Source organism: Coptis chinensis, chromosome 5 (genome assembly GCF_015680905.1).
Source record: "Coptis chinensis isolate HL-2020 chromosome 5, ASM1568090v1, whole genome shotgun sequence".
In the NCBI taxonomy this organism is placed as follows: Eukaryota; Viridiplantae; Streptophyta; class Magnoliopsida; order Ranunculales; family Ranunculaceae; genus Coptis; species Coptis chinensis.
In genome coordinates, this window is record NC_141460.1 from 75,187,567 (window position 1) to 75,259,655 (window position 72,089).

A 72,089-nucleotide genomic window follows, 5' to 3' on the forward strand; every position below is an offset into this window, starting at 1 on the left:
TGCGCGCAACTGACTAATGATATTTTCAAGGAGTATACGCACCTATAGCCTTTTGATTGTTTTCCTTCCAAATTTGAAATTGGCATTGACAGTGACGTTGCTCATCCTATTAAGGTACTTTCCTCAAAGTTCGGATCTCTATTGTAGATTTTTATTGTAATAAGGCGAGCTTTTGTTTTGAATCATTGAAACGAGTGGGATTTGTTCAAGTGGATTTTAGGTTTTTGAGTCTTTAGCTATTTATGTAGCAAGTCCGGCCATAGGCCGAGCCAAATGGCTAGTATGCCTAATTACCAACATGTCTAGTGGGCAAGCAAAATGTTTAAAATGTGGGATTTTCTTTCCATTTCCAAAAGAGGGCCCAGCTTAAGGTTTATGTGACATCAGTTCATAAAATGTCAAAGCTCCATGCTGTTGAGGGGGCCATTCCAGTGACACACTGACACCTAGTATACAATTGGTTGAAGTGACCGCTCCTGCAGCTGCTGATAACTACAATGAAGTCGCTACAGCTGTTTCATCCTTCGCTAATATCGGTTGAAGAGTACTTTGCCGAAAGAGACGATGATTGAAGACCCTAACAAAAGGGCGCGACTACAACACATGATCCTGTACACAAAAAAAAGTTACGAAGTCATCTCTAATTGGCTGATTGCAATGACATAGCGAGAAATAAAAAAAAAATGGCGAGAAATAAAAAAAATTTAAGTACGCTCTCTCTCCTCAAGTTTCTTTCTCCTCTTTTATACCTTTCTCCGTCTCTTCTGCAAAATAATAATAATAAAAAACCCCTTTCTTCTCGTCAAAAAAAACCCCCACACCATATTATTCACTCTAAATTGGTGAAGAAATTAAACAATGAAGTAGCAATTAACAAGGATGAATATATTGTGCAACTTGAGTATAAACTATAAACTATAAACTAACCGTTGATAAATGAATCTACAACAAAAGAATGATAAGATTGTGTCATGTTATGAATCCAGCCTCATCAACGTCTTCCAGTCTCCCCATGCCATGCAGCAGACTCCCTTCCTCGCCAACAATCCTACCAACTTCCTCTGACCCCATGTCTATCTTCCGAAGGACTGTAAGCACTCACCAGCATCTCAGATGGCACGCGTGTGGTGGAATGCAATTAACACGTATGCCTTGAGCTCCTAATTCACAAGATGTACTCCTCTCCAATCAGAGGATTGCCTCCTTAGAGAAAGTATAGGCATGTGATCCTGGACCACCCATGATTAGCTGCCTGCTGAGTTTGAACTCCTAGAAGTGCAAATTATACACGCTCCCTTGGCGTTGATCATTGTTTGTGCCGCATGCTTGATACCATGTACCATACCGCTAACATTAACTGCTAGTAAGTCATTCAGTTTTAATTTCCATGTCAAGGTTAATGATATTTCCATTGTGCCCTGCAATGCCGGCATTGAATATAATATCTAAGTGACCTTTCCACAATGTTGACGGCAGACTCCATATCGGATTCTTGTGTCACGTCACAATGTATGTAGGGTTGGCAAGTATAGGACCAAGTTTGTCAAGAATATCAGTTATTTTGACATGAGCCGCATTCTGCGCAAACAACTTGGCTGTTGCACCCCCAAATCCTCTTGTTCCACTAGTAATAATAGTAACTTTGCCTTTCAACCTGCAATTTGTCTTCATTTGTAAAACTTCTATGCTTAATTGGACTTCTTGTAAAATCTATGCTCTACTCAGAAGAAATTCTTCACCAATTTCTTGAAATTTGAATAATATGGTGTGGGGTTTTTTTTGATGAAGACTGAAGAGAAAGTGTTTTTTTTGTTTTGCTGAAGAGACAGAGAAAGGTATAAAAGAGGAGAGAGAAACGTGAGGGGGAGAGCATACTTCATTTTTTTTTTTATTTCTCGCCACCTCATTACAATCAGCCAATTAGAGATGATTTCGTAATTTTTTTTGTGCAGGAACCTGTGTTGTAGTCGCACCCCTAACAAAAACTAACGAAAGGTTTAACTGGTTTTTTCCGGTTTTACCAGTTTCAAAAGAAATGGGTTTTGGGTGTATTGGGCTTGAGGATGTGCCCAAAATAATTGCTAACCCCATTTGTTTTGGTTTTATTTACGCACGGACTTATTGTGTTAGGAAGACCCCAAAAACTAAAAACACTTATTACAAATGTAATCGTTAATTAAAAGTTGTTTTGTGTTTGGGCGATTTCCAAACCAAAGTGAATTTGACTTGTTGCAACCTTTTCATTTCTTCTCTTATATTTCTTCTTCTCTTCGACCATAAAAAACCATAAATTCTTAAACCCTAACACTAAACACTAATAGAAGAGCCCAACCCCATTTTAGAACATGAAGATGACGAAGAAAATGTAATGCATCATGACCCCATTCAAGAATAAAATATAGAACAAGTTCCAAGTGACCTCATTCAAGAAAAAAATGTAGAACAAGTTCAAAGTGAAGAAAATAGAGGAATAGATGATAATGCATTTAATAAGAATAAGGTAAATATAAATTAAACGTAATTATGAATGTAGTAATTATGCATGTAATAATTATGCATCTAGGAATTATTGATGTGTATAGTGATTATACATGTAATAATTATGCATGTAGTAATTATGCATGTAATAATTTTGCATGTAGGAATTATTGATGTGTACAGTGATTATACATGTAATAATTATGCATGTAGTAATTAAACGACGCGGCTAGGTCGTTTGTATTTCACACCAAACGGTCTCGTCACACCGTCTAGACTGTGTCCAAAACGATGTGGCCATGTCGTTTGGGATTTGAATTTGGAAAAAACGATTTGTCTGTTTTTTTGCGACTTGAACGATTTGGAAAAAAAATGACTTTCTTTGTTTTTTGCCTCTTTGACGGTGTGGCCACACCGTTTGAACCAGTCCCAAACTGTGTGGCCATGTTGTTTGTAATTAGTGCGAAGCGGCATGGACACACCGTTTGGACCCAGCCCCAAACGGTGTGGCCATGTCATTTGAGATTTGAACTTGGCAAAAGATTTTCTATTTTTTGGCATTTGAACGGATATTAGCCACACCATTTATACTTAGTCTCAAACGGTGTGGCCATATCGTTTGAGACTAAAACTTGAAAAAAAAAATGACTTTCTTTGTTTTTTTTGCCCTCTTGGGCGGTGTAGCAAAAAACAGCAAAGTCAATTTTGGCATTGATCGGGGAAGTTAATGTTCGGTCGTTGGAGGTCATCGCGGGAGTAACCATTTTACCTCTTTTATCACGGGTTAGATAGAATAACTTTGTTTCAAACATGATAGTTAAAGAAAATTTGGAAATTGTGTGAAAAGATACACCGAAGTGGAGATATCTTTGTTGTCATACCTTCGGTCAGGTACATTTTTTATATTTTTTGCAATTTATAAATTCAAAATGCCTCGTGCCTTGAAGACTTGAATTAGAGGGGATAATGAATCTGAACCAAACGCGTGTCAATGGTCTCATCGGTAAGATATGTCTTCAAGCCACGACCACCCCTTAGATGGATGTGTTTGAACTCTCATTGACTAGTTATCCGTTTACGCGAGTGAAACCTCCGTGCTCTTTCAACTGCAGAAGAAATTAACTATCTAACGGATCGCGATGAGAGAATGGTGGAGCGAAGTTGTTGAGGTAAATGGTAAACCATATTTGAGAAATGTACAATTGAGTGCTACATAGTAGTTGCTATAAATCATTTTAGAACACCAAGCGACATATTCTTCTTTATTCTTTGTGGGTAGCGTGGTGTTATACAACCTTATAAATTCTTTGTACAACTAAATGGCTATTGATTAGATGACTTCTTGCCTAAGTCGATCGATCAACTTTTTTTTTTTTTTTTCCCTCCCGAGAGAGATATCAATGTCATCATTTCTCTCCAACTCATCCTAATTGATTCTACATTTTTGTAATGCCTCACCTTATACCTCGCCCACAATAGCTTTGTGTTTCTCGTAAAGTTGGTAACTCTACATGACGACCGACTTTAGCACAAAATTGAACACCTTTGATGATCCTTCATGCCTCCTTCCACCCACCATTACCCGAATTATGAGCTCACCGATCCCATTGCGGTTGATCTTAACCATAGGTAGGTTTCGTGGATGGTCTTACCCAAGTTCCATAATATTGTTGGTTATGGTGAACTTGGCAAAAGATTTCTCTGTTTTTTGGCATTTGAGCGGCAATTGAAAAAAGATCGAGCTTACCAATAGTAATTGAAAGATAACTAATTGGTGGGTTTGATCACTAATTAGTGGATTTGATCTTGATTGAGGTCGAGTTTGATCGAGATCGTGGGTTTGATTTTGGTGAGAGAAATTTGAAGGATAAAGGTGGTAGCGGTTTTTCGGTTTCTTGGATATTTGGTTGGGGGTGTATGCGAGTCCAAATTGTGCCCAACACAATGGGCGACCTCGCCCAACTTCGACCCAACTTGGGGTCCTTGACCAACACAAATCGAGTCCGGCAAGCGGGGACCCTTTGTTTTGGGGTATGCCCAACACAAATTGGGGTATGTCATTAAATAGGACCCATGTTTAATTATAAGAGTGCTAATCTTTCAAATGTGGTTCCAGACTTTTTAACTATACAAAGTATATTCGCCATCGAAAGGCATACTCATCTATCCATAAAAAACCAGTCATAAGCAGACTTAATCTGGACATAAAGCTCTATTTTATAAATTTTGGTAGAATCTGCTCCAATAAATAAACCATAAATAATAGTATGATTCAATTCATAGTTAATGTAAATGTCTAAATTTACACCAAATTAAGACTTATCCCGTAAGTTAGGATAATGAGAAGGGGATGGTTTTGTTTGTTGTTAATGGTTGCTCTTCATGTGGATGAAGACAGGGGCGACCCTGAGTTTTGGGGGGCCCTAGGCGAGTTCGTAAAGTGTGGCCCTTACTGATGAAGGATAACAAAATGTATAAGCCATATTTTTTGCAAACAAATAGGCTTAAAGTATTAAATAATTAATATTTATTAAGTAAACAAAAATAATAGTCTTTGAACACGGTTCAAAAACAATATAATAAGAGAGAGGAGTGGAGAGCCTGGTGGAGAATTGGAGAGAAGAACAACCATACGGTTTAGACGTTTAGTAGTTTAATAAAGAAATTGGGCTACAGAGCTGCTTCAAAAATAAAATTAGTTTTAATGACCTGGAAGCATTATTTTTGGGTTTTAATACCATTTTGGTTATTTTCATTACTAAAAGTTGTTATTTTTTAAAATATTTTCGAATTTGGGGATATGACTCGAGACTACCTGCGAAACCTTTTTTTTCAAACTTTTCCTTCTTCTCTTTTTACCCTTTAATCATTTTTCATAGAAAGAAAAAAAAAAAACTGCTTCACAGTTTCTCTAATTCATATTCTTCACTTAATTTCCTTATTTTTATTTCTAATTTATTCCTTCCACAATCTCAGTGTTCAAAAATTCCGTCAGTACTCCGGTATTAAAATGTCAGACTCTTTTCTCATTTTAAAATGCATTATATTGTTATTTCACTCATATTTCATATAAGTGCATATTGTGTTGAAATGGAATTGTTTTGAATTGTTAATTCACTCATATTTCATACAGACATAATAAGAACGTTTTTTTTTCGTGCAGTTGAAATGGAAAATACTGAGTTGTCTTTGATTTCATATACAAATGATACACATGCAATTCGAAAGAATAATTGTGTTTTTGCTGTGATATCATATCTGTATGATACACTTGCTATTCATATTGGGTTGGATTCTACAGTTAGCGCACTAAAGCACAACATATATGATAAATGGAGAGATGTTACCTCATTGGCTTGTAAGCTTTATTTTATTCGTGATGAGAAAAAATCTTCAATTGATACTGATTCTGAGTTACAATCATTAGCTTTATTTCTTTGTGCAAAAGGAATTTCCTCCTTTAAGATTTTTGTTGGTTTGGATGACTCAATTCAAAATTTGATTTGTGATGAGGTTGAGAATTGTAGCATGTTGTTTGCACCAACTCCGGAAGTATGCAAACCTTTGAAATCTAGTTTGTGGGCAACATTGATTATTGGGGTTGGACAAAGGTTTTCTAGTGGTGTGGTTGAATTTAGGAATATTTTATTGAAATATTGCAATAATGAGAATGGATTTGTTTACAAACTGAAAAAGAATAACCTCTATTTAGTGACGGCGGTTTGTGGTAACTATATGGAGATGGGGTGTCCTTGGAGAATTCGTGCAACTGCGAGGTTTAAGATTACCCAATTATTTGAAATTACTAAAATGGAACCTAATCATACATGTGGTGTGATAAGCACCCAAAACTGTAATATTAAACCCCGAGAGACATAGCATTTTGGTCGATTATGTGTTTAATAATCATGTAATAATTATATTTTCCGACTTTTGCGCAGGTTTCATGAATTAAAATGAATATAGTGATAAAACATGCATCGGAAATGCAGGAATACGGGAATATTTGGAGTTTCCACTCGACCCAGTGAAGCCGAAGTTTCCAAAAAGAAACGAGAACCGGTCGCGGGCGGGCCCACATATGAAGAAGCGACAAATTTCGGAAGCTCAAATCGGATAAATCTAGATGCGGCGTTGGCTAGTGAAGCTGCCAATCTGACGTAAATCTGGGGAATATTTGGAATTCCCACTCAATCCCCGTGAAGCCCAAAAAAGCTGACTAGAGCCGAAGTTCCCAAAAAACAGAACCGGTCGCGAGCGGGCCCACATATAAAGAAGTAGGAAACTTAGAAGCTCAAATCGGATAAATCTAGGTGCCGGCGTTGGCTAGTGAAGCCGCCAAGTACAAGAATCTGGGAATATTTGGAATTCCCACTCAATCCCGTGAAGCCCAACAAAGCGACTAGAGTGAAGTTTCCAAAAAACGAGAACCCGGTCGCGGGGCGGGCCCACATATAAAAGGCGAGGAAACTTCCGAAGCTCAAATCGGATAAATATAGGTGCCGCGGCGTTGGCTAGTGAAGCTGCCATAGCGACGAGCTGACTAACGAACTCTATGAGGACAAAAAGTCGTAAAAGCGCCAAAATCGGTAGCGCCATAATGGACACACTAAGTGGCTACACCCTGCGGGCTCAGAAGGCATGATGAGTCAGCATAGGCAGGTGGCAAATGATGGTTTCAAATTGATACCACCTGGCAAGAAAGGAGACACATACCAATTCAAACCAGGTGGTTTGAATTGAAATTAGCTAACAAACGAAACTTAAAACAGCTAAAAGACGAAAAGATAAACATATCAAAACAAAACTTTGATTCTCAAAGTTTTGAACAAATAAATCAGCTACCGGCCAAAAGCAAATTAAAATCATTCACGGATGGTCATCCTATGATGCTTATAAATATGAAAGGGTCGCGCTTCATTATGAGGCCTTCAAACATATTAATGCTTTAGCTACGTTTAGTTTTCTTTTCTTGATACTTACCTTCCGCCATTTTTATTTTGACTTAATACGATGAAGTTATTTTACCCTTAATAACTTGGTTATTTCTTTTCTTGTTTAATTTCTCGTCATGCATTTATTTACTTAATGTATACTGACAAGTTTTATTATTCCTTCTATGATGATGAGCTAATCCCCTCCGGGAGGGTTATCTTTGCTTCGTGTGAAAATCGGATTGACTTCGTTAATATTCTAGAATCACTACTTAGGAATTAGGCATAGAATTAACATCCGGTCCCAAAATGGCGAGAGGTACAAAGTTAGAGTCGCGATGCTCGAAACGGTCTACGCTAGCAGCGATCAAAATGTCACCGTAGCGACTCTGCAGTGTCGATGACTCTCCAATTCGATCGGTGATGTGAACTTGTGCGGGGAGCTGAAATAATATACGAGAGATGAGGTATTATCGAAACTCCTTATGCTAGTGAAATCGACCTAGAGATGTGGGCATGCACTAGGGATCAATACTCGGCGTCGTCTCGAAGCGAGGCGAATTAGAGATGTAGTGATTTAGTAATAAAACTGTTGAAAAATGATTCTTGCATGAGCATGATTAACTCTCTCCCTGTTTCTCTACATTTTGTTTACCTATATATAATCGTAGTAGTAATTTATTTTATTTGCATTACCGTTATTTTAATTAAAACCAACTAAAAAAAGAAACCTAAAAATCCTACTCACTTAAAGTTGTAATTTCAGGTGGTGAACCTATCCGAGCCCTAAGGTTTGGGCGATCCCCTTACTCGACCTATCCTACCAAACCCACGTGAGTAAGGTAACTTGACTAAAAGCGTCACGACTATAACGGACGTTGGAATTTGGACTTTGGACTTTGGATTTTGTGGACTTCGGACTTTGGATTTGTGGACCTCGGACTTAAGAAAATAAATGGCGAAAACCAATAAAAACAAGCGTGTGTAAAGAGCGTTTTATCAAATGGCGGCCATTTGCCGAAGGACTCACGGACTTAACGTAATAAGCTGGAATACATCCATAAAACCCCCCCTTATCTCATCATCTTTTTAATTTTCATTTTACATTTACAATACTAACTCTTTACCGTAAATTTTTCTACTAACAAATAAGCGTGAGCCAAGTTTGTTTATTTTCATTAGCACGATCTAAGTACTCGTGTAGGAATTTGAAGTACTAAGCGGACAAAAAGTCTTGACCGGACGAGGCTGAATTAGTAAGCAAAGCGAAACTAACACGGAGTATCAACACTCGGTTTTTCAGTCTGAGCTACTTTCCTTTTTCGATTACTCTTTTTGGGCTCTTTGGTCCATTTTTTCTAGTAAGCATAAGCTTGGGAGTAGTCGACCGCTATATACGAGGAATCGCGGGGCCGCGGGGTTTCAAACTCTTAAACTCCTCAAACTTTGTCGAGGTTATTATTTGCTATAACCTGTTTTACCTCGTATATTTATATGTTGGCATGAGAACTCTGTGCATGTAAAGGTGGTTCGTCATCATATATTCACGTAACCACAATTAATATGATTCAAATATATTTTGATATATGCGTGGCGTCAAACCCACCTTAGAATATTTTTGTATGTGTATGTTACATCAATTCCGCGTCTGCGGTATTCAATTGCATGAGTTAGTTCTCGACATTTCCCTAGCTCACATTATAAACTTACATAGTAGTTGCATTATAGGTAATATAGATTTGCATGGGTAGACTTTCTGCGTAACTAGTATATGTTAGTTAGTTTCTATTTTAGCATCTATCGTTTTTAATTGCATATTTAAGTAATCACGTCTCCATAATACACTAATTAATTAAATTAAAAAAAAAAAAAAAATCATAGTAATTAAAAATTTCATCTAAATCATCTTAATAACACCCCGCATAATACACCATCATAAATCATCATCCTATTCCATCGATTGCCTAGGAAACTTGAGAAAAAAAAAATTGAGGTTGCCTAATTAAAGGAGCGTGCTAGCACGAACAACCTCCCCTCAATTCTCTCGGGTAACCCGCTCTTTGGAATATTCACATGTTATCCTAGCTTCCTGCTTTCGAAGTTAGCAAATTTCGGGAAGGCGTGCTTCAACTCCTCCTTCCTAACTTCTAAAAAACTCCGGTCATTATTCGTTCCTTATGTGCACTAAATTAAAATTCATATTTGTATGAGACTACATACGATTACGGTAAACATAAGGAATTAGAACTTACATATCATCGTCGAAAATACAAGAAACAACTGTTTATGTTATCTCCTAGGCATAGTTCCTCCTCCGTAAATCAACCTCGTCAAACATCTCCGTTTCCATTATCTCCTTTAATTATGGCTGAAGAAAATCTCACAGTCGAGAAACCCCTTTCGGATTTCTATACTGCCCTACAGGAAGGACCTGCTTCCTGCATTAAACTCGATGCGATTGTAGGTGATTTTCAGTATTCCGCCAAACATTTTCGGTTTGTTACTGTTTACCATGGTTTAGACCATTTGAAAAACCGTACAATCATCTTCATCGGATGCAACAAGTAGTCACCACTTTCCGCCATCCGACCCGTTACTAAACGAACAAGTCTTGCTTAGGTTGTTTCCCTTCACCTTAGGCGATAAAGCTTGGTTTGGCTCGCCCGGACAAAGCGCCGCAATCCATTGACACATGGGCCAAACTTGTTCAAGCATTCATGATAAAGTTCTATACTTTCGAAGAAAACTACGAAATGCTTCAAAAGATTCAATTCTTTTCGCCCGGCACCCCCGGGAATCCTTTTCGGGCGTGGGCAGATTCTTGATCTACTTTCGAATGTCCCCATCATCAACTTCGACACGCTGTATTAGTCCGTTCATTCTTTAATGGTCTCTCGACCATCAAAGGAAACATTAGATATCATGAGCGGCGGTTGTTTCATGGACAAGGGCCTTCTTGAAGCATACACTTTTCTTGAGAAGCGAGGGGCCTCACGAAGCACCCATTGGAAAAACGATTCTTCTAGATCTTCTAAAGACACTCCTACCAAAGTTACGTCTATGTTTGAGGTCAAACCCGATCCGAATTAAAAACTTTAATCGAGTCCCTAAACAAAAAGGTTGATGCTCTTTTCGGTATAAGTAAATGAACAAAACCCCAAACAGTCATGGCGCCAACGCTTCCCCATGCCCTCTTTGCTTAAGTCCCGAAAGCGCCAATTCTTATTGTCCTTTGGTATCGAGTGTCCTCCCCAACCTTCTGAAGAGGTTTGTGCTTTCAACATCCCTAATGCACCTTGGCGACAACATCGAATTTAGCTTGGGCACCCCCGTCAACAACAAGCTCCTTCGGTGGCAACAGCGTTCTGTCACGACCACCCGCGAACTACAATTCCTATCGTCAAGGAAATCCTCCACAATTTCAGCAAAGGGCAAAGTAATTTTCCCAATAGCGCCAAATATGGGATACCAAAACAACATGAACCTTGTTCCCGCTAACCAAGGATATGGCTACCAAAATCAACCCGTGAATAATAACCGTGAACTAGTTCCTGCTACTCTCCTTGGTACAATCCATAGGCCCGATAAAGCGGCTGAAACTTTCACGACATACATGAATCAGAGAATCAAATCCTAGCTTCTATCCAGCGGTCTCTTGATTTGTTAGCTTTCGGGATAAAAGTCAAAGGCGTGTTCCCTGGCCAAGTAGTTCAAACCCTAAGCTTACAAAAACACGCCTTTGAACTCAACAATGCACGGGACCTAGTAATCCAAGCGGGGTGAGGTAAATGCCATTACCACTCTTCGTTACGGCGAACCATCGACAATAATATCACATTATGCGGACGAGGAATCGCGGAAGCCACGACTAATGTCCTTCCAACTCCTACCTCACAACCTATAGCGGGCGAAGTGGTGCCATCAAAATCTACACCCTCGTCCCTAGGAAAAGATACCATTGATCCTTGTATGCGATTAGTCAAAAGCTCCGTTCCCGCCCGTTTGGTAAAGAACAAACATGCGAACATTTTGATGAGATCCGTGAAACCTTCAAAAATTTGACCATAAACTTACCTTTCCTAGATGCGCTAAAGCATTTGCCCAAGCATGCCAAGTTTTTGAAAGACATGTGCACCACCAAGCGGCGTCACGAATGTACCTCAACAAAGCGTTCCTCAGCGATGCGGTTTTCCTCGATTACCACTACCAATGGTGTGGTAAAGGACAAGGACCAATTCGACCGTACCATGCGTTAGGCGACAAGTATACCGCTACTGCACTTTTAGACCTAGGTGCTAGTGTTAACCTACTTCCTTACTACTTATTTAAGCAGTTAGGTCTTCATGAATTGAAACCTACCAATATGACTCTGCAACTCGCGGATCGCTCCATCAAGTACCCAAAAGGCATAGTAGAGAACGTTATAGTAAAAGTCCAAGATTTTTACTATCCAGTTGATTTTGTCATTCTAGATCTTGAAGTGGCACGTGACTCCATCCCTATCATCTTGGGGCGTCCTTTCCTTTGCAAGCGCCAACGCTCTCATAAATTGTCGGGCGGTTCAATGACATTGTCTTTCGGGAACCTTTTACGCCGAACTTAGCGTGTTCAAATTAATGAAACGGTTTCCGATCCTATAATGGAGGGCGAGATTAGCTTGGTTGATAGTGCGGAACATGATTATTTCACTAACTCTTTTCCCCCGGGCGAGATACACCAATTTCTTTCTTTTGATAATCCGGAGTTTGGCGATGACTTCGTACATAAAGGGATGTCCATGCGTTATTAGAGTCGATTACCACTATTTGACCCTAATGCTTGGTGCAAACTGATTGAAGAGCCGGATTAAGCTCTTTTCCATTGAAGATATGATCCCTCACGAATCCTTGATCCCCAATCCTCCAACTCGATTTAAAACCTCTACCCCTGATTTGAATACGTACATCTCGATCCGATGGTAGTCACCCTATAATAATTTCTGCTCACTTGACTCTGGGGCGAAGAGACGCGTTTGATTCATGTCATTCGTGAACACCGCTCCACTATCGGATGGTCCTTAGATGATATCAAGGGAATAGACCCTAGCATATGCGCATCGTATACATCTTGATGGCGGCACAAAGACATCACGAGAACCACAGCGCCGCCTTAATCCCGCCATGAAGGAAGTAGTGAGAGAGGAAGTTCTATCGTTTACTTGATCGCGGGTATCATATACCCTATCTCGGATAGTGATAGGTTAGTCCTGTCCACGTTGTTCCCAAAAAGTCCGGCATTCAAGTTGTGCAAAATGAAAGTGGTGAGTGCATCTCCACTCGCATTCTGTGAAATGGAGAATTTGCATTGACTATCGCAAACTTAATGCGGAACCGTAAAGATCACTTCCCTCTCCCATTCATTGACCGGATGCTAGAGCGTTTAGCGGTCATGCTTACTACTTGTTTTCTTGATGGCTATTCGGATATTTCCAAATTGTCATTGATCCCCCCGATCAAGAAAAGACAACTTTTCACGTGTCCCTTTGGAACCTTTGCATATGGGACGAATGCCTTTTGGTCTTTGTAATGCGGGCACTTTCAATCTTTGCATGCTTCACATTTTAGTGATATGGTGGAGCGTTATATGGAAGTATTCATGGACGAATTTTCCATTTACGGAAATTCCTTTAACGATTGTTTATCCAACCTTTCCAAAGTTTTAGCAGCGTTGCGAGGAGAAAAATCGGTACTCAATTGGGAGAAGTGTCATTTCATGGTTACCAAAGGACTTGTTCTAGGTCATATTGTTTCAAAAGGCGGGATAGAGGTTGATAAGGCTAAAATTGTTAAAATTTCTTGGCTACCCTTCCCACGTCAGTTCGAGATATCCGTGCCTTTTTAGGCCCTTGGCTGGGTTTTGAGGAGATTCATTCAGGATTTTTCTAAAGTTGCTTCGACCCTTTAACCAATCTCACGCTTAAGGATGCGAGTATTCGACTTTAATTTCAATTGCAAACAAGCTTTTGATACTCTAAAACCGCTCGACTACGCTCCTATTATTTAACCCCCGATTGGTCTCAACCATTCGAATCGATGTGTGGCGCTAGCGACTTTGCTATTGGTGCGTGCTAGGCCAGCGGCGTGACGACAAACCCGTTGTCATTTACTACGCTTAGTAAAACTCTTAACGACGCTCAGCGTAATTATACCACAACCGAGAAAGAGTTCCTAGCTGTTGTCTATGCTTTGGATAAGTTTAGCCCTACCTAGTTGGAACATTGACCATAGTATATATCTTGACCATGCCGCAATTCGGTACTTACTCGCGAAAAGGGCCTTAAAACAACGATTGTTCCGTTGGATCCTTCTCTTACAAGAATTCACCACGGAAATCAAAGACAAAGAAAGGAACCGAAAATGTAAGTAGCCGACCATTTATCGAGGCTGGTTGGTGACATCGATAGTGATTAAAGGCGATCGGTGATTCCTTCCCGGCACGAATACTTGTACTCTATTTTCTCATCTCCATGGTAATGCGGATATCGTTAACTACCTGAATTCTTGAGGAAGTCCCCTCCTTTTGGTCACATACGATCATAAAAAGTTCTTATCTTTGTAAAATATTATTTACGGAATGAACCCTACCTCTTTAAGTATTGTTCGACCAACTCATTTAAATTCATTTGCATTCCGGTAGGAAACACCAGCGTATTATCTTTTGCCATGAACAATCTTGCGGAGGTCATTTCAGTGGATGGAAAAACTGCGGCCAAGGTGTTACAATGTGGTTTTTCTTGGCCTACCCTTTTCGCGATGCACCACGAACATTGCGTAGCTTGCATTCGTTGTCAACACCTAGGTCGAATTACCAAAGCGAAATATGATGCCCTACATCCCTATATTGATTGTGGAAATTTTTGATGTTTGGGGCATTGATTTTATGGGACCCTTCCCTATTTCTTAAGGTTTTCTATACATTTTAGTTGCTGTAGACTATGTGTCCAAATGGATTGAGGCACTTCGTGATGTCGCTCAAATGACCATAAAGATACGTCGTTAAGATTTGTAAAAAGAAAACATTTTTCTCGTTTTGGTGTTCCCAAAGCTATCATCGATGATGGGGGTACACATTTTGTAACAAAATTTTTGGGTTTTAATGAAGAAATATGGAGTTACTCACAAGGTTGCTACTCCATACCACCCACAAACGAAAGTGGCCAAGTGGAAGTCTCCAATGAGAGAGATAAAGTCTATTCTAGAGAAAAAAGCTGTCAACCCATCAAGAAAGAATTTGGTCTCTCGGCTTTTCGGATGCCTTGTGGGCATACCGAACATCATTTAAGACACCTATAGGGATGTCTCCTTACCGCATTGTTTTGGAAAACCTTGTCATCGCGGTTGAACTTGAGCATCGTGCCTTTTGGGCCATCAAAAGCCCAATTACAATATCATCGAGGCGGTGAGAAGCGAAAAACTGCAATTAAATGAGCTGGAGGAGATTCGAGTGATGCTTATGATCTCACCGAAATCCTACAAAGCTAATATGAAAAAAGAGTGCGACAAGCACATTTTCGCGTAAGGATTTCAAAATTGGCCAAAAAGTTTTTCTTGTACAACTCTAGATTACACATCTTTCCCGGTAAATTGAAAACACGATGGTGCGGTCCTTTTATTGTGTCATTTGTGAAACATTATGGGGCAATCTCTTTGCTTAATCCAAAAGATAACAGCAAATTTCAAGTTAATGGACAACGCCTAAAATATTACCACAATTACGCTCACCGGATGTTGAACAAACTCTTCTTGAGAATCCGGTAGATAATCGACTAGATGTTTTAGTTTGGCGTACTTTCGATCTGTTTCTATAGAGGGTATGCCATTTTGGTAGCCGGGCCATCTTCTATCTTATGATCTCCAAAGTTCTTTGAAGTGTGTGGTTGCAAGCGCAGGAACCTTAGTCCGCGAAAACTCTTTTCTGAGAATGGAGTATAAATGTATTACGTAACACGAAGCAAAGCGTGCTTTTCGTAAGCGATGGGTACCTAAAATTTCACCTCCTTCCTTCTCTTCCCTTTTCTACTCTCTACCTCGCGAACTTCAGCTAATCATTTGGTGTAAGTCTCACTCATCCGCGAATAGGAAATGGTCGTAGTTCTTTTGCTTTCGTAAACGGCGTTAATGCGAAGGATGGGCTGGTGTATGCATTGCCAAACACCATACGTCTAGGCCGGACTTCCTATCCGATACTAGCCGGTTTAAGGTATACTTTTTTTCTAACACCACTTTGCGCGGGATAATCTTCGTTGCGCGCCGTTTCTCCACGGGATGGGATTCGTCTTGAGAATCGGCGTTAAAAGACTTCGATTCGTCTTGAGGATCGGCGTTAAAAGACTCACCTTGTAAATATGTTTATTTTGTTACCTTTTCCTTTGCATTAAGTTTTGCACAAAGGATTTCGTGTCAAACCTCAGATGTTGCATACTTGGAACACAAAGCGGGCAATGGATTCCACCGGACCAACCCTATAATTGGTTACTTTGAGTCCCTTGGGGCGGTTTGAGGATAGCCATTATGTAAAAGGGCAATTTTATTAGGCCGTGTAAGCGCGCCGCGGTCCGAGGATGGTACCGTCCTACCCCTAACCCCATAATACATAGAGGTGAAGCCACAGTCTGGCTGGATTGGGTTCGCTCCAGAGCCGACATGACAGTTGTCTATGATTTAAGATGGTGACTCCCCTGGACATCCAGTGTTTTTCACGTATATCTCCCTTGTATGTAAATAAAACCCTTAAAAAAAAATTGTGACTTTCAAGAATGACTCATACAATTGGATAGAATTTTTCGTGCCGATCGTTTCGATATCTCATTCGTCCAATTCGGAGTCCAAACGAGTCATGGGTACGCATTTAGATTTTTAGGTTTAAATCAGGCTTTAGGCTTGATTTGGGCTTTAGGCTTTAGCGTAGGATCCTCTCACCCACCATACTTTGATGAGACTGCCATGAGTAAGATCACCCAACCCATAGAGGCCCTACGTGCAGTGAACAGTGGTTTGAGAGACATGTACACTCGCCAGGTATCGATGAGACGTACCTTGGGCGAGTTAAGGACAGATATGACCACTCGCCACGAGTCGATGACAGACAGCATGGGTGAATTCTAGCAGGAAATGAAAGCCTCCATGACTGCATTTTAGGACAGTATGCTTACTCGCCAGAACCAGTTTCAGCGAATGTTCATGGCGAGCCAAAGATCGATTTCAGTTCTCGGTGATGGATACTCTTGGTGATATCGAGGGGCAGTTAGCCTCCACGGGGAGCTCGTCTTGCCGACGACGTCGCGAGGACTCCCCGGTTCTTCTTATAGCAGCCCCCAGGATTCTCTACTAACACGAGGATCATCAGTAGCTAGATTTATTTTTTCCGGTCTTGTAAATATTATATTAGACATTTTATTTACGTGTTTTCACTTTCTAGCTTAATAGTAGATGGTTCCTAAATAGTTTTATATTAGCTATATCTAATATTATAGTATATAGGTAGGAACATATATTGCTAATAATAAATTATATACATATATATATAAATATATTTCATATGTCATACTTAAACAACAAATTTTAACGTAACTAACACGTTCAGAAACCGATAATGGTAACGCATCAAAAAACGGTCAGAAAACGGTCGTGAACCACAACTAAAAAACGGTCAGAAAACGGTCATGACCACATCCAGAAAACGGTCATGAACCACAGCTAAAAAACGGTCATGAACCACAACTAAAAAACGGTCAGAAAACGGTCATGACCACATCTAGAAAACGGTCAGGAAACGGTCAGAAAACGGCAATTTTCTTTCTATAAATAAGTTCAACTCTTCCTCCATATTCACTCATTTCATATTCTTCCCTCTACATTTCTTATTCTAAAAAACGTTTTTAGATCACTCCAAGTTCAAGACTCATGGATGCACTAGAAAAGTTTGAGCAGCAGCAGCTTGAATATGCTACTCAAGTTTTCATGCTCGGTTGTTTTATTATAGTCATGTTGTTAATGTGGCATATAATTCTATCTAATATTTAGGTTTGTAGTTAAGTCATCATTATCATTATGTTGTGTTTCCATACCATTATGCGTTCTTACATCCTATTGTGATAGTATATCTACATTTTCCTTGTCCTTCTACTTAAAAAAAAAAAAAAAAAGGGCACTCCTTGTCACATGCCCTATTCTTCTCATCCACACTTCATCCACTTTTCGCATATCTTAGAAGATACACGTGGTCTAACTACCCCCCGTGACACCTCGAAGCGTATCTTTTACATTTTCGGATGGGTGCCTATTTATACCAAGGATAGACACCTCAAAAATTTAACTTCCCTTTTCCAAAATAATTTTTCACCACTCCATCTTTAATGGCCCTCACTTCGAAGTTTAGGTTCGAGCAAAATTTTATGGAAAATTTTCAAAATGGTCTTTTTCATCCTTTTTTTGACACTGAAATATTACGTCGAGGATGGTACCCTCTTTTACACCATAAGCAAACATTTTATTCGGAGAATTGGTCTTGTTATTTTATAAAAGCGGTTATTTCCAAAACGGACAATTCTTTGTCCGTGCTAACGGATCGCGAGCATGAATTGACTATGGAAATCATCTACGAGGTACTTCAAATTCCTATTACAAACCAAGGAGTACACACCTTCAGGATTCACCTTTTCGATAATATCCGGCATCGATGTTTGCAACTATCCTTCACGGTGAATACAACCGAAAACCGTATTGTTTATCGGTGATCTTTACAAAAGAACCAATTATCGTGATCCAATGGGTAGCTCATAATGTCCTAGGCACATCTAAGACTTCCTAAATAACCAAACCACTCCTCCATTTTACTCGGGTATTGCGGACTAATTGCAATGATTTTTGCATTATAAAATTTCTCGGAATACGATCGCGACGCGTGCGGGGAAAAAGGCAGCCCCCTTTACCAACCATTGTGACACTTATCATGATACATTGGGGTTTTTCTAGTACTTCTCCTCATACACCTATTCGAACAGCTAACATTCTTACCATTCACTCAGTATGTAGGAACGGATTCTGGAACCCCGACGTTGCAAAGAACCATGTCGGTGCAGGAACCAGCGAAGATTGTTGTTCCGACAACATCTTTCATGAAAATGCATTATGCAACGTATTTAATCCCATGGAAGGGCTTCGCTTAATTCAACAAGGACTGATGACATTATTCAAACGTCAGAACATTATTATCACCAGTCTTCTTGAATTTCAGGACCTGAGGACAATAAGCGAAGAGGAACAAGCACAATTCTTGCACAGCCACAACCAATTCTTGGCAAATCACACTCTCATAATGGAGAACCACGCTGAGATTTACCAGACAGAAAGCAAAATATTGCAACAACAGTCATTTGCCGCGGATTGACGGCATAGAAAATCTTATAAACGGATCCCTCCCACAAAAGGATCCTCGCCGTTACTTGGGCCAATAAAACCATTTAAATTTTGCAATTTTATATTATTTATCATCTTCTTTCTAGTTTTTAATGGTAATTTGTTTTTACTTAATTATTCTCATCATGCTCTAATATTTGTTTATCCTTGTCTAAACAGGTCACATTTTTTTTCACACAATGGAAGCTCCAAAGATGATTCCAGAACAATCTTTCCATTCTTTGCTGAATTCTCCGGCATATGGACATCTTTTCAGAGACTACATCACTCAAGTTGGATGGAACTCTCTCATTCTACACCCGGAGCAGACATACTCCCCAGGTTTGGCAACTTATTTTTATAATAACATGGAAGATCTACCAGCTGTCAGGGTTTCCCTTTGAATGGGTTTACACTACGTATTGGTAACACCCGACACGCCTTTTATGAGCCAACAGTGGCTATGGCTCTAGACCTTCCTCCTCTTCAGCCAGATCTCCCCATCCAATACATGATAGAGAATGACCTTAATGACTACTCTAGGGAAGATTTTGCTGCCCGCTATGGCGATGGCCTTGCCCATGTCAAAGAACGTGGCGAAGCTGGCCGATGGCCAGAATTCACTATTCCACTAGCCAGTATGACCATGAATGTTGGAACTGCCATGTTATTTATTCTTCTGAACATTATGGGAGATTGGCATTTTTCCACGGCATCAAAGGCAGCGTGTAAGACATTCCATGCATTGGCCCAACAACGTACCACCTTCGACATTACAGAACTAGTAATTGAGAATCTTAAGAAGGCTCGGTCTTTTCGGCAAGATTATATCCCCGATTCGATTCGGCATGCGAGATGAATAGTGAGGACGTACTTCCCTGAGTTTGCAGCCACCTTTCAAGACTGGGTAAAGGTCGACTCTATGTGTCCAACAAACAAGATAATTCGTTCCTTGCGATTTTGGACATGGACACGCCCTGCAAGGTATCTTAAGAAAGTTCGTTCTTTCCCTAATGATGATAAAATGATAGCTCATCTAGACAATGCAAAGAAAAGGAAGTGGAGTGAAGTCTGAAAAGCTATGATAGATTGGTGGGATGCGAAGGAATGACATTTCTATAGGGATGAGGCAAGGAAGGACTATCCCCCAGTTCAAGGTTGGGGCAATGTGAGTTGATGCATGTACATATTTGTTTTATGTTTTGATGTGAAATAAATAAATGACCTAACAGTGTGCTTCTACTTTTATGATGTATAATATATAGTGTGTTACAATAAATTTACGTGGAAGATGTCACTTTATTTTTGCTCAAAGCCTCTCCGGGTATACTCTTTCTTCCTCTTAACACTTTGAGGACACAGTGTCCGACTGTTTGGGGGTGGTGAGAACCTTTTGCAAAAATTAGGCATGCATAGTTGTATATAGTTTACTTAATGTCTAAATAAACGTATTTAGTGACAAATTCTCGTTTCCTTTATGATGAAAAATATTTAGAAATCTCCCCTAGCATCGAAGCGGATTTGTCCTTAGAAACTTAATTTAATCATTATGCAATAGTTTTTACATCTTTTCATGAGCATTCATGCACCGACTATCATTAAATGTACCGCGTGAGTAAGTTTCGGGACCCACGGTTAGACAACTTAGTTTCCATATCCCTGTAAGAATCTAACTAAAAGCCTCAAAATGTATGATATATGAGTAATGACACGGAGGAGTAGTTCTTCGAATAGAGAAGTTCACACGTCTACTTACTTGATCACTACCCAAATCCTAGGCGAGAATTTAGGCCTTCTTTGGATCGATATAGCCAACAATTCGACCAGTAAATTTTTTACCGCTAGTAAGCCTTAATCGAACCTTCCATTAATCCTTTCTACTTCACAAAAAATCATTACCCATCTAGTAACCACAATTAAATAAGCCTACCTAGATGATGAGTATGAGAAATAGGATGAAGTCGCGAAAAAATGAAGAGAAAAACCTTGTCACAAATCAAAATCAGTTACGTGCTTTTAAGAAAAGAAAAAGAAAATAGAAATATGTTTCCAAAAATCAAAAGAAATATCAAGGTTAGAATTCCCCCCAAAGATCAAATCAAAAGGGAATACAAAAGCTTGAAAAATCCAAGTGTGGAAACCATGTTAAAAGCAGGAAGGAAAATAAGGATTCTCTAGTATAAATATCTCGAAGACCTTATTCTCTCATACTTATCGTTTTTTTTTGAATTTTCCATTCCATTTTCTTCTACACTACCACCTAAGCCCCATAACACCTAATAAAGACCTCTAGCTCAATTAGGGATAGGATAGTGTGATAATAAGTAGTAGTTGTGACTTCTCGAACTCGGCTCCTCTGACTGTCATTGAGTATGTGAGGAAACGTGTGCCCACTGCACACTGGAGATAGCAAAGCTTGAGTGGAAAAATAAGAGAGAAATTGTGTTTTGACACATACCGTGAGAACCTACTTAAGGGCGTTATCCAAAGGATCGAAAACGCCCCGCCATTACATTTTATTATTAGATCACTACATGCATGCTCATACGTAGATGTTTCAATTATTGTATGTATATTAACTTGAATTTGAAAGAATAAAATCCTTGTTTCCCTTGCTAGTGAGATGTCTAGATACCGAGATTAATTAAGGAAACAAGCCTTTGTTCTTGAAGTCGTTGTAGTATAAATGAAGTTTGTGAGTATCTTCCGGAAAACTCTCACGAGGCTATAACTCGCCCACTAGGGAATTCCTAATGGTTCAAGGCCTTGTTGCATCTGGTCCAATGCAACCACACTTTCGCGAAATGAGATTTAGCTTAGGGACAACACATTTTGATCACTTATCGTTTTAATGTCTCTTCTTTGCTTGATGACAAACAAAGTGCTATTTGGGGGTGGTGTGATAAGCACCCAAAACCGTAATATTAAACCCCGAGAGACATAGCATTTTGGTCGATTATGTGTTTAATAATCATGTAATAATTATATTTTCGTGACTTTTGCGGGAATTAATTAAAATGAATATAGTGATAAAACATGCATCGGAAGCACGAGGAATACGGGAATATTTGGAGTTTCCACTTTCGACCCGAAGAAAGCCGAAGTTTCAAAAAGAACGAGAACCGGTGTGGAGCGGGCCCACATATGAAGAAGACAAATTTCGAAGCTCAAATCGGATAAATCTAGATGCCGGCGTTGGCTAGTGAAGCCGCCAAATACGTGAATCTGAGAATATTTGGAATTCCCACTCAATCCCCGTGAAGCCCAACAAAGCCCGACTAGAGCCAAAGTTCCCCAAAAGAACGAGAAACCGGTCGCGAGCGGGCCCACATATAAAGAAGCAGGAAACTTAGAAGCTCAAATCGGATAAATCTAGGTGGGCGTTGGCTAGTGAAGCTGCAAGTACAAGAATACGGAATATTTGGAATTCCCACTCAATCCCCCGTGAAGCCCAACAAAGCGACTAGAGCGAAGTTTCCAAAAGAACGAGAACCGGTCGGGATCGGCCCACATATAAAGAGGCGAGGAAACTTCCGAAGCTCAAATCGGATAAATCTAGGTGCCGACGTTGGCTAGTGAAGCTGCCATAGCGACGGCTTAATTTAACTCGCAAGGACAAAAAGTCGTAAAAACACCAAAATCGGCGCCGCCACTAGACACACTAAGTGGACACACCCTGCGGGCCCAGAAGGCATGATGAGTCAGCATAGGCAGGTGGCAAATGATGGTTTCAAATTGATACCACCTGGCAAGAAAGAAGACACGTACCAATTCAAACCAGGTGGTTTGAATTGAAATTAGCTAACAAACGAAACTTAAAACAGCTAAAAGACGAAAAGATAAACATATCAAAACAAAACTTTGATTCTCAAAGTTTTGAACAAATAAATCAGCTACCGGCCAAAAGCAAATTAAAATCATTCACGGATGGTCATCCTATGATGCCTATAAATATGAAGGGGTCGCCTTCATTATGAGGCCTTCAGCATATTAATGCTTTAGCTACGTTTAGTTTTCTTTCTTCAGTACTTACCTTCCGCCATTTTTATTTCAGCAGCTTAATACAGTAAGTTATTTTACCCTTAATAACAGTTATTTCTTTTCTTGTTTAATTTATGTCCTGCATTTATTTACTTAATGTATACAGCAAGTTTTATTATTCCTTCTATGATGATGAGCTAATCCCCCGGGAGTGGTTATCTTTGCTAGATGAAAATCGGATTGACTCGTTAATATTCTAGAATCACTACTTAGGAATTAGGCATAGAATTAACATCCGGTCCCAAAATGACTGAGACTGTACAAAGTTAGAGTTGCCGATGCTCGAAACAGAAACTGTAGCGACTCTTTGGTGTCGAATGACTCTCCATTCGTCCGGTGATGTGAACTTGTGCGGGGAGCTGAAATAATATACCGAGAGATGAGGTATTATCGAAACTCCTTATGCTAGTGAAATGCGACCTAGAGATGTGGGCATGCACTAGGGATCAATATTTCAACGTCGTCTCGAAACGAGGCGAATTAGAGATGTAGTGATTTAGTAATAAAACTGTTGAAAAATGATTCTTGCATGAGCATGATTAACTCTCTCCTGTTTCTCTACATTTTTTTACCTATATATAATCGCCGTAGTAATTTATTTTATTTGCATTACCGTTATTTTAATTAAAAACCAACTAAAAAGAAACCTAAAAATCCTACTCACTTAAAGTTGTAATTTCCAGTGGTGAACCTATCCGAGCCCTAAGGTTTGGACGATCCCTTACTCGACCTATCCTACCAAACCCACGTGAGTAAGGTAACTTGACTAAAACGTACGACTATACGGACGTTGGAATTTGGACTTTGGACTTTGGACTGTGGACTTCGGACTTTGGACTGTGGACCTCGGACTTAAGAAAATAAGTAACTGAAAACCAATAAACAAACGTGTGTAAAGAGCGTTTTATCATGGTGCTGGTTTTAAGGATTCATTGAATCCTAGGATGACTAGTCAACTTGTGAAGAGTGTTGTTATCAAGTGAAGGACAACCCGTTGTTGAAACCCAAAGACATAATAAAAGAATTCAAAAGAGATTATGGATTGGATTTGACTTACTATTATGCATACACAAGTAAAGAATTGGCTATGAAGGAGGTATATGGGGATGATGCTTTTTCTTATACACTATTGGAATGGTATACTGATGCTTTACAGAGAACCAACCCTGGTAGTCATATTCAGTTGGAGTTGGACAAGAATACACGCCAGTTTGTGAGACTTTTTATATCATTTGAGGCATGTATTCATGGGTTTAATTATTGCCGTCCTATGGTATGCTTGGATGGCACTTTTTTGAAGGTGAAATACAAGGTTTGTTTGTTATCGGCAACATCGAAAAATGCTGATCAAGGTATATTCAAAATTCATTTTATAGATGTTTTAGTTAAATAGTATGTAATTTTTCTTTAATATTTGAGCATCAAATTATTTACTTTGTTTTTTTTTTGTGTTGTTACTTAAATGATTGCTACTAAGTATTTTAATTCTTAACTTAGGGATATTTCCATTGGCCTTTGCAATAGTAGTTGCAAATTGGGAGTGGTTTTTAAAGAATTTGAAGAAGGTTGTTTCGCCTCAAAGGAGAATTACATTTTTTTTCTGATAGGCATCATGGGTTGGTTACATATATCCCAAAGGTTTTTCCTGACTCATACTATAGTTTTTGCCTTTGGCATCTAAAGAAGAATGTAGTATCAAAAGTCTCAAGCATGGATACAAGGCGTTCCTACATTGAGAAGTTGTTTACAGAATGTGCTTATGCTACAACTCATGATGAATTTGTGAAAGCCATGGAGGTTTTGAGACTTGTTAGCAGTGGAGTTTATAATTATTTGAATGATGATGTGCCTTTTGAGAATTGGGCTAATGCATATTTTTTGGGAAATAGGTACTTATTTCTATTATTGTAATTCTATTTTTTATACTACTTAATCATGTTAAGTATTGCTATTTGGATATACATTTTAATATTCTACTATTTGATTTTGTTTCTTATTTTTTTTAAAATTATCTAATTTAATTATTTATTGGTAAAATTTTCTTTTTGAATAAGGTACGGAGAGATGTGTTCAAATATTGCAGAATGTTTCAATTCTTGGATAGCTGCTGAACGATACATGCCGGTTACATCAATGGTTGATAAAATTCATATTAAGATTATGGATATGATGTTTAAGCATCGGGAAAAATGTAGGGGATGGAGTTCTAAGCTGTGTCCTAAAATGGAGAAGGTGTTGGCTCAGAACATTACTGTAGGTCAGACATGGAAAGTGACAAAATCATCTGATTTTGTGTTTGAAGTTCACTATGAGCGGTCTCACTGTGTTGATTTGAGGTTTTTTAGGTGCAGTTGTGGACGTTGGCTTAATCAAGGGTTTCCTTGTGCACATGCTTTACAATGCATTTTGCGGATTGGTGAAGATGTTTATAAGTTCTGTGATTCATATTTTTTAGTGAATGCATTTCATGAGTTGTACTCACATGCCATTGTGCTGATTCTTGATTACGAGAAGCCGCTAGAGGTGAATAAAGGTGCTCATATTTCCCCCCTGAAACTAGGAGAACTCTAGGTCGTAGAAGAAACAAAAGAATAGAGAGTAAGGGTGTGAAAATTAGGAAGCTTCGCAAGTGCAATAGGTGCAATCAAAAGGTTTATCATAATCGTGCTACTTGTCCTGTAGAAATATCTTAGTCAATTTATTAACATTTATGTATTATTTGTTCTATTTCTTTCTATATGGAATTTGTTATATCAATTGATTGGTGTTATATTATTTTATTATTAAAGTTTGTTTCTTGTTTATGTTCATATACTTTAAGAAAATTGCGAGAGTTGTCAAAATTTGGTTACTCTTGACGATGTTAATTTTGAATTACGAATTATTTGCACCAAGACCTACACAGTGCGTTTTAAAATGCAGTGCAAATATTGTAATTTGCATCTTAAAATGCATAGCAAAATTTGTGAATTGAAGTATATGGTTTAGGTATTTAGGGTGAGGGTTCAAAGTAAATGATTTTTGGTTGACTAATTAGGTAGTTTAAGGTTAAGTTTTTAGGGCTTTAGGGCTAAACTATGAAGTCATTGTTTTAAAAAATTTGCAAAATTTGGGAATCACATTTTAAAATGTGGTTTAGTGTTTTTATATGCACAACAAGAAACTATGAATTCATTTTAAGATGTGCAGCAAAAAATGTGAATTGCAAAGCATTGTCTAGTGCTGAAGGGTTTATTGTTTACTAAGTTTAGAGTTTAGGGTCTAGGTTTTAGTTGGTTTAGGGTTTAGTGTTTAGGATTTATGGGTGTTTAGTGGGTTTGGGGATTAGTAATGGCTCTGTCATGTTGCTTAGCATTTTGAAATGTATAGCTTGTTTTTGACCTCCATTACTTTTGATTTATAGTTTGAATTCGTGCTAAGATAAAGAAAAATAAATGTGAAGCTTTACTATAATGATATTTGTAGGTATTGTAAGTAAACATGTATAGTTTTAACGTAGCATTGGAATGTAGGATATTTTCTCATTGAGTTAATTGTCTTCTTTGTGCATATTAGTTAGCTATATGTTGGTAGCTTATAGATTATTCAAGAATGCCAACAATTATCTTTTAATTGCAAATAAATGCAGCAGATCCTATATAAACAATGATAAAGTCCGTGGCAGATCGAAATGATTCCCTAGTATAACAACAAAGTGTGTGTTTGTCAGAAGCATCGATGTAGGGATCAAATTTCTAGTGGAACAATTTACAGTAATTCCAAACTTTCAAGTTCACATACATTATAAACTAAACTTGAAATCCAAAATTAAAACACTTAGTTTCAAGTGATTCATTCTTCCTTTCCAAACACCGCATTTTATTCAGGCTATAAACTCCAACTTCTTTTCTTGTCAGACAGGATCTTCTATGTCAACTTTGCACGAGCTTTTTGAATTTTTTCTCCACAATTGCTTGCTGTGAATAAGAAGGCATTGTTTTTTTTTTATACGACCATTGCATGAACTTGCATACATAAATTGCACAGTCCACCCTGAAACCATAATTGATATTAGAGTCCTCATAATGAGTCAATAATTTAGAGAAAATTTAAAAGTATTGGGAATATGGGCATACGATGATTCTTGTTGGGGGCAGTCCATAACTTGAATCGGCGAATCAGTAGGCCACAGTTTTTTGCCTTCTTTATTGCGATGTTTGTTAACCAACTCGGTCACTTTATTTCTCTGTAAATTCAATCATTTAGTTATACTAGGGAACAATAACAAAGGCAGATTAACAATCAAGAAATTGGGTCAGGGAGCCTCTTTTAGAATAGTTTACAAATAATAAATTATAACCACCCATTTTGCATTTTTAAATGCATATGCACAAATATAAACCACCAGTGTAGCAAACTTATTTTAAAATACTAATGCATTTTAAAATGTATATGCGTAATGATATGCATTTTTCACAAAATGCATTTTATTATTTAGTAGTTTCGACTAACTATTATGAAATACAATGAGTTGGTTTAGGGTTTAGTGTCTAGAGGTTTAGGGTTTAGGCTTAGGGTGTAGTTTATAAGGGTTTAGGATTTGGTGTCTTGACGTTTATGGTTTATTCACTTAAAGTTTAGTGTCTAGAGGTTTTTAGGGTTCAGGCTTAGGGTCTAGTTTATTGGGGTTTAAAGTTTATTCTTAGGGTCTAATTTACAGGGATTTAGGGTTTAGTGTGTAAAAGTTTAGGGTTTAGGCTTAGGGCCTCGTGTCGACAAGTTTAATTTGTGATACACCATATGCAATTTAAAATGCAAAGTCATATCAACACTCTAGGGAAGGCAACAAAAATGAAATATGCAGAATGCAAGCCCCCTTATACATAAGGTGCCAGAACCAACACAGGTTGCTATGGAACTCCTATATACATTTTTTTTGAAAAAAATAAAAGTTCTCCTATATACAAGGGGCTAAAAACATGTTTCTAGTGTGCCTCAAACTAACAATGAAAGCCCAATGAAACAGGCAAAGAGCCAAGCCAAACACTGATATGGTCACTACCTGCTGGACAGTTAAACTCTAGGTATGTTTTGAGCTAAAAAAACAATTTTTTTGAAAAACAATCAAAAACATTTTCAGCTTTCTGGTGGAGGGTGCCCCTGATGGATGTAAACAAAAGCAGAATCAATGGGTAGATGAATCCTAAGATGAAGATTGCCGCTTTGATGAAGATATCAAAGAAACTGATTAACCAACTAAGTAGCAATTAATGAAGCATCTGGTAAACAATTTTACTAAATGGTTTTGCAATACTGAAGCAATTATTACCCAGCATTGTAAAGAGTTTGTTTGTTACTTCATATTGGTGTTTATATTTTGAAATGCAAGTATTTGTGATGCATATAAAATCAAATTCATACCATTAATTGTTTCAGCATCTCTTATGTACTTGTTTGATCCACTTCTTGGCTTCATTGAATTGAAAATGAGCCATTCCCAAGTATCCCAATCCAATTTGAGTAGTGTCCAATGGTAGCCCTCTTTCGACTTAATGGTTTTCTGTGTGTTCATTGGAAAGAAACAGAATTCGACGTCATCATCAACTTCTTCCAAAACATCTTCTAGGAAGATCTTAACATATTTTTCGTTCCCTTGAGTTACGAACGTCTGTGAAAAAGAAATTACATTTACTATATAAGAAAATGATTAATGACTTGGTTAATGTATCATTTGGGATTATTGAGAACCTTTACCTTACACATTGCTCCAAAGAATTTGCTCTTTGCATTGTTTGTGTCATTTTCTCTCAAATAGGAGGTGAACCAGTCAATTATCTTATAAACCAAAAAAGGAATATGTTAATAAACGTGTGAAAATATTTTTAATTTTGATGCTATGTAAATTAGTTTTTAGAATAGATATTAAAATTCATTCACAAATATTACCTCGTCACTGATGAATCGATTAAACATTAGATCTTCAAGTAGGAATCCTTTAATGGTTAGATCATCGCTTGCCCATGCACTTGTGCTACCAAATCAAATTTTGATAAAAAATAAAATAAAAAGTAGAATTATAACAAAGGGATTTAGATTAACCAAAAAAATCAGATGGCAATTACCTTTTAGTAGCTTGATTGAAGAAAGTTTTCACTACTAACTTTTAGTCGCCATTCAGATACCTCCATAGCGGGATTTTACATACGTCTTTCAAATTTTCTTTTGATATATCTAGTACTGGTGTTTCATAATGATCAACATCGATTATTCCTTTCCCTTTTCCATACTCGGGTCTTGATTTTTTAGATTCCGAGCTAGAGTAAACGTTGTCTGTGTGTTGTCACTTTGTCGCTCTCTTAGACAATAATCTTATTTTCTCTTTCTCAACCAGATCATCTCATAAAAGGACTTTATCCATATCTTTTCTTATGCTTAATTCATTTTCTGGCTCCTTTATTTTTTTTTTCAACTCCATATTTTCTGTTTGTGTCAATATGAGTTGTTCCAGCAGCACATGCTTCTCAAACTCCAGTTTTCCAATCACAACCCTTAGGCGATATAACTCTCCACCTTCATTGTCTTCAATTGTTGCCTCTCCTATCAGTTTTTTCTCTTCCTCATTTAAGGCAGGTATACATTTTTCTGAAACCTGCAAATATTGTATAATCAACATTATTCAATATAATTTTTTTTTTGTATTTTGGTTACAATCACTAATCAATATACTAGCATAGTTAAGCCAAATATATATTATATTACAAATTTGTTTACCTTGGTATTTGGTTAGTTCAGTAGCAACTCCTTCGATACTGCTTTCATCATTTTTGTTAAGTCCCATCTTGCAACACGTGGATAGGTGATTGTATCTATTTGTAGTGACTAAATTACTGATGTGTGCTCACATACCCAATACTACAGTGCGAAAAAATTATTAAAAACAAATTAACAAGTAACCTAGGTATTATAGCTAGATTATTGGGATATAAGATTACTTACCAGAAGCTGCAAAACATATCATGTAACCTTTGTAGGCTTTGAGCGATGGCTTCTTTTCTGCTCATTAAATCATGTTGGATTACAGAAGGCCAGCAGATGCCCTTAATGGTATCAAAATCATCAACGTGTTGGATAAATGAACTTGCTAATGTCCCTGCAGCACTTGGGAAGAAGGTGGTTGCAGCCATGTACATTATAACTAGTTTTACAAAATCTCCCAATGCGTACATATCGCGTCTAATTAATGAGTTCTTTATTGCATCCACCACAACAGATTTCTGTAATACTCCTTCCCCCTCAAAATTCCTCAAATAGAAATCACTCTTTGGTGCTTTGTATATGTTCCTAGGGAAAACTTGTACCATTTTTCCTTCTAGTGGGAGCCCAAACGTTAATGCAATATCTTTCTCTGATAGTTTCAAGAGTTTGTCACCAATTCTGAAGGCATCTTCCTCATAAGAGTATGTTCCTATAACAGAAATTATGCTGCTTGTTGTTTTGGTCACGATAGAGTCCCTATCGAATCCTTTTTCTTAGAATAACATGAAGAAACTCCCAAAAGGTGTATCTCTAAATAAGTACAAGTGGTGCTCATTGATTTTGTCCCGGATCCCATTGATTAAGTTGTATAGTTCCTTGAGATTGCATCGATATTCCCCAAATGAGCTACTTTCCGTATCTTCTTTAACTGGTTTTGGAGTCTCCTTTTGAACTTTATGTTTTGGATCATCTTCAAAATCTGAGTAAGAGTTTTTCCCATCTGCACTGCTAAAATGAAATACAAAATGAATTTGCATTTTGAAATGTATGACCAATGAAGGGATTTTACATTTTTAAATGTTGCCAGAGATTTCACATTTTAAAAAGTTGGCATACGCATTCCTAAAACAAATTGAAACCTTTATTTACTAATTACAAAGTAAGCAAAGCTTGTAAACAATTAAGTTTTTTTTTTTCACAATGACAGTTAATGTTAACCAATCAAATAAAAGCTTTATAAGGAAAGTGAGAGAAACATCTACCATATGCTCAAAAATGTTTTCAAAAATATGAATTCTGATTTTGGAAATAAATGAAAAATTAATGGAAGATGTTATACGTTGAATTCACTAATTAATGAATTTCTATATATGATAATATTAATCTTTGTTAAAATTGGAAACAAATTAATTTCATAACTTTGATCACGATTCGCAATTGACATCTTCTTCATTTTTGATCTCTCGCAAACTTAATTTTCTCGAAAATTTAGTTGCCTAAATTGAGTAATTTTTTATTCAGTTTCCTTTTTTGTGTGAAATTCAAATTTTTGTTTTGCATCCCACTACGTTACTGGGTAGATAGTCGGTTTGCTTGTTTATAAGTGAGAATATTTTCGTCTATTCCTGGTAAAGTTGGATAACAGGTGTCAGTTCCATATTCTGGTCAAATTGGGGTATTAAATTCTAAAATTTTTAAGAGGAGTCTTAGGACTACTAAATATTTATAACTAACTCCTCTAGACTAATTTTCTGGTACGTAGTTTAATACATTAATCAAGTTTGCTACTTAGAATAGGATTGAGTGCGATGATTTACTGTTGTGGTTTTTGGGCTTTGTTTGCCTTTTATTTGTTGAAGGCTTGTCAAATTTTCAGTCCAAAGTTAGGCCGAAAAAAGAACAGGTGGGCTTATTATTTGTTAAAAATTTCATATTAGGCCAAATTTAGAGCCGAATTTTAGACCAAAAAGAATAGTAGATCCCAACTGATTGTCGACTTCGAGGGTCCTTATTTTGGGCCAAATTTTGTGGCCCTAGCCAGCCGCCTGTGTGGACTATCCCTAGGGCCAGGCCTGGATGAAGATGCCTACGTATCCAATCTGTATATTGAGAAATACTAGTGAGATAAGAGTTAGCCAACTCAGGTTAGGATTAATTGACCAGACTGGAATCAAGCCACATGTAGTTCATGAGGGTGGCTTTTATAGGCATTAGGAGTGTGCATCGGATGCGACACGTGTACAGATGAGTACAAATGTGCGGTCGAGATGAATGACATGTGTCTATGAGAGGCACACGGGTAATAGTTGTAGGCGTTTAGGTTTATCTGAGTTGGTATAGGGTGTAATGGTGGTGGATGGTTGTAATGGTGCATGTAGTACGGTGAGAGTTAGTAATGATGACAGTAGCAGGTGATGACATCACGAGGTAGGGTGGGTCGAGTGACGAGTCGCTAAGGCTGCTGAGTATGCGAGTCTTCTGATATAGCGAGTGCTTGGATCGTTTACAAGTGTGACGGGTACCCGTATGTCTGGGGTCGCGCTATACTGAAGGAGTTGTTGCATGTGAGTCTTGTGCACATCACGTGACTGGTGGGATGTCCCTTATAGAGCCCTCTCTCGTTAGCACATCATTGAAAAGGGCGTGTTGATGAGAAACCAGATAACTGAAGGCACGTGATGTGATGGTTATGAAAAGCGGTGGGCTGGCTGGGGTAATAACTGTTGCGGTTATGATTGTTTTTCATTTGAAGATACGGTTGTGGAGCTCAAGGTGGGTACTTGGCAAACGAAGAGTTGAGTAGGTGTTGTATCTGCATTAATGATGGAAGGTCATTGGATGAATGATATGAAAAACGGAGGGTGTGTGGACCGTTGATCTGGATGATGATATGAAAAACTGACGCCCAAAAGTGGGTAAGTGAAAGGTCGCAAATTTTGGAGCGTTGATTAGGCTATAGTGGTTTGGGGATCAAATGGTAGGTGATTGGCTGGGTGTGATATATAAGTGGAAAAAGTTAGTAAGGAAAAGGCTTTGCTACTATTTGTGTAAAGTTGAAGAAAACTCCGGAATATCTACAGAGAGGATTGCACTAAAGGTCATTAGGAGGAGATTGCAACCACTACAATCTTCAAGGGACAAGGTACATTTTTGTTTGTTTTTTTGAGTTTTTGGTATTGTCTTTCTAGTTTTGTGTCTTTTGTATCTGTTGGGGAGGGAAATATTAGATTATTTAACTTGTGATGAAAGAAGAGGTTCTTTTGGTTGTAACTCTATGTAGGGATTGTTAGGATGATAGATAGGTATGGTTGGATTTTTGGATGTGATATAAATAGTGATAGTGATAGTTATAATGACACTTATGTAGGGAAGAAGAGTTTGATAGTGAGGAGGAAAGTGTTTGTTCGGAGGAGGCGTTGTTGTTAGTGAGGTTTGGGGGTAGTGTTTGTGTGAAGGAATTTTTGGATATGGAGGAGTCGGCATCGAATTGGGAAGAGGGTAGTGGGAGTAGTAAGGAAGGGACTGAATCTGGCAGTCGTGCGATTCGGAATCAGGGAGCTGTAGGTACTTCTCTAGCTGGTAAAGTGCACTGTGGCTCGAGTAGTATGGAGTCGCTGGAGCAAACAGCGAGAGAGATTATGGGGTTAAAACATTTAAAGTTTAGGGTGATTGCGGATCAGCGAGGGGATTTTCGGGCGTGTAGGACTCCTGAGTATGAATTGCTAATGCAGACAATTATACTGAGTACTGGACATATGCGGGTCGGGTTGAGGATACCCTTTACAAAGTTGACGGTCGATTTTTTGAATTTTTGTAAGAAGAGCCCATACCAGTTAACGGGTAACAGCTGGAGGTATCTGAGGGTGTTTGATATATTGAATGAGAAGCAGGGTTATGGGATTACTTTGAAGGATGTGCTGGAGTATATGTATGTGAAGTCGACTTGGTCGAAAGAGAGGGATGTAATTACATGTGCTTTGAGCTTAAGGGTGGGTGTTTCAGAGTTGTTGGAGTTACCGAATCGGGAGTCATGCTGGGAGCATCCGGTGTTGATTACAGGGTTTTATTGTGAACTAGGTAGTGCTTTGCACTATCGTTGGTTTATATCGGTATGGATGTCACTTACATTGTAAAGGTGGTCTCCAAGCTTCAGTATAACCACGCCACATGCTCTTGTAAACTAGCAGTTTACCCATTAAGCCAAGTGGCAATTCTTCCAAAGTGTAGCATTTCTCTGAACGCCATGCAACCTTGGATGGCTTTGAGTTGTTAGCCATCTCATTGAACTCAGTAGAAGATGATCGCTTTACAGAAGGAAGAGATGCTGGGAGATGAAGGAATAGTATCCTTTCTTTTGCACCCCATCCTGAGAATCGCCGGCCGAAAATCAGTATAAAGGTTTAAGCATCAATATTACTAGTACAATTCCAATTTTTCTCAATCATCTTATTACCATCAAACCAAGCTCTTTAGCTGGATTCATATAACTCTCATCATAGTCAAATGTTGCTGAAGCCTTTTCAAATTCCTCCGATCATCAAGAAGAATTGAAAACCCAATGGATGAGTCATCACTTAATCATATAGGAAAGCAAGATGATTTAAACTTCATGAAATGAAACAAAAAAAAAAAAGCTTTACAAGTACAGGACAAGTGTTTGAGCAAACCCTGCCCTTTCTCTCATGATGTGCAAAGACATCAATTGTGTTACACATCCTAGATGTTGACTAAAAAACAATATTCCTTCTCTAATGCTATTTAACCAGTACCTGGGTTTCCTGAGTATGGCCTCCTCATGGGCGTGCTAACTGGATAGTAACTATAGTAATCCTACAATGAGAAGTAGAGAGCTAAGTAACTCAGTGCACAAGAGATAGATAGATAGACAGACAGACAGACAGACAAACAAACAGACTTACCCAGGGTTCTTGACTTCTTAATAAACTTTCTCAGCCATCATGTCCGCTACCTCGAACAGGTGCTGCTGCAAGATATCAAGAAAAGAACCAGGAAAAAGAAACAGTTATCAAGCATGAAAACTTCCTAAAGCTATGTAACAAAGATACTTCATATATAAATAAGTCTTTGTAAACAACTCAACAAAAAATAGATCACAAATAGGATGCACAAAGAAGAACCTCGCAATGTAACTTGAAAAGTTAGAAAAACGTACATTTTTTCTCAACATTAGGCCTTCCCCGCCCAGAACTGTCCTGAAAGATAGAAAAAACAAGTAATTTGTTGACGGTCAGAAGGATCTTTGCACCAGTATAAGCTAGTCCTTGTATACTCTCTTCATATAGATCTTTGTCTCGGATCATGAAGTTGGCCCAGCCAAGACGGACCAGCTCCATTTAAATATAGAGAGAAATAGGTATCATACCTATACCAACCAAAGCAACAATTAAAACATTTAAATGAAACTTTGTTGGATCGTGTCAAATCCAAAGTTTAGCCAAATGTGGTAGGGAACAATTTGGACCATATACACTTTACATTTTCTTCTGGTTATTAAACAAACATCCAATGTAACAATCTTCTCGCTTATGAAAAATACATTAAGTGTCTGTTCTTCTCACCAATCATATATATATTTAGATAATGAGTGTCGAGATGTATTAGTGATGAGACGTACATCTCGATATCCAAAAATATATTTGAATGCTAATGTGAGATTTCTAGACAATTTTCATCACAGAAAAGGAAACAAGACTTTGTCACTAAGGGCATCTCCAATGGGGGGTGTAAACCATATAGAATGGAAATTTTACACCCCAAATGTCAAAAAACTCTTTCCAATGGGGGTGTTATATCGTAGGTAATAGAGTATTAGTTGATAGAGAGGGTGGGGAATTCCCCCTCTCGCTATCAGCTAATAAAAAGCCCGGGCGACACTCGAACAGATGTCTAAGTAAAACCAAATTCGGACGTCACTTGGAGTGTCGTCCCTATCTATTTCTAAATTCACAATTTGAAAATTTTAAACTCGGACGACACTTGAAGTGACATCCCACTTTAATTTAAAGAGGGACGTCACTTGAAGTGTCATCCGAGTTTAAAATTGAATTTTTTTACACTTCTCCATTGGGAACACTAGAGAGTGGATATTTATGGACTTTACAATAATTTACAATTGGAGTTGTAAAATCCAAATGGCACCTAGGTGGCACGTATGTGGAGGTGTAATTTTACACCCCTCATTGGAGATGCCCTAAGTACAATTATTTAGAAAGAAAATTAAGCTATATATAACCTACAAATTGCCTAATTAATTTTTGCTATAGATTCTAAGCACCCCAAACAGAATGATGTTTTGTCCTCAAAGTGTCAAGAGATGAATAAAGAAGTTACCTGAGAAATGTGAGCAAAAGTAGGGTTGAACATCTGCAAAAGAAAATTATTCTAACACAATATATTATACAAAAAGAAAAATATATGATGAGAGTACACCAAACATAAATATACACAATTATATACATATTCACACAGCCCTAATTAAGAATTAAGGGCACATCCATTCTAGCTTCATCACGAGTGAAATGTCATTCTTTAGCATTGCGCCAGTAGACAATGGCTTGCCAAATGGTCCTCCATTGTGTCGCTCCAGATTCGTTCAAATGTTCTATCATTTTATCGTCATCAGGGTAGCAACCGACGTTCTACAGGTATCATAAAGAGCGTCCATGCCATGCTCAAAACCGTGATGAACGAATGATTTTGTTCTTAAGACACATTGTATCTACCTTAACCCAGTCGTTAAAAGTGGCCAAAAATTGTGGAAAATGTGCCCTCATAATTTAGCAAGCGGTTACAAGTAAAAGTAAATAATGGTGCCAAAAATTGCGAGCTCTGTTTAGGTTCATGATCGTGTGATATCGAAGAGTGTATGACTTTGAGCAAGAGCATTGAAAGCTACACATACAGCAGGATTTGCAGTAGAAAAATGCCAGTCTCCTGATACTTTATAAAAACAGTGTTTTACTACTATTAATGCTAAAGAACACTAATAATATGCAAGACTACTTATTCTTATGATTTAAGTCAATATTCCTACTCTCAGTATGATATTGCAATTTAACAAGAGTAAAGATTCGTTCCACTCTTAATTCTCTAGACATGTGCGAATTCAACGAATGGGAAATAAGGAAACAACGGTGAGAATAATGATCGTGAATATAACTAATATGGTAAAATTTGATTTGAAACTATACTAAATTAAACTAAAGCAATTGAATATAAACTGATAAAAATGGAGAAGAAAATAGAGAGAGTACGAAATCCACTTTAATTATTTCCTAGCATGCTATCATAGAGTTGTTGCAAAACCCTAATCTTCACGTTTTCACAAAAAGTTCAAACATAAAGGTTAGGCCTTTAATGATCCCTATTCCCTAATCATTTAACCAATTAGCATGAGGGAAGTTTATCCTCATTCTCATGGCGAATTCACTATCATCTAGTCTAGGTTAACTTTATTTATTTCTAAGTAGAGAAAAATCTAGGCTTGAAGCTCCACAACAACTACTCTAAACTAATATATCAAGTCCTCATCAAAGTTTCATGCAAACCCCTCTAATGGAGGCTTAGCTTTGACTCATAAGACTATCATGAATAACAGAATAAGAAGAAGAAGACATGATGATAATAAAAACTTTAACTAAAATAATAACTTGAAGGTGTTTAATAGAGGTTGGAGACTACAATAAGAAAACCTAAATTATATTAAACTATTTGGGGAGAGATTACTATTGCTTTGCCCTAAACCTCTTTATAAAGCAAAGGTTTAGGTAACAATTTCGTGCATGGGCTTGGGAGATGTGTTTTCGGCCACTAAATCAAGCCCAAAACCTAAATACTTAAGTCCAAAAGGGTTCTCACTGCTGAAATTTATTGTAATATCATTTTTATCCACTTTTATTGTTCTAATTTGGTTGAGGCCTAGCTCATTAGAAAGCTCTTTCCGAGCCGGTCGGTTTGACATAAAATAGGCCTAATTCCAAGATTTGAGTCCAAAGATACGGCCTATTGAATTTCTGTTGATTTTCTATTATTTTTCAGCCCGAGTTGACTTTGACTAAGCTTTAAAATGTTTTTTCTTCTTGAAACTTGGGCTTTAACCATAAAACTTCTTTAGCAATCAATTTGACTCATTTCCCTTACAAACGTGATGTATTTAATCTCATATTTGACTCCAAGACCTAAAATACACAAAAACAAATAAACAGTAATAAACTCTCATTATTATAAACATAATTGACCTAAATGGAATACTACTAAGGGCTTTAAACTACAGTTTTAGATTCTTATCAAACCACCCCCAAACAACATTTTGCTTGTCCTCAAGTAAATATGAGAAATTAAAATAAGTGACAAAAAATGTAGTCATAATTAGTTTCGTGATAAGAGCCCAAAACTGTAGTTTTAACCCCTTTAACAATATTGTTTTAGACCAATTATGTGATTAATAAGTAAGAGTTACTACTGTTATTGTGTAGTATAGTGGTGAGTATGTGATTAATATGTGTCGTTGTAGTATAATGGTGAGTATTCCCGCCTGTCATGCGGGTGACCCAGGTTCGATCCCCGGCAGCGGCACCATTTGATAACCCGAAAAAACTCAATTAGATTACTCTAACTTCATTCTTACAGTATCAATTATTTATTTTCTACTCACACACACACACACACACACACACACACACACACACACACACATATATATATATATATATATATATATATATATATATATATATATATATATATATATATATATATATATATATATATATATATTCATGCAATATATAGAGTACGGAATTGTTCCACTCTTAACTCTCTAGACTTAAACAAATTCAATTGAACAAACACAAAGAACAATGGTGAGAGTAATGAGATGTGAAATTTTTATTCTAAATAACAACTATTCTAACAAGCAATCATCCTTACATGACTTCCTTAACCTCCTCTAATGGAGGTTTTAACCTAATATCATTATACTATCATTCCCAACACAAGAACAATAATAACAAGTCATAATTTAATAACTAATTTAAACTTTATAAATCTAATTTTAACAATAGTCTAAGAATCAAAATGAAGACAACCTAATTTATGAATTTAACAATACTATAACTAAACAAGAATTGAATCAATAACTAAATCGGAATTAAAGATGAATACTTTATTATAAAACTAAATGTGATTCTAAATTAATCATTTACTTGTTCTAACTAATCTATTGTAAGGTAAAAACTAGATCTAAAACAATAATTGAAAACTAATTAATGGAGTCTAACCTAATTTTATAATCTAGATCTAACTATCTTTAAGAGCTAAGTCTTCTTCATACAAATGGAGGAGACCAGATCCACTTTTTCGTGCATGGGCTGAGGAGCCATGTTTTGGGCCGAAAAATCGAGCCCAAAACCCAATTATTTCAGTCCACAAGGGGGTTTTCAGTCAGATTTGACTTCAACAGACTTTTGGTCCACTCCTACTCCTCTGATTGGGTCAAGTCTTGGACCATTAGAAATCTCGTTCCGAGCTGGTCGTTTTGACATAAGGTAGGCCCAATTTTGAGGTTTGAGTCTAAAGATACGGCCTTTGGAAGTTCTGCTAACTTTTGTGCGTTGTTTCTGCCCGCATTGACTTTGACTTTTCAGCTTTGACCGGGCTTTAAAAAGGTTTTTTCTCCTTAAATCCTGGCCTTTAATCATAGAACTTCTTAGCAACCAACCTTTGCTCTTTTATATCGCAAAAGGGACGCATTTCTGCACATATTCGACTCCAATGCCTGAAATACACAAAAGCACGATAACAGTACTAACTCTTACTTATTAATCACATAGTTGGTCTAAAACAATATTGTTAAAGGGGTTAAAACTACAGTTTTGGACTCTTATCAAACCACCCCCAAATAGTATTTTGTTTGTCCTCAAGCAAATATGAGAAATTAGAATAAGTGACCAAATAATGGAGTTCTAACTAATCTCATTTTGCCGAGTGTGATTGTATTGACCATATGCAACAAGGCCTTAAACCACTAGGAATTCCCTAGTGGACGAGTTATAGCCTCGTGAGAGTTTTCCAGTGAAGGTACTCACAAACTTCATCTATACTACAACGACTAAGAAATAAAACTATTGTTTCCTTATTTATGTCTCAATGATCTATGCATCTCACTAGTATTTAAACAAGAATGATCATTCTAAAACTTAAACTAATACATGCATAATAATCAAATCATCTTAAGATAAACAACTATACAATGAACTATGATATAAAATGCAATGGCAGGTCCGTTTCTGAAACTTTTGGGTAGCATGCCTACGTAGGTTCTTACAAGGAATGTGTCAAAACACATAACACTCTGATTTTTCTACTCAAGTTTGCTAACTCCAGTATGCAGTAATGGGCACACATTTCCTTACAATCTCAATGACAATCCAAGGAAGCCGAGGTCGATCAAACACATCTACCACTTACTATCACACCAACCTATTCCTAATTGAGTTAGAGGTCTTTATTAGGTGATACGGGGCGTAGGTGTTGGTTAAAGAAGGAAGGAAATAGATATTCAAAAAGACAAGTCTGAGAAAGTAGGGTCTTCATATTATGTAACTAGAGAAAACCTTGTTCTTTTGCTTCTACACTTTGTTTCCATCCTTAGCCTTTTTATTTTGGTTTTTGACTCCTTTTATTCTATTTTTGGAGTTTTTATTTTTATTTATTTATTTTTCTTTTCTTTGGATGAAAACTTTTTTTTTCTTTTTCTTTTCTGAAGAAACTAACTAATTTTTGTTTACACATGTTTTTCTCTTCTCTTTTCTTCACTCATCCTATTTCTCAGACTTATCCAGATAGGTAGACTGATTTTATTATTTTATTATTTTGTTTTATTGAGTAAAGAATTTTTGGTTTGTAAAAAGGCTAATGAAAGGCTCAGTGGGGCGACTAGCGGATAATAAATTTCATATAGGTATGAATTTCTAGCTATATCGATCCAAAGAGTGCCTAAATTCTCGCTTAGGATATGGTATGGTGATCAAGCAAGTGGATGTGTGATTTCTCTACTCAAAATTTACTTCTCCTTTGTGTCATCACTCAGATATTTCACTCTTATGAGGCTTTTAGGCTAGATGCTCACATGATATGTATTAAGTACTCTAACCTAGGTCTCAGAAAAATACTGCCAAGTACAATCAAAGATGCTCATGCAAGATGTTCGTGAAAAGATGCAATGACTATTACCTATATATTAATCTAAGTTTCAAAAATTAAATCCTAATTCAAGTACTACGTGAGATTTCTAGACTAATATCATAATGGAGAAGAGAACAATACTATTATCACTAAGTGCCTAGTATAAACAATATTTATGATTTTTATTTTTATTTTATTTCTTTAAAGAAAAGTGCGTAATTTACATCCTAAAAGTGCCTAATTTTTGCAAATGTTTCTATCCCACCCCCAAACAATCGAACGTTTTGTCCTCAAAGTGTAAAAAGATAAGAAAAGAATTTACCATAGAAACGTGGCAAAAATTGGCAGTACCTGTAACAGAAATATTGTAAAGATGATATGATAACATGAAGCACAATTAAACTGTTACATACTAACTAACACAAACTCTACTGGAGTAAACATGACAGGCAAAGGGTGACAACACATTTTGAAATGAAATACCAAAATACACCACCCCCAAATAAAATTGGAAAACTTTTTTTAAGTTTGAAAATTTTTGTTTGGCCTATACTCCAGAAAAGTGGTATTGTACAAACACTTGGGTATTTTAAAGTCAGATTCCCTAGACTTAAGGTGATATATATGTATTAACATGCATTTTACCATATATCAATAATCTAAATAATTGCGGATCTTTCCATAAATAGTTAACATGGAAAGCACCATCAAACAAAATTAAGTACCAAGATTTCCTATGACGTGGCTTAGTGGAATGAGAGCGAATCCTGATAGATCTATAACCTAATCATGCATATAGTTTCTTCTTTTTCTTTGAACGAAAAGGTGTCCAAGTGAATGATCGTGAGAAAATAGATGGTTGTGGAAGATATGTAGGGTATGGATAAGTTTTAGATTGAAGGAATGGAAAAAATGAGTGCGTGGTTTTAGCATAAAACTTATTGGTGGCATGGGTTGGTATTATCACACATCTGAAAATGAAGGTATCAGGTGGCTATTTAGGTAGTTCTTGAGAGGGTGGATCATCACAGGCTCTTAGAAACTTGTCAAATTCCTCATCTAGGTCGTTCACATCCATATAATTATGGTATTCATCTCCATCTTTGAGGAATTCATCTATCTCGTCTATTGTGAGGGTTACTCCATCTCTTGTAGGGTCGGAAGGCAGGGTGGAAAATTCTTTCTTTAGTTAGGCTTATGTTCAAGGAGTCAAAATTATGATCTTTGTCTTCTTCCATAAGAGGGGTATCTACTAGTGTAGGGACGAGATCATCGGAAGCACTAATGTGATATACAAAACTCTCAATAGACTTAACTTCACCTTCTACAGGAAAACCTAGTTGTCTCTGCTTTTGTCTAAACATGTTAACTTCCACAGAAAGATTCCCAAAAGAAAGAGTCATTGAGCCATCCCGACAATTAATTTGGGCATTGGCGGTTGCCAAGAAAGGATGCCCTAAGATGATGGGAATAGAATCATGAGCAACTTTTGTTTCGAGAATAACAAAGTCAACGGGGTAGTAAAAATCTTAAACTTTAACGAGAATGTTTTCAACTACGCCTTTGGGATACTTAATAGAACGATCGGCTAACTGCAAAGTCATTTTGGTTGGTTGAAGTTTTGTTAGACCTAGTTGTTTATATAAGTAAAAAGGGAGTAAGTTAACACTCGCCCCCCAAGTCTAATAAAGCATTTGTTTTGAAGGTATCACCTAAAGTGCATTGTACAGTAGGAGGACCAGGGTCCTTGTACTTAATAATTCCGTTATGTTCAGATAAAGAGGGATATTGTTCAGTTAAGAATGTTTTGTTGGGTATGTTGGTTTTCCTTTTCTTGGTGCACAACTCTTTTAGAAACTTAGCGTGTCCAGGTAAACTTTTTATAGCATCTAGAAAAGGTAGGTTTATAGTCAGATTTTTAAACACTTCCTTAATCTCATCAAAATTCTTGTCCTTTTTAAACACAACTAGTCTCTGGGGATATTGTGGTTTATCGCTATAATTAGTAGAATTATTAATCTTTGCTTTATCTCTAGCCGTTTTCCATCTAGGTGTCCATATTGGAACCTCTACAGGTGTAGGGTTTTCAATTTCCACTATTGGGTCTTGTAAGATTTTCCCTTTTGGTTGTGGTTTAACTGGTACTTTTACAGTTGTAGGGTCTTCAGTTTCTATTACAGTATTTGGTATGGTTTCATTTTCAGCTTTTGTTTGCGGGTGGTCTTCAGACATAGTTACTTTGTTGTCAACTACTCTCCCTGAATGAAGGGAAGTGACTGCCTGTAGGTCCCCTTGTTTTATATTACCATTAGAGTGAATACTATTTATTTCGAAGGTGGTGTTTGTTGACTTAAGATTAGGCACTGTTTGACTTGGAAACAAGCCTGTTTGGTTATTATTTTGGTTAGGAGACATGTCAATAACCTTTTGGCACAAAGACTGCATCATTTGCATCGTTTGTTTTATCATATTAGAGTTTTGATCATGCTGATCTTTTATCAAGTTGGAGTTTTGTTGCATAATTTAATTTTGTTTCTCCAACAAGGTCACTATGGTTGGATTGGAATTAAAGCTTGTTGAACGTTCCTATCTTGATGTTGATAGTTCTGGGTCATGGGTACTAAACCTCTATTCTGATTACCTAAGTTTCCTTGTCCTTGATGTTGAGTTAACTGGTTGAAATCTGATGGTTGTGGTGGTGGTTGTGCATAGACGAGAGGACAATAGAAGTCAGAATGCTCAAGACTAAAACAGACATTACAATGAGTAGAGTTAATGTTCATGACAAGAGTGGGTTGTTGTTTAACAGAGATGGCATCTACTTTTTTAGTGAGGGCATCGATAAGGGTTTTAAGCTCAGGATCAGGTTTAACCTCAGAAGAAGGAGTAGAGTGGGAAGAGTCGTTACCTCCCCAATTGTTGTTCTTCTTAGATTGATCTTCTAAGAATTTATAAGCCTCCAAGACTCGTTTACTAAGGAAACTACCCCCAGTCATGATATCTAGAACCTCCTTATGATAATGTGAAAGACCCTTGAAGAAAGCACGAACAAGCGTGTCTTTCGTAAGATTATGATGCGGACATTCAATGAGAAGATCAGTGAAATGATTCCAGACCTCTGAAAAGGATTCATGAGGATTCTGGCAGAAGAAATGAATCTTTTGAAGCATTTCATCTATCTTCAGTGGTGGGTAAAACTGTTCCATAAACAATTGAACAAGATTAGCCCATGAGTCCACAGAGTTTGGCGTTTGGGGAGTTAACCAAGACGCTGCCTTGTTGGCTAGGGTGAATGGAAACACCCTAAGTTTAACTTGATCCGGACTTACGGTAGGATGATGGAATGTAGTGAGAACTTGTTCTATCCTATGTATATGCTGGTAAGACTTCTCGTGGTCTAAACCATGAAAAATCGGTAACAAGTTAAATATATTAGGGGGAATTCGAAAATCTCCTACTAGGTTTGCAAGAACGATGCACGACTTAGGGCCATCGTTTAGGGCTTTATAAACATCAGAGAAAGGAGTTTCTTCTTCTTTAGCCATTGATGCAGGTGTAGTGTGTGAAATTCTAGATAGGCGTGTGATATTTATGTCTACAAAAAACAAGTCTGATTATAATAGAATTAAAACTCCTCTGACAGAAGAGGCGAAGAGTGGAAGAAGGAGTACCTGAATGCCTCCTTGCTACGCGTTTGAATAGCGTCTTGTATATCGATCTCATTGTTTGTATGATGTTAGAAACACTAAATAACTTGAAGAAATGAAAGCTTGACCTAACCTGTGAAAAATTGGGCTAGTACACAAGAGGGCGCGGGTCGTGCTCACTTTTAGCCTGGGTAGGGCGCGGGGTGCGCTCCGACCTTGCTCGAGGAACAGGCACTTAGGCGCGGGTTGCGCTCGGGTGGAATTAGGAATTCCTGTGTTTTGGGCGCGGGTCGCGCTCAGGTTTGGCCTTGGTAGGGAGTGGGTCGCGCTCTCCAAAAAATTTGAAATTTTTACAGTAGATTGCTAAGACGTCTATCAAGTAGCCTGTACAATTTCAGATCAATCGGAGTTATGGAAGTCCTTCTACTGCTCTCCAAAGTTTGTGAAACAGTTTTCGGACACAATACAAACAACCGAATGGTTAACCAATCAAAACAGAGACAAAAATCGCCAAAATTTTACTAGGGACTCCTGACAGATCATGGGTATTCCTGTAAAACTTTTAGAGCAATTGGAGTTCTACAAACCCTCCTTATTGGCTGTTGTTCTAGAAATTAAGTGTTTGCAAAACTACAGAAACACATTGGAAACACTCCACTAGTTAGGAGGTCAAAACAAATCAAAATCTTGTCAAATTTTTACTGAAAACTCCTGACTTAGGTTAGATACTCCTATAAAAAGTTTAGAATTTTTGGAACTATCTAAGTAACCTTACTCATCTGTTTTTCAAGAACTTACGGTTTGAAAACTGAAATGTAGCACTGTAAAGATTGTATTTGTTCACAAGGTAACACAATTAGGAAAATTATGAACTATTCCAGTAAATCAATAACACCTTAAATATTATACCTGAAAATTTTCAGAATTTTTGAAAATTTAAAAATACCTTTACCGCAGTATTCTTCGCTGTGATTCCGCAGACACAAGGGAGGGCGGGCGCGCTCTGAACAAGGCAAAATGGAAGGCGTGCGCCCCTGTGCTTAAAACAGTGAACAGTAACGAAAATATGAGAAAAAAGAAAGAAAAATTAAAAGGGTGGGTGGGTAGAGAATGGAGGATTGCCCCTTGGATTCAACCAATTGAATTCTTGGCTTGAACGAGATTAAGATGGTAGCGGCGCCATTTGATAACCGCAAATTTATGCAAACTAATTATCTATGCATAAACACAAATAATCAATCACATAAACAAGTGCTTAAATCAATATTCTTACTCTCAATTCATTATTCAATATAGAGAGTCAGGATTCGTTCCACTCTTAATCTAGCAAGACATAAATGAATTCAATTAATCAAACCAAGGAATCAATATTGAGAGCAATGAGAGTAGTGTGTGATGTGATTTATTTAAACTAAAACTAATTATAAATTAAACTAATTTAAATAAGCAATTAAAAGTGAATTTAATGAATTGGAAGAACATAGAGGGGGAAATTCCACCATGCAATTCGATTGGCTATTAATTAGTCATCGAATCGAATATTGATCCCTAGTGAATACCAAGTCCTCTCGAATGAAGGTTCCACTATCATGAGAGTTTAGCTCCACCACAAATCTCTTTGATGGTGGCTCTAAACTCTCATGCTAGTGGAACCTTGATTCGAGAGAACTTGGTATTCACTAGGGATCAATATTCGATTCGATGACTAACTAATAGCCAATCGAATTGCATGGTAGAATTTCCCCCCTCTATGTTCTTCCAATTCATTAAATTCACATTTTAATTGCTTAGTTAAATTAGTTTAATTTATAATTAGTTTTAGTTTAAATAAATCACATCACACACTACTCTCATTGTTCTCAACATTGATTCCTTGTGTTTGATTAATTGAATTCATTTATGTCTTGCTAGATTAAGAGTGGAATGAATCCTGACTCTCTATATTGAATAATGAATTGAGAGTAGGAATATTGATTTAAGCACTTTTTTATGTGATTGATTATTTGTGTTTATGCATAGGTAATTAGTTTGCATAAATTTGCGGTTATCATTTTGTTTTGCAGAGTGCGATTGCATTGACCATATGTAATAAGGCTAACCACTAAGAATTCCCTAGTGGACGAGTTATAGCCTCGTGAGAGTTTTTCAGAGAAGATACTCACAAATTTTATTTATACTACAACAACTACGAAATAAAAGTAATGTTCTCTTAATTAATCTCAGATATCTATACATCTCCCTAGCAATGAATAAATAATAAATCTTTTGAAACCTAATCTAATACATGCATAATAATCAAATCTTCTAAAGATAAACATATATGTAATGAACTATGCTATGAAATGCAAAAATAGGTCTATTTTTGAAACTTTTGGAATAGCGTCCTTAGGTAGGTTCTCACAAGAATCGTGTCAAGACACCAATCACTCTGATTTTTCCACTCAACTTTTGCTCACTCCAGTGTTAAGTGGGCACACTCGATCTTTCTCACAATCTCAATGACATCCAAAAGAGCCGAGGTTGATTAAACACATTTACCACTTACTATCACACCAACCTATTCCTAATTGAGCTAGAGGTCTTTATTAGGTATTGAGAGGATTAGGTGATGGTTCAAGAAGAAAATAAATGGATATTCAAATTGGCAAGTCTGAGATAATAGGGTCTTCAAAACATGTAACTAGAGAAAGCCTTGTTCTTACTTTGCTTCTACATTTTGTTTCCATCCTTAGCCTTTTTGTTTTGGCTTTTGACTCCTTTTGATTTTGATTATTTTGGAGTTCTAACTTTTATTTTTATTTTTTCTATTTATTTTTTCTTTTCTTTTGATGGAAACTTTTTTTTTTTCTATTTCTCAATTTTCTTTTGAAGCAACTAGCAATTTTTGGTTTTCCATAGGTCTTTCTCATTTCTTCACTTCATCCTATTTCTCAGACATATCAAGATGGGTAGGCTATTTTTATTTTTATTTTGTTTAATAATAGGTAAATGATTTGTGGTTTATGAAAAAACTAAAGAAATGCTAAGTGGGGCAATTAGCGGATAAATTTCATAATGTGTTAATTTTTGGCTATATCGATCCAAAGAGGGCCTAAATTCTCGCTTAGGATATGGTGTGGTGATCAAGCAAATGGACGTGTGATTTCTCTATTCGGATTTGACTTCTCCCTTGTGGCATCACTCAGATATTTCACTCATATGAGGTTTGCGGCTAGATTCTCACAGGATTTGTAAAATAAGTAGTCTAACCTAGGTTTCAAAAAATTACTGCCAAGTACAATCACAGATGCTCATGCAAGATATTTATGAAAAGTTGCAATGACTATTATCTATATATTAACCTAAGTTCTACAAACTACTCTAATTCAAATACTATGTGAGATTTCTAGACTAATATCATCACAGAAAAGGAAACTAAACCAATATCACTAATTTCATATTATAAATACTTTTTATGATTTTTAATTTTTTTAATAAAGAAAGGTGCATGTTATATAGCCTAATATGTGCCTAAAAATCAACGTGTTTCTATGCCATGGCCACCCCAAAACAAAAACATGTTTTGTCCTAAAAGTATAGAAAAGAAGTAAGGATAGAGAGTACTATGGAAACACGTGAGAAATTTTTAGAGCACCCGCAAAAACAAAGTGAAACCATACTAATATAGGGAATAGAAAAATAGACGCAAATCCTATATGAGTTCCATCTGTTATGGGGATAACAATAAAACAAATATCACTTGGGACATAAGCGGACACTAATAGAAAGTAAAAATTACTGGACATCCACATAGTTTAAGCATTATTCTCCCATCGTATCTCATCTTGTGAGAAGTGAGGTTCATTCGCGTCTTGCCAAGCCATGATATAATCTGTCAGGCCTTACGCCATGTATCATCCACCATATCCAACCTATTGAACACTACTTGGTTTGTTCGGGTGTATGGGTTAACCAAGTGAGGTTGTAGATGATGGTCGGGCCAAACCATAGTACGTAAAGAGTGTACAATGAAATTGGTTGGTCACATAGTGTCAACCCTAACCTAATCCATGAATCGACTAGAGAAATCAAGGAAGTAAAAATTCATAATGCGACAAACCATGACGGGCATAAGAAGAAACATATACCTCAGGCTCTAAGCATGTGCAAGACTAGTCACTATAGTTTGGGGTAAGTCAAAATGCATACATCCCTCAGCTAAAGCAAAGAAAACGCTACAAGAGGCGATATTCACAGAAGAAAAATATCATTCTCCTAAAACATTTAACATAAGGAAGAACATAGCAATCCCTATGTTAAGCGACATGCTACCAAGAGCAATGTTATATTGCCTTTGATCTTCGATACGAAAAATACTCGCACCACTCATGAAAATGTTCATAATGGTAGAAATTTAACAAATTATCGGAAACATAACCCCATGTGCCAGGGGTGGAAGGCATATGAAGTCCTAAAACGTATGCCAACAAATACTTACTCAGGTCAATGGGTTTGTTATTTATCAAGACCGTGAAAACTTGTTCCCTGTTTGATCAAAAGAAAAAACGAGAGTTGTTATAAAAATAAGAAACGAGTTTAGGGGAATAAGTTTGGTCAACACATACTGGTAAGTGTAAAATAACTTGTTTTACTCCTACTTAATGCTAAATAACACTAGGAAGAGTAAAATAAATTATTATATACTTTTTATATCAAAGTTCTACTCTCAATTAATCATGTAATATAACTAGAGTAAGAATTCGTTCTACTCCTAATTGCTTAGATATTAACTAATTCCACTAATGATGAACAATTAAACAACATGAGAGTAATGATTCTAAATAGAACTAATGTGGTGAAAATTAATATTGAATATATTCTAAATTAAACTAGGGCAATTAAATATTAAGTAGTGAATATGAAAAAAGAATTAGGGAGATTTGAATCCACCTTGATTAATCTTTAATATGCTAGTATAGAGTTTGTTGCAACCTTAATCTTGATGTTTTCACACAAGGTTCAACATCAAGGTTAGGTTTTTTACTATCCCTAATTATTCATGGTATCTCTAGCCAACTAATAATTAGCATAAGAGGAAGTTGAAACCCATTCTCATGGTGAATGAAGTATCTACTAGTCTAGGTTTATTTTACTTATTGCTAAATAGAAAAACTTAGACTTGAAGCTCTTAATACAACTTAAATATACTAGAAATCAAGTCTTTATCAAAGCTTCAATCAAACCCCTCTAATGGCGGTTTAGCTATGATTCATTAGACTATCATGAAAGAAAAAAATGAGAAGAAGAAGACATAATTAAAGGAATACTTGTATTAAAATAACTTGAAGTGTTTAATGGTGGAACTAGGCTAAGAACATAAACCCTAAAAACTATATTAAACTATATGAGAAGAGGTAGGAGAGAGATATATGAAACCCTAATTAAACAAAACTAAGTGGGAGATAGAGAGTTTAGGTTTTGCCTTAACCCTCTTTATATAGGAGAGAATTAGGTGTACATTTTCGTGCATAGGCTTGGGAGCTGTGTTTTGGGCCACTAAATCAAGCCCAAAACCTAATTACTTAAGTCCAAACAGGGTTTCTCCGTTAAAATTTACTATAACACCCTTTTTGTCTATTTTTCCTTCTTTTACCAGGTTGATACTTGAATCATTAGAAAGCTTTTTCCGAGCCGGTCGTTTTGACATATAATAGGCCCAATTCCAAGGTCTAAGTCCAAAGATACGACCTATTGAAATTCTGTTGACTTTTCTGTTCTTTTTCTGCTCGCGTTGACTTTGACTTTTCAGCTTTGACTGGGCTTTAAAAAGGTTTTTTCTCCGTGAAACTTGGGCTTTAATCATAGAACTTCTCTAATATGCAATTTGACTCCTTTCTATTGCAAAAGTGAAGTATTTCTTTACATAATCAATTTCAAGACCTGAAATACACAAAAGCACGTAAACAGTACTAAACTCTTATTATTATAAACATAATTGGCCTAAAAGGGATATTATTAGGGGGTTAAAACTACAGTTTTGAGCTCTTATCAAACCACCCCGAAACAGCATTTTGCTTGTCCTCAAGCAAATTTGAGAAATTAAATAAGTGACCAAAAATGTATTTTTAACTAGTCTCATTTCGCTGAGTGTGATTACATTGACCATATGCAATAAGACCTTAAACCACTAGAAATTCCCTAATGGACGAGTTATAGCCTCGTGAGAGTTTTTCAGAGAAGGTACTCACAAACTTCATTTATACTACAACGACTAAGAAATAAAAGTAATGTTCCTTTATTTAATCTCAGATATCTATACATCTTATTAGCAATGAATAAAGAATAATTAATTTGAAACCTAAGCTAATACATGCGTAATAATCAAATCATCTAAAGATAAACACGTATACAATGAACTATGCTATGAAATGCTATGAAGGTTCATTTATGAAACTTTTGGAATATCGTCGTTAGGTAGGTTCTCACAAAGAATGTGTCAAGACACAAATCACTCTGATTTTTCCACTCAAGTTTCACTTACTCCAGTATGCAGTGGGCACACTCTTCTTTACAATCTCAATGAAATCCAAGGGAGCCAAGGTCGATCGAACACATTTGCCACTTACTATCACACCACCCTATTCCTAATTGAGCTAGATGTCTTTATTAGGTGTTGCGGGGATTCAGTGATGGTTTAAGAAGGAAGGAAATGGATATTCAAATTAACAAATCTGAGATAATAGGGTCTTCAAAACATGTAACTAGAGAAAACCTTGTTCTTATTTTGCTTCTACACTTTGTTTATATCATTATCCCTTTTGTTTTGGCTTTTGACTCATTTGATTCTGTTTTTGGAGTTCTAACTTTTTATTTTATTTCTATATTTTTTCTTTGGATGAAAACTTTCTTTTAAAGCAACTAACAACTATTGGTTTTCCACAGGTCTTTCTCTTTTCTTTCTTCATTTCATCCTATTTCTCAGAAATATCAAGATAGGCAGGCTGAATTTTTATTTTTATTTTGTTTTTGTAATAGGGTAAAGGAATTGTGGTTATGAAAAGGCTAAAGAACAGCTCAGAGGGGCGACTAGCGGATAATAATTTCATATAGGTTTTGAATTTTTGGCTATATCGATCTAAGAGGGCCTAAATTCTTGCTTAGGATATGGTGTGGTGATAAAGCAAGTGGACGTGTGATTTCTCTATTTGAAATTTACTTCTCCCTTGTGTCATCACTCAGACATTTCACTCATATGAGGCTTATGGCTAGATTTTCACAGGATTTGTAATCATAAGAAGTCTAACCTAGATTTCAGAAACTTATTGCCAAATACAATCATAGATGCTCATGCAAGATATTTATGGAAAGATGCAATGACTATTACCTACATATTAACCTAAGTTTCTAAAAACTATTCTAATCTAAATGCTAAAGTGAGATTTTCTAGACTATTATCATCATAGAAAAAGAACTAATCCAATATTCCTAAGTGCATAGTATAAATACTTTTTATTTATATCTTTATTTTTTTTTAATTTTTTACTAGAAAGCAAATTGTATATTATACATATATATATCCTAATAGGCGCTTTAAATTACAAGTGTTTCTATGCCTCCCCCAAACAAAAATATGCTTTGTCCTCAAAGTATAGAAAAAAGAAGGATAGAAAATACCATGGAAACACGTGAAAATTTTAGAGAATCTGTAAAACAAATTTAGAACATACTAATATAAGTAAAGAAAAACAGACGCAACTCCTATATGAGTTCCACCCATTATAGAAATAACAAGAATTAAATTGCTTGGGACATAAACAGACATTAAAATAAAGTAAAACTTACCTTATATCCCAATAGTTAGGCATTTGCCTCCCCTCGTATCTCATATTGTGAGAAGTGAAGGTTCCTTTGCATCCTGCCAAGCCATTATAATCAATAGAGGCTGCCATCTTGACTTCATAATTATGTCATGAAACAATAAGCCATATGTGTCGCTCTCGAGCAATTTCTTCAAAGGGCAGCTCCGGTATGACTTGCAAAGATGTCATAGCAAACAAGCACCGTGCTGAACTCCTGGAATTGACTGCAGAAAACCCCAGAAAAAAAATTGGATGTATGTTGAACTAAGGGCGTGTGCACGCTCTGAATAGCGTAGGTCAGAGGGCGGGCACGATCTATCCTGAGAAAAGAAATTATAGTGAAAGTAGATAACAACGCGTGTGCACTCTGAATAAGTGCAATATGGGGGCCTGCACCCTTTGAGTTAGACTTGTGAGATGAAAATTTATGGTGCAGAGTAAAGTAAAGAGTGAGCCATGTATTTATATAACACATGTTTCTTAATCTAAGTTTCGCAAGGTTCCCAAATTGTTAAGGAAAGTGTGATGGAATAAGAAAAATATTCCTAAATCCAAAATAGAAACAAATGAGAAGCAGACTCTAGAATCAAACCGATAGATTTTAAGCTGGAATTAAAATAGCAATCATAATATTTCTAACCCTTGAGGTTGCACAAAACAAGAGTAGCTAATTCTAGCTAACAAGCTATTAGCATGATGCTCAAATAACTATAGTTATTAAGCATGATAATAATTGTTCTAAATATATGTGGATATGGTAAGACATTGCTAACCAAATTATGCCACCCCCAAACAGGTCGCAAGGGTGGGATTCATGAAAAAAATTCAATAGCACAATTAAATTACTTAACTAACTAACCTAGACTCTACTAGAGTAAACATGACCGACAAAAGGGTGGTAAAAAGTTTTGAAATGAAAGACCAAAATACGCCACCCCCAAACAAATTTGAAAACCCTTTTTAAGTTTGAAAATTTTTGTGGCCTATACTCCAAAAAGGTGGTATTGCATAAAAACTTGGGTATTTTAAAGTCAGATTCCCTAGACTTACTAATATATGTTTATGTTTTTAATTTTTTTTAATTTTTGTATGTTTCATTTTTAGAAAAAAAACAAAATTACGAGAAAGAAATAAAAATGAAACTCACTCCATAGAGAAATGCTCTCAAATAAAGTGCAAGAGATGAATGCATGAGTTAAATGAAATGTCGACTAAAGATCCGGCACTTACAACCACTCACTCCAAAAGGAGGGTCCGGTTACCTTAATGGTGTACTCCAATAACATAAGATTGGAATAGAGTACACCGAAAAATAAAATGAGTATTTTATAGTCAGATACTTGATTTTTATCTAATATATATATGTATGAACATGCAGTTTACCATATATCAACAACCGAAATAGTTGTGGATCTTTCCATAAATAATGATCACAGAAAACACCCCCAAACAAAATCAAGCACCATGATTTCCCATGACATGGTGTAGCGGAATGGGAGTGAATACTGATGGATCTAAAACCTAACCTAGTATGCAATTTCTTCTTTTTCCTCTAACGAAAGGGTGGCCAAGTGAATGATCATGAGAAAATGGATGGTTGTGGAAGATATGTGGGATATGGATAAATTTTAGAAGGAAGGAATTGAAAAAAAAATGAGAATGTGGGTTTAGCACAAAACTCATTGGTGGCATGGGTTGGTATAATCACACATCTGAAAATGAAAGGGTTGGGTGGCTTGTCCTTGGGTATTATTTTCTTACTAGGAAGGTTTAGAAAATCATGAAGCACATGAGAAACATGAGGGTCAAGTGCAAACTCAAGGTTCGTTTGAAAAGATGGAGGGTATGGAACATTGATGGAAAGTGAATGAGTGACAGGATGATGTGAGATGGATAAATGGTGCTCAACTAGTGCTCTCAGTTCTAGATCATCAGAAGCTTTGAGATATGCAAGACATTCCTCAATAGGTGGGTTAAAAGAATCACTGGGATACAGGGTGAAAAATTCTTCTTCTGACATGGCGTCAAGGGATGAATGGATGTTGATAGGGGGACCTCGCAAGGTGGCAAAGAAGAGTTGCAAAAGAACCGAAGAAAATCTTCCTCGATTTCATCTACGTCCGGGGAGTTATCGTCAAAGTCGGAACTTCCGAAGGAAAGAAATTAGTGCATTTGATTCTCTGGAAACATGTTGTTGAAATAATCTTGAGCTAAGCTCTCGATTATACTAACTTCTCTATCGATAGTCGCATCTGGTAACTGTTGCATCATTTTGAAAACATTCACCTCAACAGAAAGGTATCCAAAGGACATGGACATCGAGCCATCACGACAGTTAATGAGTGCATTGGCGGTTGCCAAGAAGGGACGCCCTAAGATGATAGGAACAGAATCATTAGCGACTTCTGTGTCGAGGATAACGAAGTCGGCTGGGTAGTAAAAATCTTAAACTTTAACAAGCACGTTTTCAACGCGCCCTTAGGATATTTAATAGAGCAGTCAGCTAACTGTAAAGTCATTTTAGTTGGTTGCATTTCTTATAGACCGATTTGCTTATATAGGTAATATGGGAGTAAGTTAACACTCGCCCCCAGATTTAATAGAGCAGTTGTCATGTGGATATCACCCAAGGTGCATTGTACAGTAGGACGACTAGGGTCTTTGTACTTAACGATTCCATTATGTTCAGATAGGGTTGGAAATTATTCAGTTAAGAAAGCTTCTTTTGGTATGTTGGTTTTCCTCCTAGTAGTACACAATTCTTTTAGAAACTTAGCGTGTTGTGGTAGTTTTTTTAATAACATCAAGAAAAGGTAGGTTGATAGTTAGATTTTAAAAAACTTCCCTTATCTCGTCAAAATTAGTATCTTTTTTCAACATGCCTAGTCTCTGAGGAAACAGTCTATATTTAGCATATTGGTCAAGAGTATTATTAACCTTGTTTTTATCTTTGGCCACTTTCATTTTAGGTTGTAGTTTAACTGGTACCTCTACTGGGTAGGATCTTCAGTTTCGATTTTGGTATCTAGTAAAGGGTCTTTGTTAATTACCACTTGTGGTGGAACAACGGGCATTGATAATGGAGTAGAAAGTTTCCACCCTTGTATAATTGATAATGATCTAGGCAGCGGCGCCAACTAATAATCGTACTTTTTCACGTGTTAAGATCCGGTTTCTTACACACACTTAAGTACGACCATTCAAATACCTCGCCCACGTGAATGATGTAATTTATTTCAAGCAAGAGTTTCGTTCCAAACCTAAGGGCTAGAACTCAAGTTAACAACCAAATGAAGATTTCTCTATAAGGGAATTACGTGAGTGATAGACGGTTATTTCAGGTTTTATTCTTTTATTCGAAGTCTGCAGTCCAAAGTCCAAAGTCCGTAAATGACCGTTTAGTCAAGTTACCTTACTCACGTGGGTTGGTAGGATAGGTCGAGTAAGGGATCATCCATACCTTAGGGCTCGACAAGGTTCACAACTGGATTTACAACTTTTAGTGAGTAGGATTTTAGGTTATTTCTTAGGTTTAGAGAAATTAACGGCAATGCAAGTAACATAAAATAATAACGATTCATTTCTATGTAAATAAATAAAGATAGAGAAATAGGGAAAGGGTTAACCGTACTCATGCAAGATCAATTTCAATAGTTATAATACCACATCACTACATCTCTAATCTGTCGCGAGTTTATAGAAAACCCGAGATGGCGTCGAGTATCGATCCCCAGTGAGATGCAAGCATCTCTGAGCTCATCTCACTAGTATAAGGAGTTGAACTAATATTCCATCTATGGAATATCATTTCAGCTCTTGGTTCGATTCTACATCAGCTGGACAAATCAGAGAGCTATCTGACACCAGAGAGCCACGCGCGAGACATTTTAGGTTTCTCGCGAAACTGTTCTGGAGTATCAGCACTCCAAACTTGGATAGTCTCAATCATTTTGGGACTGGATGTATAATCTACCCCTAATTCCTATAAGCTCTTGGTTTGATTCTACATCAGCTGGACAAATCAGAGAGCTATCTGACACCAGAGAGCCACGCGCGAGACATTTTAGGTCTTTCGCGAAACTGTTCTGGAGTATCAGCACTCCAAACTTGGACAGTCTCAATCATTTTGGGACTGGATGTATAATCTACCCTTAATTCCTAAGTAGTGATTTTGGAACATTAAAGTGTCAATCCGGATCCGCACACAAGCATCATTAACCCTCCCCCTTGGGGGTAGCTCATGGTCATTGGATGATTAATTGAACTTGCTGTATACAATAAATAAGTAAATAAAGAACATGAATTAAACTTGAAAAGAAATGACTTTTATTAAGTGAAAGGACTTACAGTATTGATGCTGGTTTGAAAGCTACTAGAAAGGAAAGCTACGTACTGGAATGAAACAACAAAAAGAAAAGCTAAAACTCCGTGTCTAAAGTCTCCAGCCTAACCAACAATAAATAGTGAGGTCCCCTCTCATATATATATATATATATATATCTCCATCCCTTCACGTGAAGCCCTTAACTCATTTAATTGTTTTGTTTTTACTCAACTTGATAACTTCCAAACTTTGTAATACAAAGTATGTCTTGTTATGTTTAAATTTTGTTTTGTCCTTTTGCTAAATCAATTCAAACATTGAATTGTTCCGTCTTTTCCTCTTGCAAGGTGGCACACAATTGTGACCATCAATTGCTACCTGCCTATGCTGACTCGTCATGCCTTGTGGACCCGCAGAGTGGGTCCAGTGGCGGCGCCAATTTTGGCATTTTTATAACTTTATGTCTTTGCGTAGAGTTCGTCACCCTGGTTGCTCTGGCAGTCCACTAGCCGAAGTCGGCGTCCAGGTTTGAAAGATGTGAGCTTTGGAAGTTTGCTGCTTCTTTACACGTGGACCCGTTCTGCACTGGTTTTGTCCCTTTGGAATCTTCGGCTCTAGTCAGGCTTTGTTAGGCTTCACTGGGGCTGAGTGTGAAGACTTCAAGTATTCTAGTATTTCCGTACTTCAATACATGTTTTATCATCATATTCACGTTAATTGCGAAAACCTACAAAAGTACGAAAATATAATTATTTCATGATTGTTAAACATATAATTAATCAAAATGCTATGTCTCTACGGGGTTTAATATTACAGTTTTGGGTGCTTATCACACTACCCCCAAACAACACTTTGCTTGTCCTCAAGCAAAGAAGAGACATTACAACGATAAGTGGCCAAAAATGTGTTGTCCTAAACTAAGTCTCATTTCGCAGAGTGTAGTTGTATTTACCGTATGCAACAAGGCCTTAAACCACTAGGAATTCCCTAGTGGATGAGTTATAGCCTCATGAGAGTTTTCTAGAGAAGATACTCACAAACTTCATTTATACTACAACGACTCAGTAACAAAGGCTTGTTTCCTTAATTACTCTCAGATATCTATACATCTCACTAGCGGGGGAAACAAGGATTAATTCTTTCAAAATTCAAGTTAATGTACATATAATAATCAAAACATCTACATATGAGCATGCATGTTGTGATCTTTGCAATGAAATGTACGATCAGGGCTATTTATGGATCCTTTAGATAACATCTTTAAGTAGGTTCTCACAGGTATGTGTTGAAACACAATTTCTCTCTCATTTTTCCACTCAAGTTTTGCTAACTCCAGTGTGTAGTGGGCACATGTTTCCTCACATACTCAATGACAGTCAGAGGAGCCGAGTTTGAGAATTCACATCTACTACTTATTATCACACCACCCTACTCCTAATTGAGCTAGAGGTCTTTATTAGGTGTTATGGGGCTTAGGTTGTAGTGTAAAAGAAAATGGAATGGAAAATTCAAAAAAAATGATAAGTATGAGAGAATAAGGTCTTCGAGATATTTATACTAGAGAAATCCTTATTTTCTTTCCTGCTTCTAACATGAGTTTCTATACTTGGTTTTTTTTAAGCTTTTGTATTCCCTTTTGATTTGATTTTGGGGGAAGTTCTAACTTTGATATTTCTTTTGATTTTTGGAAACATTTTTCTATTCTTCTTTTTCTTTTCTTCTGAAGCAGGTAACTAATTTTAATTTGTGATTAGTTTTTCTCTTCATTTTTTTGCACTTCATCCTATTTCTCATACTCATTATCTAGGTGGGCTTATTTATTTGTGGTTAATAGATGGGTAATGAATTTTTGGTGAAATAGAAAGGATTAATGAAAGGTTCCGTGGGGTGATTAGCAGTAATTTTTTTTTACAGGTGTGAATTTTTGGCTATATCAATCCAAAGAAGGCCTAAATTCTCGCATAGGATTCGGGTAGTGATCAAGTAAGTAGACGTGTGAACTTCTCTATTCAGAAAAACTACTCCTTTGAATCATTACTCACATATCACACATTTTGAGGCTATTTAGTTAGATTCTCACAGGATATGGAAATTAAGTTGTCTAACCGTGGCTCCCAAAAACTTACTGCTATGTACATTTAATGATAGTCAGTGCATAAATGTTCATGAAAAGATGTAAAAACTATTACATATGTATTAACTTAAGTTTCTAAGAACAAGTCCAAATTCTAATGCTAGGGTGAGATTTCTAAATATTTTTCATCACAGAAAAAGAAACTAAACTTTGTCACTAAATACACTTATTTAGACATAAAATAAAACTATATACAACTTATAAATACTTAGTTTTTGCGAAAGGTTCTAACCACCCCCAAACAGTCGGACGCTATGTCCTCAAAGTGTCGAGTAAGAAAGAATATACCTGAGAAGCTTGAGCAAAAATAAAGCTGATATCTTCAACAGAAAATTATGGTATCACAATATATATTATACAACACAAAAGTGAAAGCACACTGTTAGGTTATTTATTTTTCACATCAAAACGTAAAACAAATATGTACATCAACTCACATTGCCCAATTATGAATTGGGGGTAGGTCCATTCTCACTTCATCTTTATAAAAATGCCATTCCTTTGCGTCACGCCAGTTTATCATAGTCTGCTAGACTTCTCTCCACTTCCTCTTTCTAGAAGTGTCCAGATGAGCTATCATGTTTTCATCATTAGGGAAGCAACAAACTTTCCTCAGATACCTTGCAGGGCGCTGCCATACCCGAAATTGAAAAGAACGAATTATCCTGTTCGTCATACACATAGAATCTACCCGTACCCAGTCATAAAAAGTGGCCGCAAACTGTGGGAAGAACGTCCTCATTATCTGGCATGATGTATCTATGAAAGTGATATAGTGCTATCAAAAAACACAAGCCTTTTTAAGGTTCCCAATTCCCAATTACTAGGTTTGTGATGTCAAAGGTGGTATGTTACTGGGCCAGAGCATGGAAAGTCTTACAAGCTGATTCGGAGGCAGTGGAAAAATGCCAATCCCCCATGATGTTCAAAAGGATAAACAACATGGCAGTCCCGACATTCATGGTTATACTGGCTAGTGGAATTGTGTTGTCTGGCCATCGGCCACGTTCTGCACGATCAATGACTTGGGCGAGGCCATTGCCATAGAGGCCAACGAAGTCTTCCCAAGAATAGTCATTAAAGTGGTTTTGTATGATGTATTAAATGGGGGTGTTTGGCTGAATATAAGGAAGGTCCAAATCCATAGCAACTGCTGGCTCATAAAAGAGATGTCGGGTGTTACCAATACGGATTGCAAATCCGTTCAAAATGAATTGAAGCCATGTGCAGTAGGTGGATCCTCCATATGATCATAAAAATAAGTTGCCAAACCTGGAGAGTATGTTTGCTTAGGGTGCAGAATGAAGGAGTTCCAACTCACTTGGGTGATGAAGTCTTTGAAAAGATGTCCATATGCCAGAGAATTCAGCAAAGCATGGAAAGATTGCTCTGGAATAATCTTTGGAGATGCCATTGTAGAAAACGTGTGATTAAAGATACCACCTGTAGACAAAGATAAACCAAAATTTAGAATACGATGGGAATGACTAAATAAAAACAAATGACATTTATTACCATATGAAAATTGCAATATACTACAAACTAAAAAGAAAATGACAAAGAATGAAAATTTAAACATAAATTTGTGAAATTTAATATGGGTCATGGCCCTGGTAACGGTGAGGATCCTTAGGTGAGAGAAATCCATTTATAAGATTCTTGATGCAGTCAATCCGTTGCAACCTGATGCAAATTAATCCGATCAATCAAATGCCCCAATGCAACAGTAAGCTCTGCGGTCCGGGTAAATCTAGGCTAGGTTCTCCATTATGAGAGTGTGATTTGCTAAGAACTGGTTGTGGCTGTGCAAAAATTTTGCTTGCTCCTCATCTTGTACTGTCCGCAGGTCATGAAATTCAAGAAGACAAGTGAATTAAATGAAGGCCTTGCATAGGATTAAATACGGTGTGTATTACATTTTCAGTGAAGATGTTGACAGCGGAACAAGCTTTGCCGATTTCTGCACCGCACGGTTCTTTGTAACGTCGGGAGTCCAAAAACCTTTCATGCAGACAGAGTGAATGGTGAAAATATTAGCTGTTCTGAGGTACGTAGTAGGAGAAGTAATTGGAAACCCCCAACACACCATGATAAGTGTCACAATGGTTGGTAAAGGAGCTGACTTTTTCCTGGCACGTGAGATCGCGTTCCAGAGAAACTGAATTATGCAAAAACCATTGCATTTAGTCTGCAGTACCTAGAGTAGATGGATGAGGGGTTTTGTTATTTCGGAAGTCTTAGATGTGCCGAGCACATTATGAGCTAGCCATTGGATCACAGATAATTGGTTTCTTTGCAAGGATCGCTGATAAACAATGCGGTTTTTCCGATTGTATTCGCCGTAAAGGATAGTTGCAAACATCAGATGCCTTATATTGTCGAATGATGAATCTTGAAGGTGTACCCCCATATTCGTTATGGGAATTTGAATGACCTCAGAGATGATTTCCAGAGTTAATTTGCACTCACATCCGTTTGCACCGACAAAGAATTGCCCGTTTTAGAAATAACCGTGTTTATAGAATAGCAGGACCAATTCTCTGGAATATAGTGCTTCCTTACGATGTAATAGAGAGAACCATCCTCAACGTAAAATTTTAGTATCAAAATATGGGTGAAATAGACCACTCTGGAAATTTTCCATAAAATTTTGCTCGGGCACGAAAATTCGAGTGAGGGCCATTAAGGATGGAAGGAATGGAGTGGTGAAGATAATTTAGTGGAAGAGGGAAGATTGGATTTTAGAGGTGTCTAGCCTAGCTATAAATAGGCACCAATCCGAAGATGTAGAAAATACGGATCGAGGTGTCACAGGGTAGTTAGACCACGTGTATATTCTAAAATAGTTCTATCAAGTGTGGATGGGAAGAATAGGGCATGTGACTACAAAGTTTTTTTTTTTTTTTAGCGTAAGTAGAAGGACAAGGAAGATGTAAATATAATATCACAATACGATGTAACAACGTACAGAGATGTGAAAACACACCATAATGACACAGGGAATAAAATACAAACCTAAATATTAGATAGGACTATATGCCATATTAACAATATTACTATAATAAAACTAACGAGCATAAAGAGTTGAGTAGCATATTCAGTTTGCCGCTGCTCAAACTTTTCTAGTGCATCCATGAAGCTTGAAATTTGGTAAGAACTAAAAAAATCGATATTAGAATTAAAGGAGAAGTGTAGAGGGAAGAAGATGAAAAGAGTGAATGTGAAGGATGTGGTGAACTTTCTATTTATAGAAAGGAAATGGAACCGTTTTCTGACCTTTTCGGTGTGTTTTCATTACCGTTTTCTGACAGTTTTTGGTGCGATTACATGACCGTTTTATCAATCGTTAGTGGACGATAACGCTTGCCGTTAAGTGTGACGTCATATATATATATATATATATATATATATATATATATATATTATTACTAATATTATTATATATGTTTCTACATATATATAATATAATATTGGTTGGAGATATATAACTAATATAATATTTGACAAGGCAGAATTTTTGGAAAATGTAGGAAATAACAGACATCCTAGTTTGGAAAATTAAAATGCAAACACGTAAATAAAATATTTGACATAAATAAAATACAAGACCGGGAAAATAAACCGCTCTCGAGAATCCTCGTGGCTGAAGAAGAACACCGAGTCCCGCGACGGCGCGCAAAGATCTGAGCTCCCATGGAGGCTAACTGCTCCTGGATATCGCCTAGAGTATCCATCACCTGAGCTTGAAACTGGTGCTGGTTTGCCATGAGCATTCGCTGGAACTGGTTCTGGCGAGTAGTCATATGATCCTGAAATGCATTCCTGGAAGTTCGCATTTCTTGCTAAAATTCGCCCATGCTGTCTGTCAGTGACTCGTGGCGAGTGGTCATATCTTCCCTGAACTCACCCATGGTATGTTCCATTGATACATGGTGAGTATACATGTCTCTCATGCCACTGTTCATAGCGTGTAAGGCATCCATAGGATGGCTCATCTTGCTCATAGCAGTCTCATCAAAGAAAAGTGGGTGAGTTGAACCCACATTATCGTGTTCAGCTGCCATAGGTGCTGTGGGTTCCCATGGGGATAGTATGCATTTCATGAAAACATGCATATTCTCATATGGTAGCATAGGGACTAATGGGGTGGTAGACAGAAAACCCAAATTAATCATAACTTGCGTGACAAGAACGACAAGAGGGGCTAACCTGAGTGTGGCATGCGTAATGATGTCGAATAGAAAAGTTATGATACAGAAGTTACCCTTGCGCTCCTAGAGGATCCAGAGTAAGTGCAGAAATGCCTTGTTAATGTCCGATGGCTTCAAAGTGCCAATGACATTCTATCTTAGCCATTGAGTTACGGCAAGCTGGTTCCGCCGCACAGAACATTGATATGCACATTTCCCATCCATATTATACTCGCCCTCGATTAGCGTGTCGAGCATTAGGTTGTAAGTCTGTGGATACATGGATTGCTGTTGAGTTAGCACGTGGTCGACCACAGGTATGCCCGTGATCCCGGAGATCAAAGCAGGTGTCACTTGGCGGCGCACGCCATCGTTGTTGACCCAAAAATGGTCGCCATTAAAGCTACCATTGTCGTAAAATTTCAACACCAAATCCGTTGAATGTACCCTGCCATTGGAATACAACAAATACTCCCATCCTTTAGAGTATATTTCTGTATAAAAAAATGGAGCAAACATCCCATTTTCAAATAGTGATCCAAAATTTGTTTCTACCGAAATTAGCTTGTTTCCGGCCATTGGTGATCGTAGGAAGAGGATGGATATTGATTTAAGATGAGGGGAAGAATTGGGAGTTGCTGATGGAAGGGAATTCGTTTCTAAGCTATGGGGGTCGCGCGCGAGACTCAAATTTAGCTTGGGGATGTCTCGTGCGAGACTGATTCGGGAGGGAACTTAGATATGGATTTTGGGGAAGACGAAAAATGAAATGATGATGCGTGGGATGGGTGTCTCATTTTTAAATGGGCTGAGAATAATGAGATTTGGTTGGGCCCAAAATTTTTTCCAAGCCCAAATCAAGCCTAAAGCCCAATTTAAGCCTAAAAAATGTAAACGCCTCATACGACTCGTTCGGACTCCGAATTGGATAAATGAGCTATCAAAATGATCGGCACAAAAAATGCCATCCAATTATATGAGTCATTCTCAAATGATACAAGAATTTTTGAAAAGAAGGAGGGATGTTTTATTTATGAACAATGTTTTTTTTTAAATTTTTTTAAAATTTTTATATATGGTTTTATTTCTATAGAAGGGAGATTAATGTGAACAACACTAGATGCCCAGAAGAGTTACCATCTAAATTCTTAGGCAACTGTCATGTCGACTCTGGAGCGAACCTAATCCAGCCAGACTGTGGCTTCACCTTTATGTATTATGGGTACAGGGAAGGGCGATACCATCCCGATCAATGCGTGACTCTGGTAGAATAATATTGCCTTTATTACAGACGGCTATCCTCAAGCCGCCCCAAAGGGAGCTCAAAGTAACCATTTCTAGGGGTTGGCCTGGTGGAATCCATTGCCCATACGTGTTCCAAGTAAGCAAGATCCGAGGTTGAACACGAATCTCTATGTGCACAACTTAATGCAAGGGGACTTTTAAAAGACAACAATATATACATATATATGATATTCACCTTTTGCGTATCTAAGAGATTTGAATCTCTTCCTTGGCCAAAATGTGAAAACAAAGTATTTTCCTTACTCACGATCTTCGTGTTCATATAGTTTTGAGTAGGGATTCGAACCAACCTAAATTCTAGGACCACTTACAACTTGGTTTTACTCTTTGGAAACTAGTGCGTAAGTTTAGCTATGATTGCATTAATACTAACTACCTACTTGGTCTCTTTTAATGCACAAAATAAAAAAACTTAAGTTACGTAAACATGCAATTAAAACAAAGATAAAAATTGACTAAGACAAAAGTGGAGAGTTAAATTTTCCTCATGTGAAGATAACCTCTATTATTTGATTTTTAGTAAGTGCATCTTAATCTTCCTAGAACTCTTAGACAAGTCATAATAAAAATTAACTTGATCCCTAACACTATGACTCATCTCTAAGATCATACATGCTAGCATGTAGAACCAAAGTAATGACTTATCTTTAAGCTCATCACTTTGATTCCTAACTAGACTCTAAACCAACTACCATTTTGGGATAGGATGTAGGTCTAGTTGTTCTTCCTAAACAACTTACTAAAATCAAATAACAAAGGTTATCCCTCACATGAGCATCATTAACTCCCCACAAAGGGAAGGTTTAGCTCATGATCCTTGGGAGAAAAATGACAAGTGTAGAATATAAATGTAAAAAAGAGAGAGAGAGAACAAAAAGAAAAAAAGAAACTATATATATGAACTCACTTGCATTAAGAAGTTTAGATTTATTTTCAAGAGGAACACAAAGTTTCCTCCATTAAAACTATTACAAGCTTTTTGTTTAAAGCTAAAAACTAACTAAAAACTAAGACTAAGGAACTAAAATAATGCATGGTAAAGGAAAAGAAGTCAAGGGAGTAAATGGAGTGTCTCCCCCCTTGTTTTGTTTTCTTCTCCATTTGAGAGAAATCTCATTTCCTCCCTCGTGAAACACCAAACCACATTTACTTCCTTCTTAACCACACAATCCACAACAAAGTGACACCTATCTTTTTTCACTATTAACACCTAATCTCATCTAACTTTATTAACTACATGTAAGGTCTCACTTTTGCACCAATTATTTGCACCTTTGTCTTGACTTGTATGATGACTCATTAAATCTTGTGGGCCCGCATAGTGGGTCCACGTGCAGTCCAATGGCGGTCCGGTCTTTTGGAAATTTTATAACTTCCCACCTATGCGTAGAGTTCACCGCCCTGATTGTCTAAGCAGCTCACTTGTCGCATTCGGAGTCCTGGTTCAAGGGGTAAGAGCTTCGGAAGTTTGATGCTTCTGTGCGGATTTGTTGGGCTTCACATGGCTGATTTGGAAGAATTCATATATACATCGTTCCCCATGCTTTAACGCAGGTTTAACCAATATTTTCATGTTTACTACGAATACCTGCAAAAGTACGAAAATATACTTATTTCATGATTATTAAATACATAATTAACCAAATTTATATGTCACAATGGGGTTTAATATTACAGTTTTGGGTGCTTATCAATATACAAGGTGAGTCTTTTAACGACAGATCCTCAAGACGAATCGAATCTTTTAACGTCAAATCCTCAAGACGAATCCCAACCAATGGGAGAAATGGCACGACGACGAAGTTTATCCTGCGTAGCTGGTGTCAGACAAAAGTATACCTTATACCGGCTAGTATCGGATAGGAAGTCAAGACCTGGATAGAAAGGTGTTTGACAATACATACACCACCCCATCCTTCACGCACGTCATTTACGAGCAAAAGTACTTCGACCATTACCTATTCGTGATGAGTGAGACTTACACCAAATGATCAGCTGAAGTTCGCAAGGCAGAGAGTAGAAAAGGGAAGAGAAGGAAGGAGGTGAAAATTTTGGTACCCATTGTTTACTAGCAAGAACGTTTGCTCGCAGTGTAAAGACATTTATACTAAGTTTTGAAACAGAGTTTTTATGGACTACGGATTCGGCGCTTGCAACCACACACTTCAAAGAACTTTTGAGATCAAAAAATAGAAGAAGGCCCGGCTACCAAAATGGCGTACCCTTTACAGAAAAAACAAGATTGAGTATGCCAAACGAAACATCTAGTCTATGAAAACCGGATCCTGAAGAAGAGTTTGTTCAATAGTTGGGGATTGTAACTCGTGGTAATGTTTGAGGTATTGTCCATTTACTTGAAATTCACTGTTATCTTATGGATTAAACAAAGAGATTACTCCATAATGTGTCATAGCTGACACATTGAAAGGACCAGACCATCGTGTTTTCAATTTACCAGGAAAAATATATAATCTGGAGTTGTACAGTAAAACTTTTTGGCCAATTTTGAAATCTTTACGCAAAATGTGCTTGTCGTGTACTCTTTTCATATTAGCTTTGTAGGATTTCGAGAGATTATAAGCATCACTCCGAATCTTCTCAAGCTCATTTAATTGCAGTTTTCGCTTCTCGCTTGCCGCGTTGATGTTGTAATTGAGACTTTTGATGGCCCATAAGGCACGATGCTCAAGTTCAACTGGCATATGACAAGGTTTTCCAAAAATGATACAGTAAGGATACATCCCTATGGGTGTCTTAAAGGTCGTTCGGTATGCCCACAAGGCATCCGATAAGCGGAGAGACCAGTCTTTTCTTGATGGATTGACAGTTTTCTACAGAATGGACTTTATTTATCTGTTGGAGACTTCCACTTGGCCACTTATTTGTGGGTGATATGGAGTAGCAACTTTGTGAGTAACTCCATATTTCTTCATTAAAAACCCAAAAAATTTATTACAAAAATGTGTACCCTTATCACTGATGATAGCTTTGGGGACACCAAAACAAGAAAAAATGTTTTCTTTTACAAATTTCACGACAGTCTTATGGTCATTTGAGCGACATGCGAGTGCCTCAATCCATTTAGACACATAGTCCATAACGACTAGAATGTAGAGAAAACCTTAAGAAATAGGGAAGGGTCCCATAAAATCAATTCCCCAAACATAAAAAAATTTCACAATTAAAATGGGATTTAGGGGCATCATATTGCGTTGGGTAATGCGACCCAGGTGCTGACAACGAATGCAAGCTTTGCAATGTTCGTGTATATCGCGAAAAAGGGTAGCTAGTAAAAACCACATTGTAAAACCTTAGCCGTAGTTTTCTTTCCACTGAAATGACCACCACAAGATTGTTCATAGCAAAAAGATAAGACGTCGGTGTGTTCCCAGTCGGGAATGCAGCGACGAATGAGTTGGTCGGAACAATACTTAAAGAGGTAGGGGTCATCCCAGAAATAATATTTTACAGTGGATAAGAACTTTTTACGATCAGGAGGTGACCAAGAGGGAGGAACTTCCTCAGTAACTAGCTAGTTAATGATATCCGCATACTATGGAGAAGAGAAAATGGAGTACAAATGTTCATCTGGGAAGGAATCACAGATGGCTTCAGAATCACTATCAATGTCACCAACTAGCCTTGATAAGTGGCCAGCCATCACATTTTTGGTTCCTTTCTTGTCTTTGATTTCCAGGGTGAATTTTTGCAAGAGAAGGATCTAGTGGAACAATCGCTACTTCGCATCCTTTTTCAAGAGTAGGTACCGAAGTGCGGCATGGTCAGTATATACGATGGTGGATGATCCGACCATGTAAGGGCAAAACTTATCCAAAGCATAGACAACATCTATGAACTCTTTCCAGTTGTCGTGTAATTAGGTTGAGCATCATTAAGAGTTTTACTATTGTAGTAAATGACAATGGATTTGTCATCATGTCGTTATCCTAGCACAGCACCAATTGCAAAGTCGCCAGCGTCACACATCAATTCGAATGGTTGAGACCAATCAGGGGGTTGAATGATAGGAGCGGTAGTCAGCGCGGTGTTTAGAGTTTCAAAAGCTTGTTTGCAATTGAAGTTGAAGTCGATGACCGCATCCTTAAGCAGGAGATTGGTTAAAGGTCGAGCAACTTTAGAAAAATCCTGAATGAATCGCCTGTAAAACCCAGCATGGCCTAAAACGGCACGGATATCTTGAACTGTTTCAGGGGATAGGTAGTGAAGTAATTTTAACAATTTTAGCTTTATCAACCTCTATCCCGTCTTTTGAAATAATATAACCTAGAACAATTCCTTTAGTCACCATGAAATGACACTTTTCCCAATTAAGTACTAGATTTTTCTCTTCGCAACGCATTAACACTTTAGGAAGGTTGGATAAGCAGTTATCAAAGGAGTTTCCATAGATGGAAAAGTCATCCATGAAGACTTCCATATAACGTTCCACCATATCACTGAAAATATGAAGCATCCAGCGTTGGAAAGGGCCTGGGGCATTGCAAAGACCAAAAGGCATTCATTTGTATGCAAGGTTCCAAAAGGACATGTGAAAGTTGTCTTCTCTTAATCAGCTGGATTGATGACAATTTGGAAGTAGCCGGAATAGCCATCAAGAAAATAGTAGTAAGCATGACCGGCTAAACGTTCCAGTATTTGATCAACGAATGGAAGAGGGAAGTGATTTTTACATGTTCTGGCATTAAGTTTGTGATAGTCAATGTAAATTCTCTATTTCACTGGAATGCGAGTGGAGATGCATTCATTATTTTCATTTTGCACAACTGTAATGCTAGACTTTTTGGGAACAACGTGGACAGAACTAACCCAGTCACTATCAGAGATAGGGTATATGATACCTGCATCAAGTAAACGTAAAACTTCTTCCCTCACCACCTCTTTCATGGCGGGGTTAAGGCGACGTTGTTGTTCCCACGATGTCTTTGTGCCGTCATCTAGATATATGCGATGCGTGCAGACACTAGGGTCTATTCCTTTGATATCATCTAAAGACCATCCGATAGTGAAGCGGTGTTCACGAATGACAAGAATCAAACGTGCTTCTTTGTCGGTAGTCAAGTGAAAAGAAATTATTATAGGGTGACTACCATTGGGATCGAAATGCACATACTTCAAATCAAAGGGTAGAGGTTTTAAATATGGAGTTGGAGTTGTGGGGATCAAGGATTCGTGAGGGGCCATCTCTTCAATGAAAAAGAGCTAGTCCAGGTCTTCTGAATTAGTTGGCAACGTAATAGTAGGGTCAAATAGTGGTATAAACTCTAATAATGCGTGGACATCCTTAATGTACAAGTCATCGTCAAACTCAGGATTATCAAAAGAAATAAATTAGTGTACCTCGTCTAGGGGAAAAAAGTTTGCAAAATATTCCTGTGCCAGACTATCAACTATGGTAATCTCACCCTCAATATCAGGATCGGGAAGTTGTTTCATTAAGTTGTATACATTGACTTATACAGAAAGGTTACCAAAAAACATTGTCATTGAACAATCCCGATAATTGATGAGAGCGTTAGCAATTGCAAGAAATGGACGTCCTAAAATGATAGGAATGGAGTCACAGGCAACTTCGGTATCTAAAATAACAAAATCAACGGGTAGTAGAAATCTTGGACCTTTACTAGGACATTTTCTACTATGCCCTTTGGGTACTTGATGGAGCGATCCGTGAGTTGTAGGGTCCTGTTGGTAGGTTTTAATTAATGAAGACCTAACTACTTAAATAAGTAATAAGGAAGTAGGTTAACACTCGCACCTAGGTCTAAAAGTGCGGTAGCGGTATACTTGTCGCCCAACGTGCATGGTACAGTTGGTCGACCTGGGTCTTTGTATTTAACCACACCATTGGTAGTAGTAATGGAGGAAAACTGCTTAGTGAGGAATGCTTGTTGAGGAACATTCATTCATCGTTTGTTGTACATGTCCTTCAAAAATTTGGCATGCTTGGGCAAATGCTTAAGTGCATCGAGAAAAGGTAGGTTTATGGTCAAATTTTTGATGGTTTCTCGGATCTCATCGAAATGTTCATTTGGTTTGTTTTGCCAAATGGGCAGGGAACGGAGCTTTTGGGTGAAATTTCACATATGGATTAGTGGGGTCTTTCCCCAGTGACGTGGTTGTAGATTTGGAAGGAACAACTTCGTCTACTATAGGTTTCGAGGTAAGAGTTTGAAGGACGTCATCCGCGGCTTCCGTCGGTTGACTGTCTGGAATACATATGTAATTGTTAATGGTTCGGCCAGAATGAAGAGTGGTGATGGCATTTACCTCACCCTGGCTGGGATTACTAGATCCTGGTGCATTGTTAAGTTCAAAGGCAGTGTTTGTAGGCTTAGGATTGGGAACTGCTTGGCCAAGAAACACGCCCTTTTGACTTTTATCCTGTGCTAATAGCTGAAGAGATTGTTGGATAGATGCTAGGATTTGAGACTGTTGATTCATATAAGTCAGAAAAGTTTCAACTGTTTTATCGGCAGTGGATTGACCTAGTGGAGCAGTAGGAACAAGTTCACGGTTATTGTTTACGGGTTGTTTTTGGTAGCCATATCCTGGATTAGCGGGGATAAGGCTGCAGTTGTTTTCGTACCCTATATTGGCAGTGTTGGAAAACTGACTTTGCCCTTGCGGAAATTGCGGAGGATTCCCTTGACAGTAAGAATTGTAGTTCGTAGGTGGTCGTACAGGAGGGTTGTTGAAACCCAGAGGAGCTGGCTGTTAGGCAGGAGGACCCCGAGCCAAATTCGGATGTTGTCGCCAAGGTGCATTAGGGATGTTGAAAGCACAAGCCTTTTCAGATGGTTGGGGAGGGCACTTGTATGCCAAAGGACAATAAGAATTGGATTGCTCAGGACTTAGGCAAAGAAGACATAAGGCAGCGTCGGCGGCCATGACTTGTTAGGGTTTTTGATCATTCACTTGAACTGAAAGAGCATCGACCTTTTTGGTTAGGGACTCGATCAGAGTTTTTAATTCTGGATCGGGTTTGACCTCGAACATAGACGTAACTTTGGTAGGAGTGTCTTTAGAAGATCTGGAAGAATCAGTGTTACCCCGATGGGTGTTTTGTGAAGCCTGTTTCTCAAGAAAAGTGTATGCTTCAGTAGCGCCTTTATCCATGAAACAACCGCCGTTCATGATATCTAATGTATACTTTTGATGGTCAGAGAGACCATTAAAAAATGACCGGACTAAGACAGCGGTGTCGAGTTGATGATGGGGACATTCGAGAAGTAGATCGGTAAATCTGCTCCATGCTTCCGTAAAGGATTCCTGGGGATGCTGGTAAAAGAATTAAATTTTCTGAAGAATCTTTGTAGTTTTCTTCTGAGTATAGAACTTTATCATGAATGCTTGTACGAGTTTGGCCCATGTGTCAAGGGATTGCGGCGCTTCGCCTACGAGCCAAACTGAAGCTTTATCAGCTAAGGTGAAGGGAAACAACCTAAGCAAGACTTGTTCGTTAGTAACGGTCAGATGGCGGAAAGTGGTGGCCACTTGTTGCATCCGACGAAGGTGATTGAACAGTTTTTCATGGTCTAGACCATGGTAAACATGCAACATATTGAAAATGTTTGGTTGAATGCGAAAATCACCTACAATCTCATCGAGTTTAATGTAGGAAGCAGGTCCTTCCTGTAAGGTAGTATAGAAGTCCGAAAGGGGTTTCTCGACTGGGGGATTTTCCTGGGCCATAACTATGGGAGATAATGGCAACAGAGATACTTGACGAGGTTAGTTTTTGGATAAAGAACTATGTCTAGGGGATAACTTATGCAGTTGTCTATCGTATTTCCGACGATGAT

General features: G+C 37.4%; 1 protein-coding gene and 1 pseudogene across 1 annotated transcript; one reads left to right on the forward strand and one right to left on the reverse strand.

Annotated features, from left to right (window-relative positions):
- Window positions 1-443: 443 nt before the first annotated feature.
- LOC147498919 (short-chain dehydrogenase reductase ATA1 pseudogene) lies at window positions 444-7,471 on the reverse strand (annotated as a pseudogene).
- Window positions 7,472-23,975: 16,504 nt separating this feature from the next.
- On the forward strand, window positions 23,976-25,459 carry LOC147498920 (uncharacterized). The gene is made up of 4 exons (XM_086563372.1): window positions 23,976-24,240; window positions 24,386-24,453; window positions 24,572-24,777; window positions 24,943-25,459. The coding sequence occupies exons 1-4, from the start codon at window positions 23,976-23,978 to the stop codon at window positions 25,457-25,459; spliced, it is 1,056 nt and encodes a 351-aa protein (XP_086419498.1).
- Window positions 25,460-72,089: the final 46,630 nt, after the last annotated feature.

Excerpts from the sequence above, each read along its gene's own strand:
- LOC147498920 (XM_086563372.1), top strand. The coding sequence starts at position 23,976 with ATGAAGGAGGTATATGGGGATGATGCTTTTTCTTATACACTATTGGAA. Across the intron at positions 24,241-24,385 it reads ATCGAAAAATGCTGATCAAG|GGATATTTCCATTGGCCTTT; the intron begins GTATATTCAAAA and ends TTCTTAACTTAG. Across the intron at positions 24,778-24,942 it reads GCATATTTTTTGGGAAATAG|GTACGGAGAGATGTGTTCAA; the intron begins GTACTTATTTCT and ends TTTTTGAATAAG.